This window comes from Arachis ipaensis, chromosome B5 (assembly GCF_059453495.1).
Source record: "Arachis ipaensis isolate K30076 ecotype BB chromosome B5, ASM5945349v1, whole genome shotgun sequence".
Lineage (NCBI taxonomy): Eukaryota > Viridiplantae > Streptophyta > Magnoliopsida > Fabales > Fabaceae > Arachis > Arachis ipaensis.
In genome coordinates, this window is record NC_142440.1 from 154,817,956 (window position 1) to 154,889,040 (window position 71,085).

The 71,085-nt window shown below is 34.3% G+C and overlaps 7 protein-coding genes across 10 annotated transcripts; 6 read left to right on the top strand and 1 right to left on the bottom strand.

The window, feature by feature from the left end:
* The first annotated feature begins 3,260 nt into the window (after positions 1-3,260).
* Positions 3,261-4,046, top strand: LOC148566295 (uncharacterized). The gene is made up of 3 exons (XM_088487495.1): positions 3,261-3,389; positions 3,534-3,707; positions 3,780-4,046. Exons 1-3 carry the CDS (start codon positions 3,261-3,263, stop codon positions 4,044-4,046), a joined length of 570 nt encoding a protein of 189 aa, XP_088343621.1.
* A 1,973-nt stretch (positions 4,047-6,019) lies between these two features.
* LOC107641436 (putative leucine-rich repeat receptor-like protein kinase At1g68400) lies at positions 6,020-9,069 on the top strand. The gene is made up of 3 exons (XM_021103137.2): positions 6,020-6,923; positions 7,317-7,703; positions 8,459-9,069. Exons 1-3 carry the CDS (start codon positions 6,023-6,025, stop codon positions 9,067-9,069), a joined length of 1,899 nt encoding a protein of 632 aa, XP_020958796.2. The 5' UTR covers positions 6,020-6,022.
* A 5,653-nt stretch (positions 9,070-14,722) lies between these two features.
* LOC107644656 (putative aquaporin TIP-type alpha) lies at positions 14,723-16,849 on the top strand. Of its 2 annotated transcripts, none has more exons than XM_088486764.1 (3): positions 14,723-15,024; positions 15,450-15,696; positions 16,156-16,849. In XM_088486764.1, exons 1-3 carry the CDS (start codon positions 14,888-14,890, stop codon positions 16,537-16,539), a joined length of 768 nt encoding a protein of 255 aa, XP_088342890.1. In that variant the 5' UTR covers positions 14,723-14,887; the 3' UTR covers positions 16,540-16,849. The 2 variants fall into 2 exon arrangements, with proteins under 2 accessions (XP_088342890.1, XP_016204053.3); XM_016348567.3 differs by having other exon boundaries at positions 14,723-15,020; positions 15,446-15,696.
* On the bottom strand, positions 16,481-20,014 carry LOC107644654 (uncharacterized). Of its 3 annotated transcripts, XR_015883333.1 has the most exons (9): positions 19,818-19,948; positions 19,184-19,635; positions 18,698-18,817; positions 18,524-18,577; positions 17,922-18,085; positions 17,624-17,809; positions 17,189-17,455; positions 17,006-17,082; positions 16,481-16,883 (listed from the first exon to the last, which is right to left on the bottom strand). XR_015883333.1 is itself a non-coding variant. In XM_088486763.1 (7 exons), exons 2-7 carry the CDS (start codon positions 19,589-19,591, stop codon positions 17,230-17,232), a joined length of 1,158 nt encoding a protein of 385 aa, XP_088342889.1. In that variant the 5' UTR covers positions 19,592-19,635; positions 19,883-20,014; the 3' UTR covers positions 17,118-17,229. The 3 variants fall into 3 exon arrangements, 2 of the variants coding, with proteins under 2 accessions (XP_088342889.1, XP_016204051.1); XM_088486763.1 differs by lacking the exons at positions 16,481-16,883; positions 17,006-17,082 and having other exon boundaries at positions 17,118-17,455; positions 19,883-20,014; XM_016348565.2 differs by lacking the exons at positions 16,481-16,883; positions 17,006-17,082 and having other exon boundaries at positions 17,118-17,455.
* An 18,796-nt stretch (positions 20,015-38,810) lies between these two features.
* On the top strand, positions 38,811-39,934 carry LOC148566296 (uncharacterized). The gene is made up of 2 exons (XM_088487497.1): positions 38,811-39,707; positions 39,800-39,934. The coding sequence occupies exons 1-2, from the start codon at positions 38,811-38,813 to the stop codon at positions 39,932-39,934; spliced, it is 1,032 nt and encodes a 343-aa protein (XP_088343623.1).
* A 730-nt stretch (positions 39,935-40,664) lies between these two features.
* On the top strand, positions 40,665-41,438 carry LOC148566297 (uncharacterized). The gene has a single exon (XM_088487498.1). The coding sequence runs from the start codon at positions 40,665-40,667 to the stop codon at positions 41,436-41,438; it is 774 nt and encodes a 257-aa protein (XP_088343624.1).
* Positions 41,439-45,767: 4,329 nt separating this feature from the next.
* On the top strand, positions 45,768-54,111 carry LOC107641437 (alpha-galactosidase). The gene is made up of 15 exons (XM_088486765.1): positions 45,768-46,156; positions 48,737-48,795; positions 49,485-49,541; positions 49,687-49,721; positions 50,003-50,106; positions 50,197-50,272; positions 50,371-50,429; positions 50,500-50,565; positions 50,828-50,911; positions 51,031-51,095; positions 52,062-52,144; positions 52,251-52,341; positions 52,445-52,494; positions 53,202-53,342; positions 53,829-54,111. The coding sequence occupies exons 1-15, from the start codon at positions 45,996-45,998 to the stop codon at positions 53,913-53,915; spliced, it is 1,218 nt and encodes a 405-aa protein (XP_088342891.1). The 5' UTR covers positions 45,768-45,995; the 3' UTR covers positions 53,916-54,111.
* The last annotated feature ends 16,974 nt before the right edge of the window (positions 54,112-71,085 follow it).

Genomic DNA, 71,085 nt, shown 5'->3' on the forward strand with positions numbered 1-71,085 from the left:
GAATTTGATATTTTAAAAAAGTCAGATACTTTGAATTAGTTAAATTAGTTATTCTGTTAATTAGATAATAATATATCACATAAATCATTTTATAAAATATTATCTAATCGACAAAATAAAAAATCATTTCATTTACTATTATATATTATAGAAGGAATGTTAGAAGGAATGTTCCTGGGCATGAGGTTTCTGTTGACGAAGCAGAGGACAGTGATAGCCAGATATCAGAATTGCAGGAACAGTTACTAGAGAACAGAAAGATGTGGGAGCTGGACAAAGAGTCAGGTATTATGTTGTTAAATGAAGAGGATGATATTATGGCAATCCTTCAGGCACAAAATGAAGAAATAGACTGTAAGAGAAAAATGCCGAAGCAGAAGGCAAAGATGAGACGATGCAGGCCTAACAAAAAATACAACAGGTGTGTACAAAAAATTTTAAATAAATTTTAGTGCATGGAATATTAGGGGTCTACGGGGTGATGAGAAGTTGAGAATGGTGAAGGACTTAAAGAAAAAATATAGTTTAAATCTGGTAGGATTGATTGAGACTAAAAGACAGGTTATGACGAAGTTTGATGTTGCAAGAATATGGGGACAAGATGCGTTAGGATGGGAGTATGTAGGCTCTGATGGTGCGTCTGGTGGACTTCTGTTAATGTGGGACGAATCAGTATTTAACATGATTAACTGCTATAAGGGAGAGAGGTGGTTGTGTGTTGAAGGAGTAATGTTAAAGAGTAGTTTCCATTGCGCTTTCGTACTGGTCTATGGCCCTCATAATAGAGATGAAAAGCTTCAGGTTTGGGAGGAGCTGAGCTATATAGCTGGGTTATGTCAGGTCCCTTGTTGTTTTATGGGAGATTTTAATGAAATAGTACATGAAGAGGAAAGAAAAGGTGCAACTACTATACCTCGGTCAGCGGAAGATTTCAAGAACTGGATACAAGATATGCATTTAGTAGATTTGGAACTCACTAATCACAAGTTTACATGGTTTCGAGGTCGATCTTGTAGCCGTATAGATAGAGCTCTGTGTGGAGTGGCTGGAAGAGTTTCCAGAAACTCGCTTACGAGGGGAGCCAAGGGGATTGTCAGATCACTGCCCCATAATAGTGGAGGACAAAAAGTTGAGGGGAGGTCCAAGGCCGTTCCGAAGTCTAGATTCGTGGTTTACACATGAGGGATTTCTTAGTACGATCAGGGAGCAATGGAGAGGCTTGGGAGAGATACAGTTCACAGAAAATTTGAAGTCATTGACGATCCCAATAGGGAGTTGGCACAAGGCTAATTTTGGTGAGATGGACAGTAAAATCACAAAGTTTGAGGAAGAAATTAAGAGGATTGATGATATGGTCAGCAATGGAGTATATGATGCCACGATGGAGGCTAGAAGAAGGGCGTTGGTTACTTGCTATGAGAAATGGTACGTAAGGAAGGAAATGCATTGGAAACAGATGTCTCGGTCTCGGCACGCGAAGGACATAGACAAAAATACAAGATACTTTCATAATATGGCTTCAACAAGAAGACGAAACAATAGGATTGATACTCTGGTGATAAATGGCAGAACAGTTAGGAATCAAGCGAGAATTAAGATAGCTATCAAAGAGTTCTACAAGGAATTATATCATCAGGAAGCTACTCCATTGATGGGCTTTAGAGATGGTCTAGTGGGGAAGATAGCTGAGGAAGATGCTGTGACCTTAGAGATGCTGCCATTGGCTGAGGAGATCAGGGAGGCTGTGTGGGACTGTGAGTCTTCTAAAGCGCCAGGTTGTGATGGGTACAACATGAACTTCATTAAGAAGTGTTGGGGTGAGATTGGTCCTGAATTTACGGCAGCAGTGATGGGATTCTTTAATTCTTCCAGGTTACCGACTGATAGTAATGTTACTTGGGTGGCATTGGCTCCAAAGTTCGTCGGCGCAAAGGAGATCAAAGACTTGAGACCTATTAGTATGGTCGGGTGCGTTTACAAGGTCATCTCGAAGGTGCTAGTCAGGAGGATGAGATCAGTGATGCCAGGGTTAGTAGGGGAGACGCAGAGTGCATTTGTCAAGGGAAGGAAAATACACAATGGGGCACTTATTGCATGTGAAACGGTTAGCTGGCTTAAACAGAGAAATAGAGAAGCGGCAATAATCAAGTTAGATTTTCAGAAAGCATACGACAGAGTCAAATGGAGCTTTGTGGACATTGTGTTAAAAAAGATGGGTTTCGGGCATAAATGGAGAACATGGGTTATGGAGTGTGTGACGACTGCCTCTATGTCAGTTCTGCTAAATGGCTCGCCATCTAAACCTTTCAAAATGGAAAGAGGTTTGAGACAAGGTGACCCACTTTCTCCCTTTTTATTTGTACTGGTGGTGGATGTGCTGCATCGAATGGTTGGAGAGGCGATCAGGAACGGGCGTATATCACCGTTGTTGGTGGAGAGGGATAGAATAGAATTATCGCACCTTCAGTTTGCTGATGATACTATTCTGTTCTGCCCACCAGATGAGGAGACTATCAAGAATTACAAGCGACTGTTGCGATACTTTGAGTTGATGTCAGGCCTCTGTATTAATTTTGATAAGTCAAGTTTGATACCGGTTAATTGTGACGAGCAGTGGATCCAGCGTATGTGTAACCTCCTGGGTTGTAAGGGGGACAATCTTCCAGTTAAATACCTAGGGATTTCCTTAGGAGTGAATCCGAGATTGGTGAAAACTTGGAAACCTATTATGGACAAAGTGGAGGAGAAACTCAGCTTGTGGAAAGCTAAGATGCTAAACAAAGCTGGGAAGCTGGTGCTTATCAAATCAGTATTAAACAGTCTGCCAGTGTATTATTTGAGTTTGTTCAAGATGCCAAAAGCTGTTGCTAAGAAGTTGATTTCACTGCAGAGAAGATTCATGTGGAGTAAGAAAGATGGTAGGAATGGTATGGCATTAGTTAGATGGGAAATGGTGCAGACTCCAAAAAAACTAGGTGGCTTGGGAGTTGGCGACGCTATGATTCGAAACTCAGCATTGTTGTTCAAGTGGTGGTGGCGGTTTGCTAAGGAAGAGTGCCCGTTGTGAAAAAAATTGTATGTTCATGTAATAATATGAAGCCCAATGAGCTACTGTCAACTCAAGCCCTTCCTACGAGAGGAGGCCCTTGGAAGGATATATGCTAGTTAAACATCACGAATAAACGTATAAGAGATAAGATGGTTACAAGGCTGTCCATGGAGATTGGTGATGGGCGACAGACTCGATTTTGGTAGGATGTATGGCTACTATGTGGTTCTCTGAAAGACCGGTTTCCGAGACTATTCTCTATTTCAAACCAGTGTGGATCTGTTATTGGGGATTGTGGGTTTTGGGATGGGATAGAGTGGATTTGGAATTTCTAATGGAGGTGAGAGCTTTTTCAGTGGGAATTGGAGCTTCTGAATCAATTACATGAGGCTTTGAGACTGGTGAAATTAGTAAACCACAGAGAGGATAGAGTGATTTAGAAATATGATAGGCAAGGTGTCTATTCAACTACTCATTTGTGCAGGTGATGCAGGTTGAAAGGCTTCCAGAGGAGGTGACCAGCTACAGCTTCACAAGCACCATTTGGAAAGGTCTGGTTCCACAAAGAGTGAAGCTGTTTGCTTGGTTTGTTTTAATAGGCAGAGTGAACACTAAAGAAAGGCTGAGCCGATTTGGAATTATCAGACAGGAGGACACTGTATGCATGTTATGTAATAACGAATTGGAACATATATATCACTTGTTTCTAGGATGTGAATTTGCTTGGCAGGTGTGGAGTGCTTGGATATCAGGATTCGGCTACCAATGGTCTTATCCGGGTTCGCTGAAAGAGCACTATCTCAGTTGGACAGAGGAACCAAGGAGTAAGGAGAATCGTGAGCAGCGGCTAAGGTGTTTTTGTGCTGTCATTTGGAATATATGGATGGAAAGGAACAGAAGGATCTTCCACGATCAAAGCAGAGGTGTTGAAGAAGTTATCAACATGACCATGACGAGCGTTAATGAGTGGAGAGGTGTTGCTCCCTCTTGTTGTTGATGGCTATGCCGGAGATGACAGGGGACCTTTATGTGTTTGGGTGTCTTCATTTTTAAGTAGGTTTTTATGTGTTTTTGCTTGACTAGTTCTGATCGCTCAACGTTATTGTGTTGAGCTCTTACTTTCAAAAAAAAAAAAAGATCTGATTTTTCAAAAACTGAATTAATTCTTTCATAGGTCGTTTTTACCATTAACCTTATTCTTTAATGAATAAATTGACAATTAAGTTTTTGAAGATTTTGAATTTGGATTAATTAGTCTTTGAAAAAAAAATTAATTTGATCCTCCACAATAACAAACGTGAACATGTGATGTTCTTCTATTAATTTATCACGTAAAACTTAACGACGGTGTTTATATGTATCGTTACCTACTATGAAGTATTTTTTTATGAAAGATCGTCACATAGATAACAACTTTTGGATCTAAACTTTTGCCTGTTTTGGTAAGATCGGATTTATAATAAATAGAGAGAGTTGATAAATGTTATATAAAAATTCAAAAGATAATAGATGTCTCACTGTTCAAAATTACATCGTTTTATGCTCACATAACAGCAACGGAATACACACAACTATAAATAAAGAAATATATAGACAACTTTAGTTTTGTTTCGTTGTATCTATTGATGGAAGGATATACATGTCCATTGTTTATTATCGTGGAGAATCTAATGGATACTTTTTTTCTTCAAGGACTAATTAGTCCGAGGTCGAAATTCTTGAGAATCTAATTATCACTTTACTCTTCTTTAATTGTTAGTTATACGTATATAATATGGATGACAAATGACCTGCGAAGTACGAACACTTCATTGAGTTGCTGTGTCTGCGCGTCGGACACATTTCAGACACTCGTTCAACACGCGTGTCTGCTGTGTCTAACCATGTCTTAATAAAAAAATTTATTCTTTGAATTCGTTTGGACACACCTAATTAAATACCATCACGTGTCAGCGTCTCTAGTCTTATTCTTAACATGTATTCTTAAAATAAATTTAGAAATATTATATATTATTATTTATTAAAATAAAAAATATTTAAATGCTTTATATGATTAAAATAAAATATTAAAAAAATTAAAAAATAATTTATGTTTTAAACTTTTAATATTAATAAAATATCAAAATATCATTTCGATTTATCTAAAAAATACATTATATTTTATATATATAAATGTCTCCGTATCTTATAAAATTTTAAAATTTGTGTATTGACGTATCCTGTGTCATGTCGTGTTCCGTGTTTGTATCTATATAATAACAAATGACAATTCAAATCTATAAATTTAAATATTATACCGTAATAATATAAAAGAATTTAATTTGATATACTAAAAACATAAAAATAGTCATACAATCATATTCGCTCTTTTGAATAATTATTTTACTATGCGTATCAAAATTAAATTGGAAGGTAAAAGCACATAAAAAAACTTTTGTGTATGTAACTTTTCATAAAGTAGCTAGTTAAGAAAAAAAACACTTCAATTATTACATGATTATATATTTGTGATATTTTTTTTCTTACGCTACTAGTGCATATAAATTAAAAAGATACATTTAACTCAATTTAAATGTCAGGCTTCATCAATCATCAGTTCATCAGTCTCTTGAAGAACCATGATTTAGAGAAGAAAAAAAATAGAAGAAGAAGAAAAAAAAAGAGTCCAATTTGGAACCGTAATATGCCATGTAGCAGGAAACATTTTGAAAGCTGTCATCTTGTGCAACCACCATATATATTATGTAGTTAATTAATAATAATATAATAACAAAAATATTAAACAAAGTAAACCAAACCAAAACCTTGTTCAGACCGTTTGTGTCCAATAATACTATGATCACTATCTCACCACAACTTTAATTTGCATTGTCAACTTCGTCAAAAAAGAACAAAACAATTAAAGCAAAAAAAAAAAAAAAAAAGAGTGCAAGACTTTGTTCATTGGTTACCAAACTCATGTCAAGCTGGCTTATGCAAATTGCTCAACAAATCATGATCTTGCCTTTTAACATAACAACAATTCTTTACTATGTATCATTGTTTTTGTTTCTGTTTTTATTGTTTTTGAGCAACAATAACAAAAATAGTAGCCTGGTCTTGTGCAGTGATCAAAGTTTTTATCCACAAGAAAGAGAGGCTTTGTTGTTTATAAGGGATTCTCTAAATTCTTCCATTGATTTGCATGGGAATTGGGTTGGTCCACCATGCATTGGAGAAAATCAAAGCAAATGGTTTGGTATCACTTGTTCTAATTTTCATGTTGTTCACATTGTTCTTGAAGGGATTAACCTTAGTGGAACTTTGAAAAATCCTACATTCCTTCAAAACATTACTCTCTTGAAGAAACTCAGCTTCAGAAACAATTTGCTTCTTGGGATGCTACCAAATCTCACAAATTTGGTGTCTTTAGAAGAAGTGATCTTTTCAGATAATCACTTCTCAGGGAAAATTCCTTCTGGGTATGTTGATCTTCCTAGTCTAAGAGTTTTGGAGCTGCAAGAGAATTACTTGGATGGTCAAATTCCATCCTTTGATCAACCATCATTGGAAAGTTTCAACCTTTCATATAATCACTTGGTGGGGCCTATTCCTCAGACTCATGTGATTCAAAGGTTTCCAGTGAGTTCCTTTGACAATAACACAGATCTTTGTGGGAAGCCATTGGATAAGTTATGTCCTGAACCTTCTCCTTCTCCATCTCCTATGCCAGAACCAGAAGTTAGAAAAAATAAGAGACTCAAAGTTTGGATTATTGCTCTGATTGCTTCTTCTTCTGCACTGTTTCCGTTTCTGATCATCATTGCTTTGTTGTTTTGTAAAAGAAGGGCTAGTGCAGAAGAAACAAGAAGAAAAGATTCAAAAGATTCAGCAGGTAAGGTTGATGTCTTTTTTCAAGCATGTTGTAACAACAGTTAAATTTATAGTAAGTAAATAGTGTAAATTCAGAAAGACCAATCGAATAATAGTTACATAGAATGCAATACGTTCTGGTACAAAAATTGTATGTGATACAATACAAGTAAAATATTTTATGTGAAAAATGTACTTATGACGTTTCGGTACGCAGACAAATTGTGAATTTGTACACGCGAATTAGTACGCGTTACTTAGAACATATTTGTTGTCTTAGATCTTAGATCAAGTTTGTGATTTCTCATTTAGTTTGATAGTTTGAATCTCCCCTGTCTTCAAAAGCCTAGAAAATTGGTCATGAAGAAAAATGTTGTCTCATATTGATGAATATAATGAATGTTTTTATTTTCAGGGTATGTATTTGGAGCATGGGCAAAGAAAATGGTGTCTCATTCCTTCAGTGAAGACTCTGAAAGATTAGGAAGATTGGAATTTTCCAACAAGAAGTTTCCAGTATTTGACTTAGATGATTTGTTAAGGGCATCAGCAGAAGTTCTAGGGAGGGGCAAATTGGGTATTACATACAAAGCAACACTTGAAAATGGTGCTCTTGTTGCTGTGAAGAAGCTTAGCTGCATGAATGAATTGAGCAAAAAGGAATTTCTTCAGCAGATGCAATTGCTTGGGAGCATCAAGCATGAAAATCTTGTAGAGATTATATCTTTCTATTATTCAGAGGAGCAAAAGCTCATCATTTATGAGCTTATGAATGATGGAACTTTGTTTGAGCTCTTACATGGTTAGTACATTAATTCTTTCCTTTCTTTCCTAAATTCTAAAGAAACCACAAAATTATTAACATTGTTTTTACAGCTCAAATTTTCTTTATGATTGAAAGAGCAATAACTTTTACTATGTAGGTAAATTTGTACTTTCAATTTAAATGACAATTAATTGGTTATATATTCTTTTTTTGACTTTTATATTGGTGAGAAATGCTTTTTACATACATAAAAATTGTTTATTTATCATTCACTATTTTCATCCAAATAGTTGATGGAAAAATGTTAAGGGATAAAAAAGTATTGGTTAATAGTTAGTTGGAAAAAAAAATAATTCTCAATATTTTTTTTTTTACTTTTACAAAAAGTCAAAATTTTTTTACTTTTTAAATTTTGAACAATACTATATAGTCAACAAATTTTTTTTTTTGCCAGCAATAATTTGCACCCATATTTATAGATATTTTGTAATAAAAAGTATATACTTTGTACTTATATTTACCAGAATTTTACATACATGAATTAATGATGTTTATATCCACATTTTCCAGAATTTGTACGTATGAATTAGTAAAATTTATTTGTTAAAGACAATTTAGTATTGCACTAATCAAATGATAAACAAAAATACTAAAAATTGCTGGCCCAAAAGTTTTTCTTAAATTTTTATTATTTCTATAAAAACTGATTTTTTTTAAGACAAACAAACCACACATTAAACCCTAAATTAAGACACTAACATAAAGATTCATATATAATCTGTTGGTGCTAGAGGGTAGAGGAATTGGAAGAATGTCACTTGATTGGAGCACAAGAATGTCCATTATCAAAGACATAGCAAAGGGTGTTGCATTTCTTCATGAATGTTTGCCATATCAAAAGGTCCCTCATGCAAACCTAAAATCAACCAATGTCCTAATCCAACAAGATGGCCAAGGAGCCTATAACCATTCCAAGCTCACAAATTATGGATTCTTTCCACTTCTAAGCTCAAAGAAGAAAAACCATGCTGAGAAACTAGCCATAAGCAAGTCAACAGAATTTGTCAAAGGGAAGAAACTAACACACAAAGCAGATGTTTATTGCTTTGGTATCATCATGCTTGAGATCATAACTGGGAAGATTCCTGGCCAAGTAACTAGTGCTAATGATGATGATATTGTAAGTGATCTTTCAGATTGGGTGAGAACTGTGGTGAACAATGATTGGTCCACAGATATATTGGATTTAGAGTTATTAGCAGAAAAAGAAGGGCATGATGCAATGTTGAAGTTAACTGAATTAGCACTAGAATGCACTCATGTTATACCACATAATAGGCCTAAGATGAGTCAAGTGTTAAGGACAATACAAGAGATAGAACAAAATCACAAGAGCCAATAATTAATTAACAAAAATATTGTTTGTACATTAAAATTAATGTATATCAATATACATTTTATACTAATAACTAATTTTAGTGATTAATTTTAATGTATATTTAGCATAGTGCATTAATTAAGCACTCAAAGCAAAATTCCATGCATTATTATTACTTCAGATCATATGGCATATCATCCAAAAGCAGAGATTACTTGGCAACAATTGCACATACAGTATTCTAGAAGTGTGTATGTGTTTTTTTTTTAATTTACTGTTGAGGAATTGTTATTTCTATTAGAGTAGTTGATAGAGTTTGTCCCAAATACTTTTTTTTCTTCGTAGTTTTGAGATTAAAAAAAAAAGTATTTGAAAATTTAGAAATTCGATATCAATTAAGTTATTATCTCAATCTAATTAGATAACTAATTATTATTTGGTCAATATAAATTTTTTAAAATATTCTTTATATATTTATTCTAAACATTACAGTTTTATTTATTGCTGCAGATTATTTTAAATTTAAATTCAAAATTTAAAATTTTAAATATTAATAAAAATAATTTTATAATAAAAATATTAATATTAACTAATGAAAAATTAATTCTGCATTTTTTTTTATATTCTTATTTACTTGACCAAACAAATCAAATAAGTCCAAGAGAGAATGTGAACTACTGAGCTCTGAGTATAGGCTAGTTCAAGCTTATCATGTTGACAATAAGTCAATAACCATGCAAGCAAAGTTAAGCTTGGATACCATCTCATCATATAATATCATATGCTCATAGATTGGGTAGAGATCCGATAGCATTGGCCACTATTAAGTTGAATGATTTGAGTGCTACATATTCTTGATCTGATTTAATTAAATAAAAATTTACTTGGACATGAATTTTGTGAATTAGGAAATTTGTGACCAAGAGTTAGTCCTAAATGTCTAGTGTAAATTAGCCAAAATTGATAAAAAAAAAAAAATTATAACAATGTTCAAACTTTTTAACTAATACTCTTTTTTTTTTTTAATTTCAAAATAACTGTCATTTTTTTATTTATTAAAAAATTAATGTATCTAGTAATCTAGATATCTAACAAACGGTATAAACATTATTATGATTTTATTATAATTTTACAAACAACAAACGGTTAAGATTTTATAATGTTTAATTTGATAAATTTTTTACTTTTTAAATAATTTATAAAAAATAATTTTTAAAAAATAATTTTTTAAAAGTTATAATATTTATATTTATATTTAATATATTAAATTAAAAATAAATTTTAATAAATATAAGTAACAACAAACGTGTTCAATAAAATAATTTTTAAAAATTTAAAAATATTATAATAAATATTAATATAAAAATTAAATTTAAATATTAATTAATATATAAAATTATATTAAATTTTTTATTTTAATAAATACAAATTAATTTTTAAAAACTGTAAACACAAACTAATTCATCAACAGTTTTTTCCATGGATATACAAACTGTTGCAAAGAAAAGAATAAAAAATAATTGTACATACTTTCTTGAGACTAAAACCCTAAAGTGGTCCCTGAGATTAGGCGAGTTACCCATACTTGTCCTTGACTTTCAAAATTTCTTAATAGCATCCCTCACATTCAGCTCCGAGACCCATAGTTGCCCTGCAACCCTTTTCGGTGCCAAGTCAGTAAACGGAGGGATGATCTGGCACCTCCAATACCACGCTAGAGCCAAGTGAAACGACGCAGTATTGATTTGGCGCCCAATGAAAAAGTAAACGACGTCGTTCTTAAGTTGAAGCCCTTGAAAACGGTTTGCCTTCACCATATTTGTTTGAACACTCTCACACTTCGTCTCCTCTCCTCTACGCTCAGTCTTCGTCTTCCCATTCTCTCATCAATGGTAGCGACTTAGCCTCGTCTTCCCCGTCTCTTCCACTGTCACACTTCGTTTGAAGAGTTTGGTGTTCCTTTGGAGGCAAGTGGTTTCTCTGTCTTCTGCATCGTTGAAGTATGTGTTGGTTGAAATAATTTTTGAATTTATTTCATGAATCAATATATGATGAAGGTGTATGATTGCCTTGTTACTGTGTTGGGTTGTCCTAGAGTTTCATGGCTGCATTACCTTAAAGGATTGTATTTAAGAATTTTTGTTAGGACAAAAGGTTTGGTGTGTATATGCTCTGTTTTTTGGCAATGAAACAGAGATTTTTTCAATAGTGGGTTAATGCATGTTGGTGACTGTGATATTAATGTATAGGATTTTAATATGATGTTGAAGTCCTCTTATACGATTGTGTGAAATTTAATGGTTTTGATTTGTTGGTGCAGATGGATGTGTTGTTGGATATAATGTTTCATCATGGAGGAAACTTTGAGAAAGATGATGAAGGAAATTTGAGATATACCCCTGATAACTTAACTTGCCTAGATGATCTGGATGAGGATACCTTGGACATTTTCTTCATAAGGAATTATTACAAGGAGTTAGGCTATGACAAGATCCTTCATTGTTGGTGGCTAGTCCCCGGAAGGACGTTAGAAACTGGATTAAGGAATCTAAAGAGTGACAACGAGCTTAGGGAGATGTGTTTCCTTGCTCACAAGAATAATGAATTGGTGGATGTGTATTTTGAGCATGGGGTGTCATCTCCAGATTATTTACAAGATGAGGAGGAAAAGACGGGCATGGACAATACAGGAGTGGTTGTTGCAGAAGAAGAAGGTGCTATGGTCACTCCTAATGACAAAACGAGAAACCCCAGCAGTGAATCCCCCCAAAATAAGTCAACGCCTGTCAACATCATTGACATTCCTAACCCTCCAATTAATCCGACTCCTCCTACTACTCCAACACCTCCAACTATGCCAGAATCTGTCACGAATCCAAAACCTCCAAGTCAGGAGAAGTCTCTTGCCAATCCAAATGATCAATCTCAGGTAAAGCCTGCTACTAATCAAAAGCCAAAATCTCCCACTAATCCACAGTCGAAGCCTCCTATTAATCAAAAGCCAATGCCTCCTACGAAGCCTATTCTCCCTAAAAGTGTGTCAACAGCAACATCCAACTCCACACTAAAATCCACATTCAAGAAGAAAACGACAACAACCACCCATAATTTTAGGCCTTGTACGAGGAGTGTTGCTAAGGGAAAGGCGATGTTGCAAGCACGACAGGAGGGAGGTGATGCACTATCCTCTGATTCATATGATAGTGACGAAGATAGTTTGTATAAGCCAATGATCGAAGATAGTTCTTCGTCTGATGATGATGATTATGATAATGATGTTTGTAAGGCTAAGACTGTTAAAAAAGACATCAGATTTAAACATGCTCCTGCTACTGCGTTTGCTAAGGATAAAGAGCAAGTTACTATTGAGGATGATGCATTTGTTGAGGAGGTCTCAGATGGGGATGTGGACCTATGCTTTGTGGGTGGAATAGGGAATGATGCATATAATGCATATGATCCAGGGGTTGACTCAGATGGGGCAAATTCATGGCATTCTGAAGAAATGAAGACTCCCCCGAATTCAGAGGATGAGGGGGCAGATGAGGAGTCCGAAGATGTTTGTTCTGTGTTCAGAGAAGGTATAAGATTTGGAGAACTGCAACTGGAAGTTGGCATGAAATTCAACACAAAATAGAACTTTAAAGAGGCTGTTAGGGAGTTCACAATCCAAGAGGGCAGACGGATTAGGTTCAGGAAGAATGACAATGTGAGGATGAGGGCTACATGTCAGGTGAAAGGATGTAATTATAACCGCATCCTCTGATATACTACAATTCTTGTAGGCTGCTGAAGTTTGTACCATCACTAAGTCAAGACCGGATAAGCTCCCACCAAAGAGAAAATCATCTATCTCACCAACTTCTGCCCATGCGCCAGTTAATCCCATGCAAGGTGCTAGCTCAGGAACAGCTGCAAGACTTGGCAGTATCCTCAAGTTCATTCCCACTCCGGGATTATTCAAGGCACCTAGGAAGAAAAATTGAAGACTCTTGCTTGTTGTATTGGGAGTTATTTTATATAAGACAATTTGAAAGTAATTTTGTATAACATGCTTGTTCGGTTAGGTTTATTTTGTTACCAGACATATGGTTATGTTTATTTTGTTAGCATCACCTTCTTATGGCTTTGTAAGGCAGTCAAAACTTATGAATCATGACTTTGTTAATTTAAAATGATAAATATATTTTGCTATTGCTATATTTTGCTATTGCTATATATCCAGATTTTCTTTAGTGGTACAAAAACAGTTAGTATCTCTAACAGGTTGGCTAACACAGTTACATGTTGAGCAACCTTTTTTCATTCATGCAAATATTATACATATGAACTCAATCGCATCATTACTCAACATTGAGATCAAAGTTTGCAAAATACCACTAGTAAGAACAACAGCATTACAGAAACAACCATAAACAATAATTTGATCATAAATTTTTGACTCCTAACATCCGATTCTAATTTTTTCAGCCTCCAACTTTCTATCATCTTCTGCTCATCATTATAGTTAAGACTTTCTGATTTTGCAGACACAGCCTTTTGCCCAACATCTGCCCAAACAAACAAACCACACCATCTTTTACCAATTGTCTGCAATCAACGAATGTTTCAATAACCAAATTAGAAGTTGGGGAAGGAATGAAAAATCAGGAAAAATCAACAATTATAGCTAACATTATAATTTGGCCATCCAAAAAAGGGCTTATTTGGGTTGGAATATGTCCCAAACCACCGAAGCATAGGTCGGCAGCCGCAACCACACCATTCTGGTACACGCGTAGTCCTGCTACGATTTTGGGTCTTTGCCCTGTATCCATTGCTTGTTGACCGTATCGAGTTCCCACTGGCTTGCCCTTCACCTCCAAACATTGCTTCAGAGCTTCAATGGTGGACCAGAATTATGGGACGAAGGAAAGAAGAAGAGATACTAGTTATAATAACGATTCTTAGCTTTTAGGGTTTTAATGGAACCAGATACCACATTGGGTACAAAATTCAGATTCGCCACATCAGCTAGCCGTTGCTGGCTCCAGCGTGGTATTAGAGGTGTCAGATCATCCCTCCATTTGCTGACTTGGCGTCGAAAAGGATTGCAGGGCAATTATGAGTCTCGGAACTAAATGTGAGGAATGATGTTAGTAAATTTTAAAAGTCAAAGACAAATATGAGTAATTCGTCTAATCTCAGAAATCACTTTGAGGTTTTAGTCACTTTCTTAAAGTATATCTAGAACTAATTAAATAAATCAGAGCACAAAATTCAATAAACATATTGAGACAATAAGTCACGGAAACCGCAACCGCGAGTGGGACACACATATTATAAGATTACACACTTTGGATTTTGTCCTTAGTGATGTGGAAAAAGAGAAATGAGGATCAACTCTAACACAAATCACAGAAAAACATAAAAATATAAAAAAAATAACCACACATGATTTTGTTGATGATATGTATGGAATGAAACATGAATATGCCAACACATATGAATACGTGGCCACCTTTTAGCATTGGAGAAACCAGGTGTCTCACCAAAGTGTTGCTCTTATACACCACTTTCACAACACTTTTCACCCATGCAAAAGACCCCTTCTTCTTTCTCTCTCGTTATCATCACCACCCTTTATCAAAGTTCCATTCTTTTCATCACTACTACTACTATTTTGTTGCTGAAAAGAAAACAACATCAAGAATATATCTTCTCTTCTAAGCTTTCTTTTTGTGAATTAAGGAACAACAATAACACATATACACATTGACATTTTAAGGAACATAAGAACATAAACATACATATATATATTTGTTGTGTTTGAAGGAAGAATCTTAATTAGTAGCATTATATTATGGCTACTAGAAGATATGCTTTTGGGAGGGTTGATGAGGCAACACACCCTGATTCCATGAGGGCTACCTTAGCTGAATTTGCATCCACTTTCATCTTTGTCTTTGCTGGAGAAGGCACTGGCCTTGCTCTAGGTCTGTATTTCAATAAATTCATGGTTTTATTTGAATGTCTTCTTGTCCATTTGTATTGATTAGGTTATATACAATATAGTAAGGTTACACTTAAATAATATAGTTATGGTCTTATAACTTTTTTAGTTCTATGAAAAATTTTCAGTCTAATTGTAGTTTCCTTTTTTTTTTTTTTTTTACAAAAAAAATTGTTTTTCATGCTTTCTAGGAACAAATATATATTAATTTTTCCCCTTACTTTAAAAATATTGCTTAAAAAGTTGAAGGTGAGATTTAATTTAAGGTAGCTTGGATATTTTTGTATTATTGTGTTGATCTAAACTAACTACTTTAATTTAATTTAATTTATTAATCATATAATCAAGAATAATAGATGCATGCTAGATTACTTGATGGATTTTTATATATTTATTTTATAATTACAGATAGGATATACAAGGATGAAGCATTCTCAGCTGGAGAACTGTTGTCACTTGCACTTGCACATGCATTTGCACTATTTGCGGCGGTTTCTGCTAGCATGCATGTCTCCGGTGGTCATGTCAACCCGGCGGTGACCTTCGGAGCTCTCATCGGCGGCAGAATCTCCGTCGTCCGTGCCATCTATTACTGGGTTGCTCAACTTCTAGGTTCTATAGTGGCTTCCCTCTTGTTGAGGCTTGTCACCAACAACATGGTAATATACAAATTTTTTATTGAGCTTTAGCTTTAAGCTATTATTAGTTAGGTCAATTGAAAATAAAGTTTAGGCAAAATCATCACATCATGTAAATATTATATTATATGTATGGTCTCCTGTTTTAGGGTTTTCTTAATTATTATTAACTATGTCAATCACAAAATAAATTAAGAAACTTATAATATTTATGTATTTGGATATAATTTATATTAGTATACATTAAATTTTGAAGCGATTAAATTTTTGGAGTGACAAATGTTTTAAATGAATAGAATTAAAAAAAAAAAGAAGGAGGAGAAAATTAGATTAGAATTTAATCCTTTGGATCAAGTTACTCTTAAAATTTGGGTAAGGGTCTAATGATTAATTCTGTATTTTATTATTTTACTAAGTTCATATTTTTTAATTTTTTCTTGATCTATTTTTTTTTTTTTGCATTGAAATGGGTGAATGTAGAGACCAGGAGGGTTCCATGTGACATCAGGGCTTGGAGCAGGACATGGGCTTATACTTGAGATAGTGATGACATTTGGGCTTATGTATATAGTATATGCCACTGCTATTGATCCCAAAAGGGGTTCTATTGGGGCCATTGCACCTTTGGCAATTGGGCTCGTTGTTGGAGCAAACATCCTTGTTGGAGGCCCATTTGATGGGGCCTGCATGAACCCAGCACTTGCTTTTGGGCCTTCCTTGGTGGGCTGGAGATGGCACTACCACTGGATCTATTGGGTTGGCCCACTCATTGGAGCAGCCATTGCAGCAATCATGTATGAGTACATTATCATCCCAGTTGAGCCTCCTCATACTCATCAACCTTTGGCTCCTGAAGATTACTAGCTACCTCTACCTCTGCCCTAATAATACTGTATCGAAATATTTTAATTTTAATGTATGCTTTGTGTTTTTTTTTTTTTTTTGGGTTAATTTTGTAGTGGGGTTTCTCTTTGTGTCTTGTGTATGCATTTTACTTCCAATTATGTGTATTTTGGGTTTTATTTAAACCCAAAAGAAAAGACTTTGTTGTTTGTGGGTTTATCTTTGTTGTCCTTTGTCTGTCTTTACTTTTTGAATAAAATATGAACCTTATTTTGTATAGCAACACACTTCTATGTAACCTTAATAAATTTGATGATGCATACCCTTTCAAGTTCTTTGTTGTCATTTTAGTATTTTTATAAGCTCTTATATTTATTAATATAAAATATATATTAAATAAAAATGTTATTTATATATTAAGATTAGTGTGTAATTTAATTTAATTTTTAATATATATTTTATATTGATGGTTGATTTTGGTAAATACATAATATAATCGTATATTAAAATATGAGATGTACAATGAAATGCACAGCCTACATTGAAAATAGTAAAACACGAATACTATATATATATATATAAAAGAAAGAATGACAATATTAAAATAAAACAATGAATCCTCTAGAGAGGAATGCTTCATGAGAGACATTTATATATATATATTCCAAACGAAGATGAGTGTCTACAAGTAACAACAAAAACATTACACATCTACAGTGTGTGTGTGTGTGTTTGCCTGTAAAATCTGGCAACCCAAGGAGCAAGTTCAGTGTTATGAGGAGTTCTTGGGTTGGCAGAATAATAGTCAGACCAAAAGCAAGGATTGAGTCTCTCAGAAAATTTGTTTTCAGCATAAATGCAAAATGGTAGCCAATTTTCACCTCCATTCATTCTCCTCTTCCTCTCCCTTGGATATGCCAATGGTGCTTGCACATACCTTCAATGCAATGCAATTATTAGGAAGAAACACTTTAGATCATACAAGTTCTGATACCATGTGATGAACCATTTATTCCAAAAGATTAAACTGATAGGAAGAATCACATAAATACCTATATTTCTAACATTTGATGAAATTCTACAATCATCATTAATGTACAAATACCTGATACCATCAACAACAGCATCCCAACAAAAGTGAGTATGGCCAAACACATGGCAAGCAGATGATGAATCCTTCCTTCCCTCAGCACCATGAATAGACCTTATTCTATCTTCAAGAGAGTCTGAACCAATTATTTTTGGAAGCTTAGGATAAAATAACATCCTCTTCTCTGGACACAGTTCCTGCCTGTCAATCATATAAAGCCACAATCAGAATAAATATCATATGCAAAGAAGAATAACCAAGAATTTAAGCAAAGCATCAAAGCAACAATTTCAATGACAGGTTGATTTATCACCTTGGAACAAAATGGGAAAAGGTAATAATGTGATCACATTTCATCTTAACCTCCTCCATCATCTCCAGTTGCTTATCATTAATGGCATCAAAATACATTGAAAGGGACATATCTCCATTTGAAAGTCCTTGTGGCCACTTACACGCATGGAAGTCTTTACATGCCTATCGAAAAATATAATAGAAAAAGAAAAAAAAATCATTTTAGGTACAAATTCACATCAAGATCAGTCTATTTGGCAGCATTTATGCCGATCAAGATCAAAATCAACCATGACTTTCAGATCCATATAAAGAATGGTAAAGCAATCCCAGAGCAACATAAAGAAATAAAAACAAGATTGCTATTAGAAATGGATATTTCTATAATAATCTGTGCACATAGTATTCTGGATCTAAACAGACACAAGGTATTGTAGTTCCCTAATGGAGATCTTACAGGAAGTCTGGAACAGAAACCGAACAATGGAGTGTTTACCGTAATATCACATAATCTTAGGGGAGATCAATATAAGTTATTGCTAAGAGATAATAACATGAAGTTCTTATGCAGGCACTCCTTAATTGAAAAAATGGCTTACTAGGAGTAAAGAGAATAGTCACCATCTCCAAAGGCGGGATGTGAAATCCCGTTATGTCCTTCTCTCTGTCAAAGCTCTGCGAAAGAAGATGATTGAACATTCAAATAGACTGCCCTTAAGCAGCAAATTGGATCCGGCATATCATGGTATGAAAGAATTAGGAGGTAACAAAATTTGGCACTATGGAAGTAATCACCTCATGGTACCAAGAGAACAAGGGAATGATTCCTAATTCACCTATAACCATTGGTTGTGTTTCAACTCCAAGTGCCTTACATGCTTCAAGCAACTTATCCAGCTTTTCAACAGAATCAACCTAATGACATATCAATGAAAACTTTATCAGAATAAAAGGATTATATAGTACATAAAGGAGCCAAGCCAACAACATCAATGCATATATTGACAAACAATGGTTGCATATTTAAATTCTAGCTATTAGGCCACCCTTTTCTCCTAATTTGAGTCACATAAAACTCAATTCTCTAGGCTATAGATATCATAACTTCATCAATAATAGCTTGTAAATTCTAGTACTAACACATGTATTTGAGCTACACAGAACAATAACAACAACTAAGTTGTGTCTTGCTAGGTGCGATTGGCTACATGGACCAAATCAAAACCATAGGGTTCTGTCATAGACCATATCTATGTTCAGCATATAATGCAATGACCTTACATATTTTTGTCCCTCGCGACGGCACCAAAGGTCATGATTTCCAGGCACATAGAACACATGCTCAAATCTTTCTTTCAAGAGAGACATTGTCACAACAAACAAGTCATATGTCTCAGAAACATCACCAGCCACAAGAAGAATATCATTCACGTTGTGCTTCACATTGTTCAGGCACTTCACCCAATTCAAGTTCTCAGCATAGTCAGTGTGCAAATCAGACACAACAAACACACGCAAACCCTCACCGTTCCCCAAAGGAGAAGGAAACTCTATCTGGGGCCTTGAAATTCCACCCCTTTTCATGTGTCTCCCATAACTGCTTTTAACAGATACTTGTTTGGAGAAACAAACAGAGTGGTGAGGATGTTGATACAGTGTGAGACACGAAGGGTTAAACCTCACCACCATGAGCACACCCCAAAAAGCTGAAACCAAAAAATTCAATCTTTGATCTGCAATGATTCAAATTCACCACAAAAACATTGTCATATTAGTCAAATGGGAAAAGGGTTGTTGATAATTAGCTTCTAACAGCATAATTGGGTTCAAATTTTGCAACTTGAAGTAATACATAGGAGTTCGATCTAATAAAAAAAAAAAAAAACGTGTTAGACGCAGAGAAAGATCTGGGGACCTGAACCCGGTCAAGCAAACGAATTTGTAGAATATTCAGATTGGAAAATCGAAAAAGAACTCAACTTGATGCTAAATTGCTGAAGGGTCACTCAAAAATGTGATTGTGAGTTGAATAAGGAAATTAGCTGCAAACAACCCTAAAATTAACTCCCTTGTTCGTTAGTTTGTTCAGTTTTTTTTTTTTTTTTTTTTTTTTTTCATTCTAGTTGCTGCAGCTGCTGTCATATTTTATTCATTTAAAAAAAACAATTAGAAAAACTATTAAAAGATAAAGAAATAAATAATACATATCATAATAAAATGTATAATAAATAAATAAAATTAATTTTATCATTTTAAAATATTTTATTTTTTTAATTAAAAATCTACTAAAAATAATTATTTGCTAAACAATTATTTAATTATTCTTCTAATTTTTATGTCAAATTAATTAGACTATTAGCTAATACTTTTATTTTTTCAAGAATTAATATGTTGTATATCTAAACTTAATTTAAAATTATTTATGATTAATAAATTATTATATATAAAATATAATTTAAATTAATAATATTTATTTAAGCTATCGAATAAACTAAATTAGATTGGTTAGCTATTAGTCAATACTTGATACTAATTGTTTTAAAGCAAGAACATAATGGAAAACAAGTGAATGATAGTAACTTAATGAATGACATAACAAATTTAAAATAGGACAAGGGGTATTCGGTTTAATGCGTACGAACTCAATTGATGCTATACTTGCATTATACAATAATAATACGTATATATATAGGTGTCAATTAGGTCCAATTTTTCAGCTTGAAAAGTACCACTTCTAATCACTCCATGCACTAAACTCTTTCGTATATGTTTGAATTGCCGTATGTATATATAATTCTTGATAAATTATTTTATTCCATTATTGATGGACTACTTTAGAATAATTAAATTGTTGTTATAATGTCATCAAATGATTTTTTGTTATTTGTAAATTTACCATAGCATGTTTATTGATTTTTTTGAAAAAGTATAAATAGATAACGAGAATACTAAACAATATGAATAATAGATATGTCGGATGTTCAATTTAATAGGTATGCAGATAATTATGTTCATTATTTTTAATTGGATGGTTATTTCTTTTGATTCGATTTATTTATGCACAATTAACAATGACTGGATATTCAATTTACCAAATGTACAGATGATTATCCTAATGTTAAGGTTTATGAGGTAATTTAGGATTGAGTATTTTTTTCACTTTATTGGGTCAATTTTAAAACCCATTATTCATATTATTTACAAAAGTTATTCTCTACTTAATAAAATTTATTTTTTTCCATTTTGATTTATTATAACAATGATTGTTCAAATTTAAAATTTCCAGTTGCTAAACTGAGCAATCATTTTAAAATTATAATAGTTTATCTAAAAAATTATCAATGAAAAATTTAAGTGAATCTAATTCATTCTGAAAATTTGCTTTAAAGGTAAAAATTGTCTTATATATTATATATATTTATAAAAACTATCAAACATTTTTTAGACAATATTTATAGTTTAGGGATGAGAGAACTTTTAATTTGAGGAACCATATTGGTGAATAAATGAAAATAGAAAAAGTAAAAATAAAATGTATGATGTTAGGTAGAAGTGTTCATGAGTTGGATGAAATTGGGTTTGTTCTGACTTAGATTCAATTTTAAATATACACTGGGTCTATTTTTTAGAGTCTAATTCGATTTTAAACTCGATAAAACCTAAATATTTTTGGGTCACAACTATACCGAGTCCAAATCGGATAAAAATTGGGTCTTTAAAATTTTAACAATAATTTATAAAGAAACTTATTTATAAAAAAACTTATTTATGATGCACTTATTTATAAAGAAAAAACTTGTTACCGAAAAATTGATATCCATATTTGAACTTGAATTTGTTTATAAATTCTAATTTGATGCTTCTTTGATCTATTTTTCTAATTCAACAAGTGTGAGATAAAACAATAAGCTTATAATTAATATAACATAATATTGAAATTAATTTAAAACATATACATATCTTTTTTAGTTTTCTTAGGGTGCACATGGATCGGGTGAAGCCGGGTTCGTCTTGACTCGGACCCGACCCGAAATAATGACCGAGTCTATTTTTGAGACCTTTACCCGACCTTAAACCCGGTAAAATCATACCAAATTAGCCCCTAAAATATTCGGGGTCTTAGGACCGGGCTGTGCCATATACACCCCTAGAGTTAGGGGCGTTCATGGGCCGGGTGAAACTGGGTTTCTCCTGACCCAAACCCGACCCTAAATATACACCAGATCTATTTTTTAGACCATAACTCGACCCTATACCCAATAAAACCTAAATATTTTTGGGCCACAACTATATCGGGTCTTTAAAACTTTAACAATAATTTATAAAGAAAAAACTTGTTACCGAAAAGTTGTTATTCATATTTGAACTTGAATTTGTCCATAGATTCTAATTTGATGCTTTTTTGATTTATTTTCTAATTCAACAAGTGTGATTAAAAATAAAATAATAAATTTATAAATTATAATTAATATAACATAATATTAAAATTAATTTAAAACATATATATTTTTTTAGTCCCTTAAAATACACATAAATCGGATAAAGCCGAATTTGCATTGACCTGGATCTGACCTAAAATGATGATTGAATTTATTTTTAAGATTCTTATTCGATTTTAAATAGAATAAAATCAAACCAAATTAACTTTTAAAATATTCGGAACTGAATCGGACAAGATCATATACAATCCTATATAATGTAGTAAATTTACTAATAATAAAAGATAATTTAGGATAAAATTTAGTTATTTTGAAAAGTTCCATCAATGGAGTTGCCATGGAGATCAGAGCTATATGAAATAGATTGTCATGTTCATTGCGGGTTCATGGAGTCTAAGGTGGCCATAATTTCCCTATTTTTTTTTTAAATAATTTAGTAGTTGATCTGACTAGTAGTAGTATTATATATATAATATATGTGTATTATGGATTGAATATATATATGTTAATAACTTACTATATTAGACACATAAAAATTTATATGTGAATTATTGTAATATAGTAGTAGCAAGTAGTGTTTTTAAAAATAAATAAATAAATAAATAAATAAAAGAGTATAAATATATGAATATTGAATATGTAATAAATTTGTCATTGATATATATGGGTTTGACTAAAACAAAAATAATAAGCTAGTCTATTTATAGATTAAGGTGATCCAAGCAAAATAAAATTATACTTGATGATTTTAGTTCTATAAAATATCATAAATTTAAAATATCAAAATTTTAAAATATCTAATTAAATATTAATTTTTATATAATATAATTATTGATTTAATATTATACCGTAAATTATATTTTATTAATTTTTATATTATATTTTAACTATTTTATATGTAATTTCGTCCTCTTCTTATAAAATTTCCTGATTCCATGTCACAGCCCAAAATGAGCCATGACTGGCGCTCAGGAAAAAGAGTTTCCTAGTAAGCCTAACAGATTCGAATATAAGATAAATAAAAATGTTACAAATAATTTTTGATAAAATTACACTTTCTAGAATGAATAATTACATAATTGAACAAAAATAAAATAAATAAATATAGATGGATCCTGCCTGTGACATATGGAGCAGATGACGCCTAAAAACTCAACAAGGAATAGAACCCATTGCATGTCATTACTCTTGAATAGACAAGCTCACATAATCAAATACTTATTCCTGAAAATATTTTTAAAAAGAAAAGGGTGAGTTTTGCAACTCAGTGACTAGACAGTACATTTATAATTCACATGAGACTATCTAAACATTATTATGAAAATAATTTTAGTTAGAAAATAATAATTTATATGAATAAGTGAATCAATAAGGGAGTTCTCATACAGAAATCAAATCAAATAGTCCACACTTGGGCGGCTCCACCTCTAAGGGTAGCCCTTTCCTCTAGTGTGTCCGTACGGAATAACAGATCCAACGTGTGGCCTACACGTTAGGCTAGCAACGCCCCTGCTAGCTGAGGTCTGAGCCAAATGCATCTAGGTTAACGTCATAACCGCCGTTAACTACGGTTTTCTAATACGAGCCTCCCAAACTAATTCAAAACATATAATTTCAAACACAACAAATCTTTGATCTTACAAATATATAAGGTATCGAATCAAATCAAATCAGATAATACTTTTTCATCCAAATCATATTCAATCATATTTTCTCAATCTTAAGGCATTTCAAAATATTTCACAATTCCAAAACAAGTGAGTACTAACAAAATTTCAATACTTCAAAATTACATATTCGAATAGAATCAAATACTTTAAAATAATATAAAACTTCTTCAACATACATATAGTCTCATAAAAATATATAGTCTCATGTGCATATTAAAATGAGTTTAACAAGGATAAGCATTTAGTTCTAATAAATCAATTAGTAAAACCAATTTTAAAATCATTTGATAATAATCTTTATAAGTATAACTAAGTTCAAGCACCATATATCCAAATAATTATAGACGTAAAGCCAAACAATTATAAATGTAAAGCCTACTCACAACTTGGTCCTAAGACCGAAGAAACCAAACCCGAAATGCCGAATTAAAAGCTGAGAAAGTTGGAATAGAATGGAATGAAAGAACACAGAATTTGGACCGAGCCAGTGGCAGCAACTTCAATTCAAACAGCACCAACGACTACATCTCGGATGTCATCTCGACAACAACAGCAGCATCGCTACCACTTCAAGGTAAAGGTATAACAATGGTGGCTCTTGGTGGCAACAATTTCGACGACTCCAGCAGCAACACATTCATGGCCCTATAGACTCCGACAACCAATAGAAAATTAAAAGCAGAAGCAGAACAGGACAATTCCTTCTCCGGTGACCTCTTCCCCCTGCGACAGAGGCAACTGCAATGACAGTGAAAGAACAGACAGATGGCTCTGTGTCGCGATGGTGGAAGGCAGCAGCATTTCGGCTACGAGCTCCAACAGAGCTCCCCTTTTTCTCTCCCGTTCGTGCCCTCCTTTTCTGCCTTGTTTGGCGACAACGATGACCTCAGCTGGGACGGCGACGGTCTCGATCAACGGCAGCGGCGCTACTCGAAGGTCCATGGACGGCGGTGACAGAAGCAAGGCACGACAGCGACGCTTGGAAATGGCAGTGACATACGCGGTGGGGTGCATTGTTGACGGAACGGCGATGGGGCAGTAGCTTGGCGTCAACGAGCGTGACAGTGGCACTTTCTTTCCCTTCTTCCCCACTTTTGCATCTGAGTGTTGTCCGTGAGTGAGAGTGGCGGATGAAATAAGGGTTAGGGTTTCCCTCTTTGGTTTCTGTTCTCTTCCCTTTCTCTCTTTCTTTCTCCTGTTTGTGGGTGTATGTATTGTAATGAAATTAGGGTAAGATTGGGGATTTTGGATTTGGGTTAAGGTTGGAAAAAGAGGGATAAGGATAGTTTAGGGATTTTGATAAAATTTGAGGGTAGGGTAGTAATAAAAAAATTGGAGTGTTACATTCTACCCTCCTTACAAAAATTTTCGTCCTCGAAAATTGATACAATATGAAAAACGTTAAATGGTTTTAGCATTTTGCCAAACATGAGAAAGAAATATAATCGGGCACAAATGGTTACAATATAGGTTTGTGTTAAAAAGAGGTGGTTAACATTCACACTCTCTTGTTCCCTTAATAAGTCAACCACATATGGCGCTTTTCACTTTGTTCTTCACTCCCAAAGTACATCCGAAAATCAAACATCAGGACTAACTTTTTCACTTGTACCAAAATCCCCTTAACTTGCTCCTCAGAATACTCCTACTTCATAATCTTCTTGACGTTGCACATTTACAAGTTTTACCTTCCGATCTACGAACCATGTCCTAAAACTAGCATATCGCTTGTTATATCTAGGGATTACACGTTAACCAATAGAATCTTAAGTTTACTCAAAGGAATACAAAGTTTAGGAAGAGAAGAACAAGTATCACAGATGAGATTCACAAGAATTCAAAAGGATGTGTAGGATCACAATTAAACAAGGATGTATAGAAACAATGAAACGTGCCAAAAGAGAGTCAAACCACATCTTAACAAGGAAATTTGAATCGAGGAACTTCGATGGAAACAATAAAAGAAAGATGGAATATTAAATCGAAACAAATTCAAGCTGAATAAAAAAAAGCAACTAGCTCAGACGAGATGACCACTAAAGTCGATGGCAATGTTCACGAAGGTTTAAGAGAATGATTAGGAACACAATCAAGCAGGGATATGCATAAGCAAGAGGACAAAATCAACAACAGAAAAAGCAAAGTTCAACATAAATTAAAAATATGACAACACAATTTAGAATAGCCAACTTGACAGTCATAAAAATTGAAAACAGTGTCACAAAAATCAGTATGCTTCCTTTCCCGTTCTATAGAAACCTTCAACGAAGTGCCTTTAGATTATTATCATGACCTTGGATATTAAGTAACTATGTCATTAATAGATAGGTTATGTAAAACATGACGGAAGAATATAAGCAATCATCTCGTTATCCTCTAAGCCAACATTTACATGTACATCTAACTTATTATCATTGTAAAATACACGCAAATATTTTCATATGATCATACAGTTATGACTTAATTTATAAATGAAGCACATATAAGATAATGAAAATAAAACTAAAATTTGACGTGATTGCAATTAACTTAAGCTAACATTAGTTATAATAACTGCTACTTTTTATTTTGTCTAAATCTTTAAACGTAATTTAGCTTTCAATATAATTCAAGCACATAGAAAAAGAATCTTATGAAATTAAAGTAATAAGACTAGAGTTTTATTTAAAACTGGTTTTATTTCAAAATTCAAACTGGAGAATTTTCAATAGAGGAAACAAGTTATTGTTATGTTAAGCATTCTGCAGAAAAATCAAATTTGACATCCACAATTCAAAAACTCACCATAAATCATAAACTTAACGGAAAGTTCTCAAATCATCTCAGGCTCATAAGCCACTTTTACTCAAGGTAAGTTTTCCTTTCTAAAACAATGCCACTCCCGGCATCCTCTTTCCAAAACTTCCATAACCATGGCAAGTTAAAGGTTTATTTTGAAATATTCAAAATCATCCATCCAACAACGGGATTTTATAACAGAGTCCTCGGCAGAGTCTCAAGTCTTTAGGGGAGATTAACATAACTCATTTCCTCAAATTCACTTAAAATCATTAAAATCTTGGCTTCCTGATTTGAGTAACAAAAAAGGATCTAAGCCAAATCGAGTCACGTAATCAATTACTCTTTTCAAAGCCGTTTCCTTTACTTAAACAAAAAAACAGCTTCAACCCCATGGGAAATTCTAAAGCGTTTCAACGGCTCAAAAATTGTTTTAGTCTTGCAAAAACTCAGAACTCAAGAGTACTTACTTAAGATTTTTCCCAAAACATTTTAGAATGAAACCTGTCAATAGACGTTCAGGTTCTTTCAAAGTCACTGAAAATTCTCTTATTCAAATCCTCAAGCCAAATTCAAAGGCATAAACCCTTTTCACATTTAAAATAGCCTTAAAGCATAAGTTCCATCTAAATAACTTGTTCACAAGAGAAATATAATACTTTTCTTAAGAAACAAGACTAAATCACAATTTTCTTTTTAATAATTCATTTCAAAAGCATAAGTCATTCATTTCTTAATAATTCAGATAAAATAGTAGAAGCCGTTAACTCATAAGTTTCCGAATAACATTTCTGTAAAGTCCCGGATTCTACCGGAATTTCGGCAACACCTCCCCTAAAACTTGAACTTTGCCACCCGGTTCGGGTCCCAACAAAACAGTCCACAATCCTTTTCAACAGCCAAAAATCCAAAATCAGTTCAAGGCAAGCCAAATCCAACAGTCATCTCAATTCCATATTTCAAGGAAACCGTTTCAAAATCAAATCATTATCAGACGAATAAACTCATTTCTAAAGCTTTAAAGAAACGGTCAACAACCATCATTTATCAAACCAGATCATTTAAAGCAAACCAAGCTAAATTCAAGAGTGTATTCTATTTTTCACATCCCCAAGAAAATTAACTCAAATCAATTCTCAACGGATCAAACTCGAATTCAAAGCTTTAAAAGAATCAACTTCAAAAGCATTTCGTTTCACAAAGCCACACAACAATCCATTCATCAAAACCAAATAATAATCCATTCAAACATATAGTTACATTCATCCAAGACAATCAACATCACATAAGGCTTATACAATCACCAAATGTACATTGTCTCACATCAGTATCCATATGTAATAATTCCAATATAAAATATAGTTTTCGGAAAGCGCCCCTACATATGCAACAATTCAAGGTTTAAACCAAAACATGGTTAACTTGCACAAGGTAAAGTAACTTCAAGCAAAATGCTTTTTCGGATCATAAATTTGGAACTAGAAAACAGCTGAAAATCAATAAACGGATCAGGAACTTGTGAGTAAAGGGTCTTCAATGAAAATCCAAACAAGCAAAGCATTGCAAAAGTGCGAGGGTAAAACTTGCATTGATTAAAAGTTTAAAACAAAGGTTTATAAAGGAAGGAAGCTTGAACATTCAAAGCACTTTCGCATAAAATAAATAATGTTACAGTATTAAAAAAATCAAACAAATAAAATGCACAAAAAGAGAGAACTAAGCAACAAGTATAAATTCAAAACTTTTGAAAGGTATTGAAAACAATGCTCAACTCGGGTGTTGAAAAACAACAAGGAATTTTAGATTTCAGAACATGATTGAAAAACAAATGAAGGAGGAAAAAAGACCCTTCTTCAGAATTCAATACAATATTCAGTACACAATAAACTAAATTGGTTTGAGTTGTTTTTTTACAATAAGGTAAGGGTATTAATCCAAGCGGCATCAACCAGTAGGAAAACGAAAAAGGAAAAGAAAAAAGAAAGCATGGGTTTTGAAAAAGTGATTACTACATAGAAATTTCTATTCAAAAAAATTCATGCCCCCTAATTTGCATGCTATTTTGAGTCATTTTACCATGAAAAATATAAAGTGATGTCAGTAACTGAGCAGAAACAAAATGAGTCAAAAATGAAAATCTAAATATTTCAGAATCAAAGGAACCCTAAGATTGAAAAGGGAAGAACTTGAAGGTTCCCAGAAGAAATAGTGCCCTTGAAAGAAAAGCCACGTTCAACAAACAAAACCATAGCAGAATAGATTATCAAACAAAAAAAGTTCAAACAAACTTTCAAATCGAAAAAGATCTTTAATTCAACTAACAGATCATAAAAAAATTGTCACACCTAAACGGAGAAAATTATAATTCCAATCTAGCAAACAAGAATAACACTCCATGCATATATTCGTCATGTAGTTCTTTACCTGAGCAATCGAATAACAGTTTTTAAAATTATTGATTTGAAAGAAAGAATCACGAGTGGTTCAAAGATCATCAACATAAGAAAAACAAACTTGTTTTATCGATATCCAAAACAACGCATCTCAATCTGCAGCTAATTGAATCCACAATCCACAAGTCCAAATACTGTTCTATGAGAGGAATAAGATAATAATTCACAGCAAAAACATATCGAATCTTCTAGATTATGGATGAAATCTTAAAATCAGAAACCATAGAAAACAATATGAAGATGAAGAAGATTAAAGCAAATATTCACAAAAGCGAGAAAGAGTAGAACTAGCTATAAGGCAGGAATCGCGAACCGGAACCGAAACTAAAGTCATTGCAAAAGCAAGTTCAAGAAAAGCTACCAAATAATAACTCAAGGATGGGTATAAAGAAGAGAAAAGAGGTGGCAAGAATCCACAGATGACTCATGATGACAAGAACCAAAAGATAAGAATGACAAAAAGAGAAGGATGACATTCCTATAGGCCTCTGATAGTGCCACAATTTGTACAAATAGGCGCGCTTCTATTTATACAATTGTGATCCTACCATAGGACACTTGCTCCATATTACACAGATTAAACCTAAGCTCTGATACCACTCTGTCACAGCCCAAAATGAGCCATGACTGGCGCTCAGGAAAAAGAGTTTCCTAGTAAGCCTAACAGATTCGAATATAAGATAAATAAAAATGTTACAAATAATTTTTGATAAAATTACACTTTCTAGAATGAATAATTACATAATTGAACAAAAATAAAATAAATAAATATAGATGGATCCTGCCTGTGACATATGGAGCAGATGACGCCTAAAAACTCAACAAGGAATAGAACCCATTGCATGTCATTACTCTTGAATAGACAAGCTCACATAATCAAATACTTATTCTTGAAAATATTTTTAAAAAGAAAAGGGTGAGTTTTGCAACTCAGTGACTAGACAGTACATTTATAATTCACATGAGACTATCTAAACATTATTATGAAAATAATTTTAGTTAGAAAATAATAATTTATATGAATAAGTGAATCAATAAGGGAGTTCTCATACAGAAATCAAATCAAATAGTCCACACTTGGGCGGTTCCACCTCTAAGGGTAGCCCTTTCCTCTAGTGTGTCCGTACGGAATAACAGATCCAACGTGTGGCCTACACGTTAGGCTAGCAACGCCCCTGCTAGCTGAGGTCTGAGCCAAATGCATCTAGGTTAACGTCATAACCGCCGTTAACTACGGTTTTCTAATACGAGCCTCCCAAACTAATTCAAAACATATAATTTCAAACACAACAAATCTTTGATCTTACAAATATATAAGGTATCGAATCAAATCAAATCAGATAATACTTTTTCATCCAAATCATATTCAATCATATTTTCTCAATCTTAAGGCATTTCAAAATATTTCACAATTCCAAAACAAGTGAGTACTAACAAAATTTCAATACTTCAAAATTACATATTCGAATAGAATCAAATACTTTAAAATAATATAAAACTTCTTCAACATACATATAGTCTCATAAAAATATATAGTCTCATGTGCATATTAAAATGAGTTTAACAAGGATAAGCATTTAGTTCTAATAAATCAATTAGTAAAACCAATTTTAAAATCATTTGATAATAATCTTTATAAGTATAACTAAGTTCAAGCACCATATATCCAAATAATTATAGACGTAAAGCCAAACAATTATAAATGTAAAGCCTACTCACAACTTGGTCCTAAGACCGAAGAAACCAAACCCGAAATGCCGAATTAAAAGCTGAGAAAGTTGGAATAGAATGGAATGAAAGAACACAGAATTTGGACCGAGCCAGTGGCAGCAACTTCAATTCAAACAGCACCAACGACTACATCTCGGATGTCATCTCGACAACAACAGCAGCATCGCTACCACTTCAAGGTAAAGGTATAACAATGGTGGCTCTTGGTGGCAACAATTTCGACGACTCCAGCAGCAACACATTCATGGCCCTATAGACTCCGACAACCAATAGAAAATTAAAAGCAGAAGCAGAACAGGACAATTCCTTCTCCGGTGACCTCTTCCCCCTGCGACAGAGGCAACTGCAATGACAGTGAAAGAACAGACAGATGGCTCTGTGTCGCGGTGGTGGAAGGCAGCAGCATTTCGGCTACGAGCTCCAACAGAGCTCCCCTTTTTCTCTCCCGTTCGTGCCCTCCTTTTCTGCCTTGTTTGGCGACAACGATGACCTCAGCTGGGACGGCGACGGTCTCGATCAACGGCAGCGGCGCTACTCAAAGGTCCATGGACGGCGGTGACAAAAGCAAGGCACGACAGCGACGCTTGGAAATGGCAGTGACATACGCGGTGGGGTGCATTGTTGACGGAACGGCGATGGGGCAGTAGCTTGGCGTCAACGAGCGTGACAGTGGCACTTTCTTTCCCTTCTTCCCCACTTTTGCGTCTGAGTGTTGTCCGTGAGTGAGAGTGGCGGATGAAATAAGGGTTAGGGTTTCCCTCTTTGGTTTCTGTTCTCTTCCCTTTCTCTCTTTCTTTCTCCTGTTTGTGGGTGTATGTGTTGTAATGAAATTAGGGTAAGATTGGGGATTTTGGATTTGGGTTAAGGTTGGAAAAAGAGGGATAAGGATAGTTTAGGGATTTTGATAAAATTTGAGGGTAGGGTAGTAATAAAAAAATTGGAGTGTTACATTCCACCCCCTCTTTTGCTACATATTGTCATTATTATTAGACTACTTACATCTTAAGTAACTTATATTTTCCTCCTTCTCTCCTCCTTCATGAAATGATGCTTACTTATATGACTATATCTATCTTTCAAATATTTGGTAATTGTAACACCCTACCACACATAGTCATATATTTAAGTCATAAGATAGAGGTAGCGAGATATTATAACCTCTAAAAATAAAATTTAGTATATATAGTAGTACGAAAAATATTTGTAACTAGGAGCCTTTGAAGAAAAAAGGGATAAATCAAAACCGTTAAATGGAAAAACCCAACACTCCGATCGATAACATAGCAAAGCAGATAAAGGATAAGGTAACGCGAGTATATAAACAAGAGAGTGCCAAAGATACCAATATCAAAACTCAAGACTCGATTTGCAAAGATAACTGATCCGAGCATAGAAGTATATATACATATATATAAAGTAAGGAAAATCCAAAAGAGAAGTTACAGAACCTGTTTCTCCAAAATAACCTCTAAGAGGAGTTAATACAGTGTATATATATATATACACTGTATTAACTCCTCTTAGAGGTTATTTTGAAGTATCTAAGTAAGTGCATAAAACCAAAATAAAGTCCCGAGAGATAAGAATCTTCGCTAATTCAAAAGTCTCCAGCATGCCTCAGCGAGGAGCCTCACATCATGCATCTGAAAACCACAAAATTCGCATGGGTGAAAATCAGAGGTTCTCAGTATGGTAACAGCGCCCACATATCTAACATGTAATGTCCTGGAAAAGACGAAGGCAATCCTAGAACTTCCAACAGATAATCAAAGCTTATAAACAGACTAAACCATAAATGAAATAGGCAACTAGTTAAAGATCTTTAGTCTAACTAACACTCCCCTTTCCAAATCTTTTGGACCTCCCAACCGCCATCAGTAATTTGATATCGCAAACACAATTATATCAAATAAGAAAATGCACAAATAGGAGGCAGATACGGCATTTAGACAAAGTAATATGCAGTCAATTAGGCATTCCAAGCAATTCACATATAATGCATATGATGTATGCCTGTCCTAGTAGCTGATGAGTCTCATCTGTTGGTTATAAAACCAACTCGACTAGTCCTGGTAGCTAACCATTGGACTGTCCCTCTGTCGTGCATTCCCAACTCGAGTTATTCTCAATCATAGTCATCAATACATATTCACAACACCCATACTGGTGTTTATCCACGAGGGCGAGTTCATCCGGAACTTTCACAGTGTCCGGCCACACTTACGACATAGGGTCAGCAGAGTATCGAGTCTCCACCTGGAGCACGTGGTGGCTAGCCATTGCTTTCACCTAGGAAAACTCGTATCTCAAATAGTGGAAGTGCAACATTCACATTTCATTCAATAAGCAGATATGCAATCATACTCAGCCATAATTCAATAATAACTCAGCCATAATTCAATAATAACTCAGCCATAATTCAGCAATAACTCAGCCATTCGACTCATAATACAATCAATAACCAGTCACAATTTATTAACAATTACAACCCTTTGGCTCTTGGCATATAAAGCACTTCCACCATCATCATCAACACCCCATACGATTACCTTTAATCATAATTCATCATTAATTCTCCCCTTACTTCACTCACAAGTTACCACATTTTCTAACTTTTTTCCATCGCTAGGCATACTATAAGGATTTAGGACATAAAGGGTGAGAATGGAGGCTTAGAAGTCTGAAATTCGGTTTTGAAAACTCAAAAATCAGTTCTTGATGAAAATGGGGTCACGCGTACGTGTCACCCATGCGCACGCATGGAAGGCGGAAAAGTTAGAGTGACGCGTGCACATCGCCCATGCGCACGCATGGGAAGCAGAGAGGTGGAGTGACGCGTGCGCGTCAGCCACGCGTACGCGTGGGTGCGTTTTGTGCTCCTCGCACAAAACCAGCACAGTACTAGCACAACTCTCTGGATTCACTACTGGACACTTGCGTCAACACAGCGAAATGTACACGTCGGCCAGGTGCACACGTGGGGGAGTAAAAATTGAGAGTGACGCGTGCGCGTAGAAGCACGACTTGCTAAAAATTTTACTAAGTTAAAAAGCTGCAGAATTCCAGTTTCAAACCCCAAACTTCCGACGGGCATAACTTTTTCGTTTCAAATCATTTTTCATCCGTTCTTTGAACGGCATAAACATCTCGGATTCAATTTTATTTCTAAATAAGTTTGATACAAATTGGAGATCTGGAGACCAAGATATGCTCCATTAAAATAGACCCAAAAACCACATTTTTATACAAACCCACAAAATTCCATTTTCAAAACAAACCAATTTCAACCCTTTTCAAAACCAAACAAAACTTACCAAAAATCAACCTCAAGCCTCCTCAACTCATATGTTAGCATTTTCATTAAATTCACAATCCACCAATCCACCATTTTAACCAATCTCAATCAAATAACTCAATTTCAAACAAGATATCATATCATATATCTTTCTTCATCCCAATTTTCAACCATACCAATTCCATCAACCATTAATTCATACAATCAATATCATCCTCACCATCAATATGATTTCACCCACAATTCAATCTCAACCAATTATTAAGCATATATCAAAACATGCATGTCTCTCATACATCATACCATCAAAACATCCAACGTCCACTAATCACATACATAACAACACAATTCATCTCAACCAATCAACAACATCAATAGTCCAAATCCTATCTTAGGGTCTCTAGCCTAAGTTTTCACACCACATTAACCATACCTTGGCCGCTTCCCCGCTCAACCCGGAACACCTCCAAATCACTTTTTAACAAGCTCCCAAGGCTTCAACACCTCCAAGAACAGATTTTTAGCACACAAAAGTCCTTTTCCAAACTTTCCAGAACTTCAATCAAGCTCCAACACACATATATACACTTCCTAAACCACAATACCACATTCAAACATACCCACTTAATACCCAAACATCATAAACCAATAAATTTCACTAGAGTTAAGAATCTTACCACACCCAAAGATCAAGACGACAAGATTGAGCCTCTCCTTCAAACTAGTTGGGCCCTATAACATCAAGAGCTCACAAATCTCAATATTTCTCACCCAAAATTTTGAAATTAAGGCTGGAATTTCAGAGAGGAAATCGTGGCTTACTTCAAGAACAAAGTTATGAGCTTTGTATAGGTCGACGCGGTGAATGCGTGGCTGCAAACAGTACAACAATCGGAGCTCCGGATCAAAAGTTACGGTGATTTGAAAATCAACTTAGGGTTAGAACTTTGGAAGAGTGTTCTTCCCCTTCCTCACTTCATTTCAGCGTGTTTTGAGTGCAAAGGAGGAAGAAGAGTGTTGTTTTATTTATTTGGGCTGAGTTGGGTTGGCTTCCGGGTCCGATTTGGATCCATTTTGACCAGTTTGGTCCGTTGGCTCAATTTTAGGCTAAATTCTTTAAAATTAGTGTCGAAATTCTCGTTTTAATTTTCTCTACCATATTAAACCATAAAAATCTCATTTTAAATTTTCTATAATATATTTTAATTTACGAGTTAATTATTCACTAATTAACCAAATCTTACAATAATAAAAAAATATTAACAAAAAATAATTAAAATTTATTTTATTTAACATTTATTAATTATTGTGATAATTAATAAATGTCAAATAAAACAAATTCTGACTTTTTTTTTTTAATTTTTCTAGTATTACTGATCTATCTAATTTATATTTCAAGAGAACAAATTAAAAAAAACGTGTGATTTTTTTTTCGTTAAAAAATATCATCATGTGATATTATTTTTAATTACAGTTGATTTGGTTCATTGTTTAGGAATTAAAAAAATTATTTAAATTGATTTAATTTGCTTTACAATTTTTAAGAGTATAAAATATTTTAAAATCTTCTGTTTGTGATAAATATTTGAGCACTTGGTCTATATGTAAAAGTACGCAATGCAATATTTATCTAGAAGGGTGTTCGATCTAATAGTCTGTATTAAAACTTACGAGTTATATAAATTTAATAAATATTTTTCACCTATAAATTATTTATACAAATAAATTTAATAAGTCATTTATATTCATATATTTTTGTATTTTTTTTCTTTTTTTATCATTTTAAAACTTTGTTTTTGTCTTTTTTTTTTGTTATTTTTCTTTTTTGTTATCCTCCTCTACCTCCTCATCTATATATGGTCATCATCGTCTTCTTATTATATGTATCGTCATTATCGTTATTATTGTTATTGTTATTGTTATTGTAAAAATTTTGCCATATTGATTACGTTGTCTGATCCAAAATTTTTGTTAAAAAATTTTTTCAAGTTCCTTCTTGTTTTACTCTCTTAATAAGAATAAAAATAAAAAAAAAATTAAACAAAGAAGAAAAAATACATAATGCTGCAAAATTATGCAAAATTACTTGAAAGAGGATGAACCTACATTTATTCAGCTAAAAGAAAGAAAGAAATAAGAAAAAAAGAAGAAGAAAAAATGCAGTATTAAAGAAAATATTTCATGTATTTGTAGCAAATTTTGGTGTAAAACTAAGATATTTTTGTGTATTATTAAAAAATTTTGGTGTATTTGTACGAATAAGTTCTGCATAATTCAAAACTCTTCTTCTTTTTCCTTCTCATCTCTACTGCTTCTTGTTCTTCTTTTACATCATAATCATCATATTCTTCTTTTTTTTCTTATTCATTTTTTTCTTCTTATTTTACCTTCTAAAAAAATACATAATGTTATAGAATCAATAAAAAGAGGATGAGAAAAAATGCAATAACAACAGCGGCAATAAAAAGAACGACAAAGATGATGAAATAGATTAAGAAAAAAAAAAGAACACAAAGTATGAAAAAGGAGGAGAAACACAAAGAAAAAGGAGAAGAAAGAGGAGGAGGAGGAGGAGGAGGAGGAGGAGGAACACGGGATATAAATATTGGAGGAAGAACGACGTGATTTTACGTGCGCGTTATGTAAATAAATTTTGTTGAGTTAAGATTAACTTGTATAAACTTGTATGCCAAAAAAATTTGTATATATAGCAGGTCATCATTCAAAAAAATTAAATAAAAAAGCCTCACATGCAATAATAATGTATATTTACACAAATTTAAAATAAAAAAGGGTTAAGTACTGAAATCGTCCCTAAGGTCTGGGGTGAAAATCAAAATCGTCTCCAACTTTTTTTTGTTATTAAAATCATCCTCAACGTTACAAAACGTTATAAAATCGTCCTTTTCTATTTTTTGGACCAAATTACCCTTAACTATTAATAAAAATAATATTAAAAAAATAAAACCCCACCCCACCCCACCCACACCCAGCATCTCTTCGTCTCTCCTTCCACCCCAAACCCACCCCCAGAGACAAGATCCTCAACCTTCTCAACAAGAGCAGCCGCAAAAGGGCCTTCCTTGGGAAGAACCACTCCAACAACAAATGCCCCAAACAGAGCATGGATTCCAATGGTGTCGGTGACAAAACCAGCTGCCAAGACCGTTGCCAACGTGGCACAGACGTAGGACTCGTTGATGGCTTCGCCTTCAGAGCAGCGCCGAGACATCCATCTGAAAATGGGAGGAAGAACAAGTGCGCAACAGATTACAAAGTCGCATCCGGACAAGAAGACCCAAACGGAGACAAGTGGAGAAGAGTCAAAGCCAGAGAGCGCAATCACAAGGGCGAGAAGAACCCACGCTGCCACGTCATTAACAGCCGCTGCTGACATGGCCATCCGTCCAACCTCAGTGGTAAGCAGCCTCAACTCAGCCAAGATGCGTGCCAGGACGGGGAAGGCGGTGATGGAGAGAGCGACTCCCATGAACACAAAGAAAGGTACTTTATCGACTCCCTGCGAGATTGTTGTTCGAAGTGCAAAAGATGTCCCGATTCCCAAGACAAAGGGGAATGTGATCCCGGCAAGGGCAATGGCAAGAGCTTTCTTTCCTGTTTTGCTAAGGAGAGACTTGGGGTCGAGTTCCAGTCCTATCAAGAACATGAAGAAAAGTAAACCAATGTTGGCCAAAGTGTCCAAGACCGTTAGGCTCTTGGATGGGAACACAGCATTCAGAAAGGCAGAGCTGCGTTCTAGAACTGATGGACCAAGCAATATTCCACCCACAATTTCTGCAATCACGCGTGGCTGCCTTAGTGGTTTGAAAAGGAATGCTAGGAGGCGAGTGAGAGACGAAGAGATGCTGGGTGTGGGTGGGGTGGAGTTTTATTTTTTTTAATATTATTTTTATTAATAGTTAAGGGTAATTTGGTCAAAAAAAAGAAAATGACAATTTTATAATGTTTTGTAACGTTGATGATGATTTTAATAACAAAAAAAGGTCGGGGACGATTTTAATTTTCACCCCAGACCTTAGGGACAATTTCAGTACTTAACCCTAAAAAAACGACGTGTAATATCATGTAATCCTAATTATTTATTATAATATATGTTTAGCATATGAATCCTCTCCGAGCGTGACTTTCCTGTTTATTATGAGTATATTATTATGTGATTTTAAAGCTACTTAATCTATAGGGTAAAAAACCTAAACAAGTTAAAGGGATTTCAATTTGACACAAATAAGCCAAAACAAATTCTGTTTCAGCAATCAACCAAATGGCATTTCTATGTAGTTCGAACCAAATAGGTTCGAACTCACCTTCCACATAATTCGAACCAAATAGGTTCGAATTACAGCTATACGTCAAGCCTAAATAAATCGAACCAAATTGGTTCGAACCATAACTTAATAATTCGAACCTAATAGGTTCGAATTACAATGAGCATATTTCGAACCATAGCGGTTCGAATCAGTGAGGATGAGAACTCTATATATATGGTCTGAGCGTGAGTTACTATCATTAGAGGTGGTTTAGATGGCTAGTGAGGAGAGTTTTGCAGTGTTGGTTCACCACAGAGGAACCATTAAGAAGAAAACTTGTTCTGGTGTGAAGTTCACTGATAAGGATCCTCTCTGCATTATCGTAACGCCTACGACAAGGTATGAGGACCTTGTTAGCTCTGTACTGCAGAAACTCGGGCTGGAAGATGTGAAATGGGTTAAGAAGTTTTTTTATCGATTTCCAATCACGGTGCTCCAGAACACCGTAACGTACGATTGTTTCACGATCGGGAATGATGAGGACTTGCAGGTCATGTTTCATTGTCGCCGGCAGTTTCCAGAGGTTAGGACACCAGAACTGTTGGCAAAGTTGGTTGACGCGGTGTCCAGGTCGGGGGGTTCGAACCAGAATACCACCACTTTAGCCACGGTAGCCGGTTCTAGCTCCAGGCCTGGCGTTGCATCTTCCTCCGTCCCTGCGTACGAGCCACCCGTCCAACCTGTCGCCTCCCCTTCGTTCGCTGTTGACCTCATCGGCAGTGTAGGCGACGAGGTCGGTGAAGGTGGGTATCTGCCGACATCTTTACAGTGTGCTGCACCGGCTGGGGTTGGAGATGGATTCTTGGATGATCCAGAGGACGATGACGTCAAGCCGGATATGATTGCTGATGACAGTGGGGATGATGTTGGAGCAAGTGAACCTGCTGGGGTGGTCGGTGGTTCTAGCTCCGGCACGCAGCAGTACCCTCCGCATTTTTCCTCTTTGGACTTGGATGCCATGAGGCAGGAGGGGGTTGCTGGGCAGCCGGCTGGATTTGGCGCTAGAGATGCTGAAGGGTATGCAGGTCTAATAGAGTTTCAGGTTGGTCAGCAATTTCCGGATAAAGAACAGGCCCTGTTAAGTGTCAAGACTTACAGCATACGGCGAGGGGTACAGTACAAGGTGGTGGAGTCCGACTATCGCCGGTATGTGGGCAAGTGTTCTGAGTTCGGCAATGGGTGCACATGGTTGATTCGGCTCAGTCTCCGACAGCGCAAGGGGATTTGGGAGGTCAAACGTTACAACGGACCGCATACTTGTCTCGCCACCTCGATCTCCAGCGACCACAGGAGTTTGGATTACCATGTGATATCGGCATTCGTTATGCCAATAGTTAGGGCTGATGCATCCGTCAGCATCAAGGTGCTCCTAAATGCCACCGCCGCACACTTTGGGTTTATGCCGACTTACAGGAGGGTCTGGTTGGCGAAGCAGAAGGCTGTTTCCCTCATCTATGGTGACTGGGATGAGTCGTACAACGAGCTCCCAAGGTGGGTGTTAGGAGTCCGGTTGACGATGCCTGGTACTGTTGCTGTGCTGAGGACGAGCCCTGTTCGTGTCAGTGGACAGGTGGACGAGTCTCGAGCTTATTTTCACAGACTATTCTGGACCTTTCCCCCATGCATCGAGGCATTCTGTCATTGCAAGCCCCTAGTTAGTATTGACGAAACCCATCTGTATGGCAAGTATGGGGGAACGTTGCTTGTCGCGATTGCACAGGACGGGAACTCCAACATACTCCCCGTCGCGTTTGCGTTAGTCGAGGGTGAGAATGCTGAGTCGTGGTCTTTCTTTCTCTCCCACCTGCGTGAGCATGTGACACCACAGCCGGGTCTGCTGGTTATCTCGGACAGGCATAACGGCATCAAGGCCGCCCTTGAGGCTCCTGAAGGAGGCTGGTTACCTCCATCTGCATACCGGGCATTTTGTATTCGACATGTTGCGGCAAATTTTGCCCTCACCTTCAAGGGCAAAGACGCAAGGAGGCTACTCGTGAATGCGGCATACGCTAAGACCGAGGTTGAGTTCCAGTACTAGTTTGATATTCTTAAGTCCGAAGACCCGGCGATGTGTGACTGGGCTAACCGGATTGAGTATTCCTTGTGGACCCAGCATTGTGATGAGGGGCGTAGATTCGGACACATGACGACGAATATATCTGAGTGTGTGAACTCGATTCTCAAGGGCGTCAGAAACCTTCCTGTGTGCTCCCTAGTGAAGGCAACATACGGAAGGTTGGCCGAGTTATTTGTTCGCAAAGGGAGGGAGGCTGAGGCGCAGATGGGAACCGGACAACAATTTAGTCAGCACTTGGTGAAGTGTATAGAGGCCAACTTGAAGACGGCTAGGTGCTTCACGATTACCGTGTACGACAGGGATAACTCCGAGTTCACCGTTGCAGAGACAACTCCGACTGGTTCTTTCTCACTGGGTACCTACAGAGTCTCGCTTGCATCTCGTACATGTGACTGCGAATACTTCCAGGCACTTCATTTCCCGTGTCTCCACGCACTGGCATGCTGTGCCTACTCACGGCTTACATGGGAGCCTTATGTCCACCAGGTGTATCGTCTTAGTTCGGTCTTCAGTGTCTATCAGATGGGTTTTACACATCCCATTCCGGAGGGTTTCTGGCCACCATATGACAGGCCGACTGTCATCCCTGACCCCAATAAGAGGCGTGCGAGAGAGGGTCGTCCCAGGTCCACTCGGATACGGACCAATATGGACGAGGCTGATCCGAACTGGCCAAAGAGATGTGGGCTTTGTCGGCAGCCCGGCCACACACGTCGGAGTTGCCCACAGCTCGGAGGCGCAGAGCACACACGGGGACATGATTAACTGTATTTGCGGCTTTGGTTCTTTTGTTATTTCAATTTAGCTTTTAGATTCCGCAATTATCGGTTTTCTTACTTGTGGTTGGTGATGCATAAAATTTGTTAACGTCACTGCGATGTACCTCAAATGGATTTTTACTTAATGAATATGTTCTGCCACCGCAGTTTTAAACGAAATGTTTCTCTAAGGCACACCGGCAAAAAAAATGTAGGACTCTTATTAAGAGATGATGCGGAAACTATGTTTGTAACTTAAGTTCCTTCCTGTGACGAATTCATAGTAATTCGAACCATCCTATTTCAAATTACTTGGTAAAGTTATGCTCATTGTAATTCGAACCTATTAGGTTCGAATTATTAAGTTATGGTTCGAACCAATTTGGTTCGATTTATTTAGGCTTGGTGTATAGCTGTAATTCGAACCTATTTGGTTCGAATTATGTGGAAGGTGAGTTCGAACCTATTTGGTTCGAACTATATAGAAATGCCACTTGGTGGATTGCTGAAACAGAATTTGCTTTGGCTTATTTGTGTCAAATTGATCTCCCTTTGGCTTGTTTAGGTTTTTTACCCTAATCTATACTTATATATACTTATCCTATATATATTTATACGGGGACAGATTCAGAAATATTAGCTAATAACATATATAATATTAAAAAATTATACAAAAAATTATATAATGTAAAATGTATTACAAAAATATATTGATAGATAATATATTTTAAAATACAAAAAATATGTATGTATTTTTTATTAACGAAGTGGTCGATTTTTTGTATCATAAAATTTATCAATAATAGAATCTGTGTTAAATTTTTTAATAATTTTCTTTTTAATATAATTAAAAGACAATTAGCAAGAAATTCATCTTTCATTTTGTTTCTGAGTTATTCTTCACAACATTCATAGTTGAAAAAGATCTCTCAGTTGTAGTAGCTGAAACATAGAGAATTAATACCAAATGAATCAAGAAGGACGCTCACAAGAAGAAAAAAAATTCACTTTATGAGATTTAAAAAATTTTATTTAATTTAAAAATATTAGTAATAATATATTTTCAGATTTTTTTAATATTGTTACTTATTTTTTAGATATTAGAAATCATTAATATTTAAGTTATTAGATTAGATTTTTATTTATATTAAACTAAATATTAAATAAATTTTTTAAAAAATTAGATCGTACTTAATAACGTATTACTATAATCTTTCTTTTAAAAAGTTGGGAACCGAAGCCTCCACTCGTCCCCTATATATATATCATCGAAAAGTAAAAAAAAAAAAGAGAAAGTATAGGGAGTCAATGACCTAAGCGTACAATGTGCACAATGAAGGTTTAGAAAGTATTAGAGATATGATTATTAGTGTTACATTATCCTGTCAAGTTATGTTTTTGGGATGAGTGGTTTCAGGATATGGTATTAGAGTTCCAGATCCGGAAGGTCAAAAGTTTGAACCTTGGTGAACCCAAAATTAGCTTTTTATAACATGAGATGTTTATTATCCCTGGTATCCGGAGATGGTTATTCTGGATAGTATAGGTGATGTTCATTTTATTCATTTCATTTTATTCATAAACAAAAAATTTAGCCCATTATACACATTGTATGCTTAGGCCATTAGCTCCCTAGTACTACTCAAAAAAAAAAAAAATCATCGAAACGTTGCAAGAAAAGTCATATTGTCAAAACTTATACATCATCGTCAATTGTATTAAAAATGTTTGCTTTTTGTTTCACAACAACTTAGATTTCAACAATTTCACTAAATTTTTAACTAAATTTTTTATCATTTAAAATTTTATGATTAAATTTCTGTCTTAAACAAATTCTTTTAAATACTCTACTAACCGTTGTCATTCGAAAAAAAAAATCAAAATATTTTAAATTATTTATTCTATCCTAAATAACCTAAACATAAAAGCAAATACTTTAAGAATAATTTGTTTTCTTAAAACCAATGGCTAGTGTGAATTTAACTAACTGAAAAGTGAAAACTTTTATTTAATATAAAGCTCTAATTACACTTATTAAAATACGAAGACCGATTTAATCGAGGCAACTTGGTCTTTGACTCTTTGGTAGTGCAAACTACAAAGTTAAAATTATTTAACAATTATTTTGCAGCATCCTTTTGGACAATAATGCATGAGCTAGCAAGACTAATATATAATAATTAATATAACCTGTCTATATTTTCAAATCATCATAATTATATTTATAATTATTTAAACTTAGATGATGTCTTTACTAATACTTATATAGGTCCTTTTGACTTAGCTTTGATTTCATACATAGTACAATACATATGGTGTATATGTAGAGACAAAATTGAATAGGGATGTTTATGGATTAGATTCGATCTATTTATTTACATTTGATTTATAATTTATGGATATAATCTAATTTGTAATATTTGATTCGATTCGCAGTTAAATAGAATTGGGCTGTAAATTTTATATCTATGTATCTACGGATTTGTAGATCTACAAAATAAATTAAAAAATTATATATGTTATGTTTAAGAATTTTTTATTTGGTTTAGTTTTTAATTTATGTTGCACTTTTAGAATATTAGAATATTAAAATTTGTATTATTATTTATTTATTGTTGTGGTGAGAATGTCGGATAATTAAATTTGATTGGCCAGTTGATATTTTTATTATTATTTATATATAATTTAGTTGTATTATTTTTATTATTTAAGAGTAAAATATTATTTTTATTAACGTTTGGGGTAAGTTTTGAAGTTATTTCTAACGTTTAAATTGTCTTATTTAAGTTCCTGACATTTTAAAATTGTCTCAATATTATTCTTTCGTTAATGATCTATTAACAAAGTTGACGATTGGACAATATTGAGACGATTATGAAATGCTGGGGACTTTGGTAGGATGAAAACATTTGGAACAAAAATAATATATGACTCTTAGAAAAATTATCTAATCAAGTAAAAATAAATTCACTTAGAACAAAAGTAATGTGAATAAAAGTAATTTACTTAGATGTGATTAAAAGATAATTGAATAATCATGTTTAGTAAAAAATTAAATTAATGCATCGTTTTTGTCCCCAACATTTTCGTCCTATTTAAATTCCTAATGTTTCAAAATCGTCTCAATATTGTCCTACCATCAATTATGTTAACAGATCACTAATGACAGGACAACATTGAGATGATTTTGAAACGTTAGAAGGACGATTTAAATATATTATGGACAATTTTGAGACTTATTCATCCCAAATATTTGAGAAAAAAATGATACTTTACTTTTAAAAAATATTTTAATAGTATTTTTGAAGTAAGTGAGTGTAAAAGAAAGGGAAAATAAATTTTTTGAATATTTTATTTTTTGGATTATTATATAGTAGGGGTGTCCGTGGATCGAATTCGATCTGCATATCCGCGGTGTTTATCCGAATCCGATCAAAAAATTGCGAAAATTGATCCGATTCATACACTAATAGAATCGGATTGTGGATTTTAGGTAGATATTCGTATATCCGTAGATTCGCAAAAATAAATAAATAAATAAGTAATTTTTTTTATTTCAACTAATAATTATCATATATATATATATATATATGTTGTATTATTTTATTTTTATTATTTAAAAAAAGTAGGTTTAATAATATTTTAAGATCAGAGTAAACATGTTTAAAAGAATGAAAAAAAAAGAATTTTATTGATTTTTTTAATAAAAATAAGCTTCTTAAAATATTTTTATACTTTGCGAATATATCAGATATCCGATTTGATCCAATCCACAAATGTGTGGATCGGATTCAAGTTTAAAAAGTAAAAACGGTAGATATTGAATCCGATTCGATGATTTTAGTGCAAATCGGATCAATATTTTAGTCATATCCGATCCGCATTCACCCCCTAATTATTAGAAATGTTTTTCTATTATTTGTTTTTTTTTTCGATGAGTATATCCGATATTTGATAGCTGACCCGATCCGCAAATTGTAGATCCGATTTCTAAAAAAATACTAATATTATTAGATCCGATCTAATCTAATGATTTTAGTACGAATCGGATAAAAAATTTAGTCATATCCGATCTGATCTAATTTTGTTACATTGATTACGATAACTATATACTTTTAACCACACTTTTACTTAAAAGTGTATTTATTAATTAAAATTAAAATAATATTTTTTATTATTTAACAATGTTTTTTAATTGAAAGAATAAAAATATTGCGAAAACGTTAAATAGTATAATTTTAATATTTTTTGAATGTAGCTAAAACTGTTTACCCACCATTATCATTGTAGCCATAAGCATGGTAAACTTTACCCATGTATGTATATATATAGATATATGGGCTTTAGGCCTTTAGCTCTGTGCTTTCCATCATTATTGCTTGAACACTGAATTGCAGTGTCTTCCAAGCAAGTTGAACATTATTATTATTATTATTATTATTATCATTATTGTCTCTTCCTTCTCTTGAATTCCGATCTCTTCTTTTATTTATTCTTATTCTTCAGTCTTTCGATATTTCCCACCAGAACAAAATAATATATACATATATCAGGTGGTGATTCCATGAATATGGCATGGAAGAAAGGGGTTGCGTTGTGGTTGTGGCTCCTTCTTCTGCTGTTTATTACTTCAACATCTTCATCTTCATCATCATCAGCATCTCATCGTTTATTGTTGGACAATAATAATGGATCGTCCTTACTCGGCCTTACACCACCCATGGGGTATGCCTACCTCCTTTAATTAATTCTTTAATCTTATTTTTCATTTATTATCATTTATATCTTATTATAGACAATGCTAAGAAGCTAACACTTTCAGTGTCAACAAGAAAAAAAAAATAGTTAATATTAATTCAAATGTAGAAAAAAAAAGCGTCAATTTTCTAACATTTTTCTTACATTATTTAAGTATATAACCATACTTTTTTTTTATATTTTTTTTGTTAATGGTTAAAATCAATCACTATTCTAATAATTTTTTGTGGTATGTATAGTTGATTGGCCACTAAATTAAAAATTAATGACCAATTTAACAACCAAGAGTTTTTAAAAGATTCAAAAACCTAATTTTTTGTTTTAGTCACTAAATGGTTACTAATTTAGCTTTAGTGACCAATTAGAATGATTTTAGTGTTTGTAGCTAAATTTTAAATTAACAATCCTTTCAGCGATCAAATTGAATACGGTTTTGATATTGGTGGCTAAACTGATGCTAGATAAAGACCAATTATTTTTTGGTTATTATAAAACCTGATCGATCGCAAAAATCAAATGGATCGTTATTCCAAAAGTTTATTGTAGTGTGATTATTCTTAATGTATGTTATAACAAGACTTAATTTAGTTGAAAAAGGCTTATATATTCTCGTTCAAAGACTCTTCTACACCAATAATTAGGTTTCATTATTGTAACTTTTTTCCTTCTAATATCATAAAAACTCCTTAATTGATAAGGCAAAAAAAAAAAAAAAATCCAGAAATAAGTGGTTATAACCAATTGATTTAATAGGGTAGGTGTAGAATATGTAACATAACCATCAATAATGTGTCAAATCCTGAGTTGATTTTTATTTTTGTATACGCACAAAACCATATGGATAAGTCTCACATGGATACCCATAATAGTGCTTGGTCACAAGATGATGCATATCGTCGCATTAGTTAGTGCTAAATATATATAAACCATGATTTAATTTGTGGACTTTATAACACACCTCAACATCAAAACATTAGGTGCAAGCTAGAGCCATTAATTACGTGTCCTTGCATTTGTTTATAGATATATATTATATATTGATTTACCTAAGCCACTATTTATAGGGAACAATAATCCAATCTTATCTCGAGTTAGTTGCTATTATTTGTTGTTGTGTTTACCCTACCAGCTTTAATTTATATATGCATATAAAGCTAATAAGTAAGTATCCATTATTGATATATTGGGGTTGGACAATCAATAATGATATATAATAACAACCAACATTATTTCGATTATTTATCTTCACATTTTCAGCCAAGCTTTATCATTTTCATTTGACAACTTAAGTATTAGGGATCGGAGCTTTATAATTTAGATTTTATTACTACAAATAGTATTAACGTTGTTATCCAGCTCACATGACAAAAATTCCATGAAGAACTAAGTAGTCTTTTCAGTGAGAAATTTGTTTTTTTTTTTTTTTTAAATTAAATTCTTGACAAGTCTAAATATTCTGTTTAAAGATTAAGATATTTATTAGAATTAAAATTGAGTAAGTTTAACTCAACCTAAAAAATTAGTTTATGAGACGAGAGATTACGCCCAATAACATTGATATATAAACCGTGATGCTTACTATGGTCATTAAAATGGGTTAATTAAATTCGTTGGATCAACTTGTTTATCTGTTTAAACAAGTAGACTTTTGCCAATAAAATCAGATTCATTTAAATTTTAGATTAAATGAATTGAGTCCGACGATTAATCTAAAAAATAACAGATTAAAGTAACTGTTTAAACTTTTGTGTTTTATAAAAGAAAAAAAAATACTTTTTTAAATATAATTTTTTATCGACTCAAATATCCGACTCTAACCACTAAAAAAACTTTGTTTGTTTAAGATTTTTTTTTTGTCTAAAAGTAACATTTTTTGTTAAAATATTATTTTTAATCCGAAAATTAAATTTTTTAAAAATTAATAGGGCAGCCGGTTTAATTCGACATAGACTGGTCATTAATGATCTAGGCTTGAAAATTAAAGTCTATGAAACGGATTTAGGCAAATTAAGCTTAAATGAATCCGTCTAACCTGATTTATTTGACATTTCTAGTCATACTATGTTAAGATTGAGATTGGATAAATTGAACTCAATTTTAAAAATTAGTTCATGAAAAAAATGATATCTCATATACACTTATAAATTGTGTAAAAATTTTATATATAAGAGATGTTAGATTTGTAATTATATCTATTAAGAAGACCAATAATCATCCTAGTTAGTTGGTATAGTTTATGTTTTTTTAATAGAATAAGGAGTATTAGTATTAAGGGAGTGGATCCTCTCCAGTGAATAAAAAACTGGATGGTGTGCAGTGTTTAATCTAACCATTCACCATATTCTCTCTCTTATTTATTTCTGGTCCCACTATTAAAATCAAAAGTGAGAGATTGCACTGTATTTTGTCAAGTGTTGAAAAAACTGGAAAGGATCCATTTCCTTAGTATTAAAAAGTGGTTCTATATTACTTTCAGTTTTCCATAAAAAAATCAATTGCGAATATAATATCTTGCATATATTAAATGAGCAATTATTGATAAATCAGATGGAATAGCTGGAATCACTTTGACTGCCAAATTAACGAAGACTTGATTCGACAAACAGGTAAACGCCGTTATAACTTGATGAAACTATAATCACAGACGTTTGATTTTTAATACGATAATATATTTAAGAATCATTTAGGGTGTATTTGGAATACAATTAATAAAAATTATTTTTATACACAATAATATATTTTAAAATATTTTTTGTTTTGTTTTGAAAACCAAGAATTAAATTGATTTTATAAATCATACGAATTTGCTTTAACATACACTTGCCTCAAATCTTTTATACATATATATAATTTAATTAGAATTGAAATTATTTGGAGTACTAAAAGTATAAAAAGTCATTTTTACCATTTAAACAGTATTAAACTATTAATGTATAAGAAGATGATTTGAAATAAATAATAATAATAATAATAATAATAATAATAATAATAATAATAATAATAATAATAATAATAATATAAAAAGTGATTTTCTGATGGTTGAATGAAGATTGTACAGTAAATAAATAATAATAAAATTATAAATTAAGTTATTATATCAATTTTTAAATTAAATATTTTTATTTTATATAATTAATTCCAAATATAATGTTTTATTTTCATTTCAAATGATTTTAAATTAAATTAAATCAATGCAAAATATTTTATTTCTAACACAATTGGACGTATATTAATATTTTATAGATAGAATTAAAAACTAATAACATATGTTATTTATATATCTTTCAATATGCAGCTGATGCAATGGTGTCAACGGGTCTTTCTGCTTTGGGATACCATTATATCAACATAGGTACGACAAAAATTTATAATAATAATAATAATAATTATTATTATTATTATTATTATATAGGAGTAAACATTATTATCATTACCAATAACTATCATTCAATTCATCTACTATATATTGGAAAAATCTTAATATTTTCTTTTTTTAGATGATTGTTGGGGAGAATTGAACCGAGACTCACAGGTAATGAATAATATTATTTATTATTTATTACTATTATTAAAATTAAAAAAAAAATGTTATGCTTGCAAGTTGCAAGTAAGCTATATATGTAGTTAATGATAAAAAAAAAAAAAAGCAAAAGGATAAAAATAAAATACAGAATGCTGATGCTAACATTAATTGAGAGAGATTAGTTACTGAATAATCGAAAAATTAATACTAAAAAATTACAGTTAATTAATTATATCAAGTGATCACGAGAAAATTCACATGATAAAAATGTTTTTATTTTTTTGTGATAGGGCAATTTGGTTGCAAAAGCTTCAACATTCCCTTCAGGAATTAAGGCTCTAGCCGATTATGTTCATAGCAAAGGTTTAAAGTTAGGAATTTATTCCGATGCTGGGTATGTATCTCAGATTAAACACAATATTAATATTAAAAATTTATTATTTTTAATTTTTTAATTACAATAAAATGATTAAAATCTTTGTAGAAATCAGACATGCAGCAAAACTATGCCTGGATCACTGGGACATGAAGTACAAGATGCAAAAACATTTGCTTCTTGGGTAATATATTCATTTAAAAGTCATTTTATACTTATATAAAATTTTTTTATTTCGATTCATGTATGTATAATTAACTTATGTTTTCAATGTTATTTTAGGGAGTTGACTACTTGAAGTATGATAATTGTAACAACAATAATATAAGCCCCAAAGAGAGGTATTAATTAATGGGATTTAATAATATATATATATAATCAATGAATTTATAGATTTTATTTATGAATCAGGTACCCAAGAATGAGTAAAGCTTTATTAAACTCTGGAAGATCAATCTTCTTCTCTATGTGTGAATGGTGAGATAGAGTAGTTGAATATCATAAACATGTTTATTTCTTAGGAACATTGATTACTTATATGTTTAGAAATTCCAATTGAAAAAATTTAGGGGCGAGTAACTTTGTTAAATTCTGGTCAGCATGTAACCAGCAAAAAAAAGTGAGTCATTAGATGAAATCTCACACCATTAAAATCATCATTAATAATTATTTAATGACTACAAATCACAAAAATTGCTGGCCCTAACATTCTTCGTTGCAATTTTCTTTTCAAACACAGGGGATTGGAAGATCCAGCAATTTGGGCCCCAGGTGTTGGAAATAGTTGGAGAACAACTGGAGACATTAAAGATAACTGGGACAGGTGACTATCAATAATAATAATAATAATAATAATAATAATAATAATAATAATAATAATAATAATGTGGTTTATGAGAAATTTAATTCCCTTGTTGGAATTTGTTTTTCAACATTGTGCAGCATGACATCTCTTGCAGATCAAAATGACAAATGGGCTTCTCATGCTGGACCTGGAGGATGGAATGGTAATTATCTATCTTTATTATTATTCGTTGTTATTAGGGCCGGAAGTGAGCTGAACTGAGTTGAGCTAGACCAAGCCCAAGCTCGGCTCACAAAAATTGAGCTTAGCTCACAGCTCGCCTCATTAATAATCGAGCATATTTCTTAAATCTCAAGTTCGACTCATTGAAAGCTCACGAGTTGGCTCGAACTCACGAGCTGGCTCAAATAATAGAAACATAAATACATAATCTATAATTCTATATCAATAAATTATAACTTATATATTTTAAAAGATCAATTTTATATATTGTTATCTATCAATAAATTATAAATTTTTATTTATGTCCTACATTAAAATTATATGTAAAAAATAAATATAAAATTTTAAATAATTAAGATCATTAATATATATAATATTTAAAGTATAGATTAAATGCATATAGGATATGTGTATTAATAATTATAATTATATATATATATATAATCGAGTCAGCTCATGAGCTAATGAACTAAGCTTATCCAAACTCAAGCTTGACTCATTTAATTTATGAGCTTAATTCCAAGCTCAAGTTTGGCTCACTAGCTCATGAGTTTAGCTTATCGAACTATTAACGAGTCGAGCTCGAGCTAGCTCATGAGTTGGCTTGACTCACTTCTAGCCCTAGTTACTACAGTATATTTGTTATTAAAAATAATAAAAGTCTTAATTTATTCTTTCAATTTTTAATAAAAAGGACTTTGATTTTTTTTTCTTAATTTTTTGATGTTTCTAAAAATTAATATATATTTTTAAATTTTTACTTATTTAAATATTAAAAAATTAACTAAAAAGATAAATTAAGATTGAAACTTATCGGAGAACATTTGTCAAGGATCTTAAAATAAAGTGATTTTTTTGAAGAGTAAATTATATTCAACGTTTATAATGCATTAATTTTGTATTTAATAAATTAAAATAACTATATATTATAAATTTCTATGAACAGATCCTGACATGCTTGAAATTGGAAATGGAGGCATGACAACAGAAGAATACCGTGCCCATTTTAGCATATGGGCATTAGCTAAGGTATTTTCATTTCTATATATGTCACAAAATTTTATGGACAAAATGTATGTTATATATATTATAACTATTTTGCTTTTTTTTTTTTTTTTCTTTCTTTAATTTATAGGCTCCTCTGTTGATTGGTTGTGATATTCGAGCCCTTGATAAGACCACAAAGGAACTGCTAAGCAATTCAGAAGTTATTGCTGTAAACCAAGGCAAGAGAAAAAGCTCAAATCTAATAATAATAATTATTATTATTATTAAAATTTATTAAACAATGAATGCCTTTTAAGCTATTTACTTTCATATATATTGCAGACAAACTAGGAGTTCAAGGAAAGAAGGTGAAAAGTAATAATGGTTTGGAGGTAAATTTTTTTTAAAAATGTTTAATAACAAAAAAATATTAGCAAAAAATTATTAAAATTTATTATTTTGTATTTTATTTAATAGAAATTATTTTAATATAGAGATGAAGAGGGTTGAAGATGGATATTTGAAGTGTATTACAGTAGAGGTAGTATAGAGAGCTAATGGAATATTTGTATAATGTGTATAATGAGGATTTAGAGATGTTCAATTCAGTATTAGAGATATAACCATTAGTATTATTTTTTTTATCAGTTTAAGCTTTTGGGATTGTAGATGTATAAAAAAAGTGTTCAACATGCATCTTGCGTGTTGACAAGATGATGACATGTGTTCAATACGCACCTTGCGTGTTGACTTTTTATCTGCAAAATTCACTCACCTGTAATTACACAAAATAACCTCATTTTTAACAAACATACTAATATTTTTTCCATATAAAAAAAATTAGCCTTTATTTAATGTATTTTATAATAAATAAATATTAAATAAAATAAATTTAAATTATTTTATTATCTCTCTAGTATTATTAATTTTTTTTCTTTTTTTTTTCTTGTACTTGCTATATTGTTTTTGTAATGACGTCAATAACAAAAATATTTTATTTGTACAATATTTCTGTATACTAAATTAATTGCATCAAAATTATTCTAGGTGAAATTGCAAAATTATGATAGTACCTTATTAGAAGAGAAAATTGTTGTAGGTTTGGGCAGGTCCTCTTAGTGGAAACAAGGTGGCAGTGATCTTATGGAATCGAAGCTCATCAAAAGCAAAAGTAACAGCTTCATGGTCTGATTTAGGCCTAAAATCTGCAACTTCAGTTCATGCAAGAGATTTATGGGAGGTTAGATTTCTTTTTATAATATTAGAGAAATTAGTTGCTGATAAAATAAATTTAAAAAAAATTAATCCCTAGGTAGTGTTTGGTGGAGAGACAAAGATGAAAAGACTGAAACTGAGAGACAGAGACTAAGAGACAGGGATTGAAATAAATCTCAGTATTCTGTTTGGTGCAAAATGAGAGACAGGAATTGAAACAAGAATAAAACTCTAATTTAATTTACACAAAGGGTAAAATTGGAATTAATTAATTGAAATGAAAGTATTTTAGGTATAAAATGTTATTAAAGTTTCAGTCTCCATCTCTAAAAATTTCAGTCACTTGTGTCCCTATTTTTTGGAGGTACTGAAATACTGAAATTTTAGAGACAGAGACAGAAATTTTAGTACCAGTCTCTGAACTAACAAATGGCCATACAACAATAATGTAGAACATTTTGATACATAATTGTTTTGATTATATATTTGTATTTTTTTGTTTTTTTGGCAGCATTCAACAACATCATCAGTTTCAGGAGAAATTTCTGCTGAATTAGATTCACATGTTTGTAAGATGTATATCCTCACTCCCAACTAAGATATTGAATTCATAAAAGACAAAAACTAAACAGGATTCCAAGTACTCAAAATTTTTTTGGCAACTTTCAATGTTTCCATCTTCAAAGAAGAAAGAAAACAGAGGAAATTAAGTAGTCAATAATAATAGGAAGTGTAAGGGGAAAATGTAAGTTATGTTCGTCTCTTAATTAAGGTTATTATTATTATTATTATTATTATTATTGTTGTTGTTGTTGTTGTTGTTGTTGTTGTTGTTGTTGTTGTTGTTGTTGTTTAGATGCACTTGATTTGGATACAATATGCCTTTCTAAGATTTGTTTTCGTTTTTAACGAAAATGTGAGAAAGTAAAATAAATTTTGATGATTAAGTAATTTGGTTTAGGAGAAAACAGGATGCTTCAAGAAAGAATCACAATTATATATATTGTGATTAATTTAAAATCAAGGGTTAGTAGTTAAATTAGTCCTTAAAAGATAAGATATTTTTTAAATTTATTTTTAAAAAATTTTTTTAATTAAATTAATTCTTCAAATATTACGAATTAATCATATTTGTCTTTCAGTCATTCCATTAACAATTTTCTTCAAAAATTGATGTTGTAAAACGTTAATTGATAACATATATAATACTGTCTAATTGATATTGACCAAATATGTTTATGAAAATTTATTAATTTAATTATTTTTTCCAATTACAAAAATTATATTTCTAATATGATTTAGTGACTAAATTGATAGATTTTCATAAACATATTTATTCAATGTTTAATTGAACATGTTATGTGTCATATATTTTATCAGTTAACATTTTATATCATCAACCATTAAAAAAAATTGTGAATGGAGTAACTGAACGACAGATATGATTAATTTTTAATCTTTAAAAGACTAATTTAATTAAAAAAAATATTTTAAGAACAATTTAAAAAATGCCTTATTTTTTAGGGACTAATTTGACTTTTATCCTTAAAATCAATTTAAATTGAAAGATGAAAATTTTGAAAAACTTATTACACGGTCAAAGATGATGATTCATAGTCAAGTATTTTAACTTTACTTACAACTCATACAAATTAAAGTTTGTAACTTACAACATATTGAACTGATGAATAAGATAAGTTATCAAGTCCATAAACATGACAAGTTAACAAATGAAGTATAATTTTAGTCTCTAAAATTTTATCCAAAAATTAAAATTATTCTTAAAATTTTTTTTGCGTTCAAAAAATTTTGGGACAAAAATACTGTCATCTTTCTTAATCCCTCGTCTTCTCCAAAAATATCCTCCTGCACTACACTTGACTCCTTCTAAATTTATTACCCATCCAAAGAAATTATTCTTCCCTATTTATTATTGACCCGTTGAATTCTGGCAAAAGAATATGCAACACAACAACAACATAGTAAAAAATCATCCTTCACAAAAATTAATCAAATTTTCTTGTTAACACATATATACAAGTACAAAAAATTACAAAAAATGATTGACATATACAACCAACAACAACTAAAGAATCTAAAATATATACAAATATAATCAATAGAAAAAATGATTTCTTTTTTATTAAAACAGAGGTGTAAATGGAGCTTCTCCGCTCATATTTATATGTATGCTTGGGTGAGAGAGAGATTATTGTTTATATAGATATTTTGAGAAGAATTAGTGATATAAAAAGGTAGTATTAGTCGGAAAATGTCTTCCACTAGGATAAGCTAATTCGAGATATTGAAGAGATGTTAGAGTGAGAACAAAGGTCAAAAAGGGCGCACGTGCAGGCACTAATCGAGAGTTACTCGACACGAACTCGCGATTCGAATTCCTTATTAAATTGACCTAGCATAGTCAAGCAAGCATTTGAGTAAGAAATCAAATAGTTGCTCGAATAGAGAATCGAGCGGTTATGCTAAGTTGAAAAGTTGAAAGCTTTCTCCGAATGAGAAATTTATGGGCAACGTCTATAGGCAGAAGAGCGGGAACGGTTACCTAAGAATCTGCACACAAGGCAGTATTGTGTGATTAGGGGCCGGTTAGAGATGTGGGTTATAAATATTAGGAAGTTTTAAGAAATAAGAGTTGGAATTTTACTTCAGAAATTACTCACGCACACTCACATCCAAGCGACTTTCTGAGTTTGCTTCGAGTCAAATTTCTGTAGGGTTCCTTCCACTTGTCTTTATTTTTCCATTTATAATTTCTGTAAAACTTTACTTTTTCCATCCAATTTATCTTTCAAGCACCATTTAATTTCCTTGCCATATTTACATTCCAGCACCTTTAATTTTCATGTCAAAAGTCCTTTGATCCAATCGAAGGTATTTTACTACTTTTTTTTTTTAATTTTAATGCAACCTTTTTTCGATTTCAGTCAATTTACTTTTCGAATGCTTTGTTGTTCACTTCCTTCATTCTTTTACAAATTTTAATTTACTTTTTATTTTGATACTCGTCTAATTTAAGACACTTTGATGCATGTATAAAAAACTGGTACCTGCAAAAGAGGAGTAAGTTTCGCTCCCAGACTATTAGATATCGAACCACCATCGATTTGCTAAAAATCGACAAAACAAATTGGCACACCCAGTGGAACAGTTTTAAATTGAAGCGTGTCAAATAGTTTTTGGTATCATTTGGTGTATGCGATTGAGAAGTGGAAAGATCATTCACATGACTGATGAATTGTCAAATGTGAATGGTGGTTCGTCCACCAATGACAGCATACCAGTAATGGTGCAATCTGCGGACATGACTTCACGTTCGGAAGGTGTAATTGGAAGTGAAAGTATAGCGGTTACTACCGTACAAACTGGAGCTATGGGACGTAGTATTCCTCCGCGTGGTGCTTTACCACCAATCTAGCCTCCAATAATTACTGGTTGGCCCCCTTATGGCCTTCCTCCCGGTTATACTCCACCGATGAGTAGTTTTATTCCTCCTGTTCAATTTGGGAGTGTAAATAGAGGGAATAATGCTCAAAACCCACAACAACATTTCGAGTACTCTCGTGACTATAATGTGGACTCTACTTCGAATGCTGCTAATTCTATGGCAGTATATCGATAACAAGTAGAGGAAAGTTATCATGACTTAGTCAATTTGTTGACTCAACAAATGACCACAATTCTAGACCCTATAATGACTGATCACGAATCGAAATTCGAACGCCTTGCTAGACAAGTCGAACGAATTGTTCGAATCATTGATTATGAGGAAGGTGAAAGGCATGATGCCAGGGAGAATAACGAGGGATTTGAAAATGTGTTTCAAAATGAAAACAATATTTTAAATAGAAAAAATCCTCGGATAATTCTCCGTGGTCAAGATGCAGATGAGGTTCTAGCCAGATTTACGTGTTAATCATGGTGGTGAACGTTATCAAGTCACAAGAATTGTGGAGGAAGTGCTCAATTGAGTTGGTCTGAATGTTGGTTTTATGAATGGATCCCATTTTGTGTCTGCTTTTCCTCAAGTTGTTCAAATGGATGAAGTGCTAAGAGGGGTGAAAAATCCAAAGATAATCATAAAATTTGCAGGGGAGGTTGGAGAATCAACTACTAAACATGTTGCTCGATATTTATTCGAGATTGGAAATTTAGCTAATGATGAGAATTTGAAAATGAAGTTTTTCCTTCTTCATTAACGAAGAATGCGTTTACTTGGTTTTCGAATCTCAGACTGAATTTGATAACGACATGGAATCAGTTGGAAACTGCTTTTCACGCTTAGTTTTATCGAGGGTAATTGAATGTAGCAGTTACCGATCTAGTTGCTTTGAAACGTGAGGATGGTGAAACCATTGATGATTAAATGATACATTTCAAGAATGCTAGAAGTGGGTGCTATATGTCGTTGCCTGAGAGTGAAATGGTGAAAATAGCAGTTATGGGGCTAGGATTTTATATGCGTCGAAAATTGCTAAATGTCCATATCCCTGACTTGGTCCATTTGGCTGAAAGGGTTCGTCAGGTCAAATTAATAAAGAAAGAAAAGGAGAAATATAGGAATGAACAAAAGTTAAAGAGTAGATCTTTTACTCAAAAGGAGAAGGTTGCTTATGTGACCATGGATTCATCAGAGGAGGAGTTCGACCTTGAGCCAGAGGTCGATTTGGCTGAACTTAAGAAGGTTCCTCCATATGTTTGTTCCTTACTAAAAAAACTCCCTAGTAATGAGAAGTCAAATGATTCAAAACTAAAGAGTGGGAAAAATATAGTTTTGATATTTCGAAATATGATCAGATTTTTGATGTGTTGCTTAAAGATAAACAATTAATTCTGCCTGAGGGTAGGACTTTACTTTCGGTGAAAGATTTAAAAGGGAAACCTTATTGTAAATTTTACCAAGCAACCAGTCATTCAACTAATAGCTGTGTTCGTTTCAGGGACTTAATTTAGGGGGCTATAATGGAAGGACGATTGAAGTTCGACGATGGGAAGAAAGAAATGAAAGTGGATACTGATCCTTTTGATGCCAAAGCTAGTTTTACTGAACTATATTTTGGAGTGAATATGGTTGGTATGTCTTATGACTTTGATGTGGCTCTGGATGATTTCGAGTCACAAGTTCGATCAGTGTATCCTCGAGCAGGAGATGGCCTGCTAGATTTTTTGGTACATCAAAAGATTAAAGATCAGGACGTGTCTTTATGTCCACGGTGTAATGCTGTATTCGATGCTGAAGCTGCAGTAATTTTTGAGAAAGAGAGGATAAAGAAGGAGTTAGCTCATAGAGAGGAGCAAGCTCGTCAGAGGCAGCCAATTTGGCGTATGGAGGTACAAAGTTCTAAAGCCCCTCAACAAAATGTGGTTACACCTTTGAGCCGGTCTCAGGCTATAGGTGTCCAATGGATTCGGAATTGTCAGGAATTCCAGAATCGAGATGCTCTGTATCGACGGAACCCACAGTGGGGACATCGAGGACCTCCACGAAACCAATATCCCTATCTCCGTGGTCGAGACAGAGGGTACCCAAGGGGTAGAGGTAGAAGGAATCTTAATCAAAACAAGAAGCTTCAAACAGACAGAAGCAAGGGGATAACGCCTTCGGTGCATTCCCGAATTGTCTTTCCTTTTGATGGAGAGACGTGCCCGAAGGGGATTCCATCTCCTACAAAGGTGGAGAAAGGTAAGGCAATAGCCCATTCTCCTGGAGTTGATAAAGGTAAGGAGGTTGATTTATATGAAGAGTTCTTCAAGGAAGGAGATGATGAGATGATCAGAACTATTTCGATCATTCCAACTGAATACTTGGGAGAGTATGAAGGTGATCTAGAAGAGGACTTTGATATGGATGTTGAAGAGGCTTTTTCCTTCATCCGGTATGAAGACGAACTTGGATATTTCCTGAGGCCTACTCAGAAGCAAAAGTCTCATCTTTGGCCATTCCATATCACCACTAATTTAAGTGGGATTAAAGTAAACAAGGTATTGATTGATGGTGGAGCAATAATAAGTCTCTTGCCAGAGAGGATGCTGATAAAGGTAGGAAAGCATCCTGATGACCTGATTCCCACTAATATTGTTGTGACAAATTTTAGTGGCTCTTCGACCCCAACAAAAGGTCTTGTTACTTTGGGGGTGAAGGTGGGATCTTCTGAATGGAACACTGTGTTCGTGGTGGTGCCATCGAAGGCGAGTTACAATGCTTTGTTGGGGCCAGATTGGATTCACGGGGTTGGAGCTGTACCATCTACTGTGCATCAAAGTGTCCTTCTTTGGACTGAGGATGGCAAGCCTGAAATTGTTAAGACAGATTCGAATCTTTATGTCGAACAGCTACATGTTGATTTCAGAGTATATAGCCCGAAACTGAAGCCCTTGAATGTTGACAGGGCATTAAATTCTTATAATTACGAAGGCTGTTACTTGTCTTCAGAAGGTTTAACAGTGAAGCTGCGACATCCTCAGTTGAATATGACCCCAATTGGCTGGGATTGCTCGTCATAAGGAATCTGAGGCATTGTGTGATGGAGCGTACTCAAGAGGTGTCAGATTACCTGGTAACTTTAAGTAATTATTTAAATAATTTTTCTTTTGTAGAAAATAAAGGTGGTTCCTCTGATGAAGTGGAATCATTTAGGGATGCAAGCTTTTCTATTTGTTGTAACAACTCGATGTCTTCGGTCGAGTTTAGTCATGGTTTAGGTTTTTCTTCATTTAATACAAATGATGTTATTGGGCTAAATGCTGATTTGATAGCAGAACTCCATTGTGTTGAAAATAAAGCTGTTGTTAATCTAGCAAAAGATAGAATTTGTTCTGTTTATAATGAATCTATTGATCTTTCTTTTGATTGCATCTATAATTTAGAACCTTTGGGTTTTGAAAAACATTCAGTAAAAGATGAGGAATATTTCAAAGGGTTTGAATCTCAAGATCCCTTGGAAGAGATTAATTTAGGGACTCTTGATGATGTTCGAATTACTTATATTTGTAAAAAATTAGTAGATCCTTTTCGAACTGAACTTTTCCATCTTTTACATGAATTTAAAGATTGTTTTGCTTGGGATTATCATGAGATACCTGGTCTCGATCGTTTTGTTGTAGAATATCGATTAGTATTAAAACCAAATGCTCGACCTGTGAAGTAAACTCCACGTCGTTTTGTTCCAGAAATCAATCAAAAGATTAAGGAAGAAATAGAACGTTTGATTAAAGCAAAGTTTATTCGAATCACACGTTATGTTGAATGGGTTTTGAATATTGTGCCTATAATGAAGAAAAATGGAAAACTAAGGGTATGCATCAATTTTCGAGATTTGAACATTGCTACTCTAAAGGATGAGTATTTTATGCCAATTGCAGACATGTTAATTGATTCTGTGGCAGGGAATGAAATTCTGAGTTTTATGGACGGTTATTCGGGATATAACCAAATCTTCATTGCAGAAGATGATGTGTCCAAAACTGCCTTCCGTTGTCCAGGGGCATTAGGCACGTATGAATGGGTGGTTATGCCTTTTGGTTTGAAAAATGCAGGTGCAACTTACTAGCGAGCAATGAATGCTATATTTCATGAGTATATTGGGAGATTTATGGAGGTATATATCTATGACGTTATGGTCAAATCGATTTTGGTGAATCAGCACATTGATCACTTAAGAAAAGCATTTGTCACCATGATGAAAAAAGGATTAAAGATGAACCCTTTAAAATGTGCCTTTGGTGTATCGGCTAGGAATTTCCTAGGTTTCGTTGTTCATAAAAAAGGAATTGCAATCAACAAGAGCAAGGCCGATGCAATATTAGCATTGTCTGCGCTTAAATCGAAAAAAGAAGTGCAACCTTTCTGGGAAAGGTAAATTATCTCCGAAGGTTCATCTTGAATCTTTCTGATCGAACTCGAGTGTTTGCACCTTTAGTAAAACTAAAGAATGATTCACAGTTCGAATGGACAAATGAGCATCAACAGGCATTTGATTCCATAAAAGCTTATTTGTCCAAAGCTCTGATTATGGCAAATATTCGTCCACATGAGCCTTTAAAATTGTATATTGCAGCATCTGTAAACACCATTGGGTGTATGCTAGCCCAAGATGATGAGAAAGGAAATGAACGAGCAGTTTATTACCTTAGTCGAGTGCTGACTGATATTGAAACGAGGTATTCTCCAATAGAGAAGTTGTGTTTATCCTTGTGCTATGCTTGTATGAAGTTAAAGTGTTATATGGTTGCCAAATCAGTAAAATTTGTAGCACAAATCGATCTCATCAAATATATGTTAAGTTTCCCAATGTTACGAGGTCGTTTAGGGAAATGGATGCTAGTTTTGACAGAATTCGATTTACAGTATGTCCCGGCCAAAGCTGTAAAAGGTAAGGTCATTACAGATTTTCTCGTCGATAATTCGAATCATCTGAATGACTAGGGGGCAAATGTAATCGACATTGAAGTCGATTATTGGAAGTTATATGTTAATGGATAAAAGCACAAGGATGGTGCAGGGGTTAGAATTCTTATTATCTCACCAGAAGGGGTTCCATCAGAGTTTCTGTTCGAGCTGAAGTATCCTTGCTCAAATAATATGGCAGAGTAAGAAGCTTTAATTTTGGGTCTTGAAATATTGATCAAAAAAGAGGATTTGTAAGTCCAAATCCTAGGCGATTCTCAGTTAGTTTTAAAGCAGTTATCGAAGGAGTTTAAATGCAATAATGAGAAGATGCAAAAATATTTAACAACGGCTTGGGAATTGTTAACTTCCTTTTGAAAAGTGTCTTTGGTTCACATTCCAAGGATTCATAATGAGATTGCTAATGAGTTAGCCCAAATTACTTTGAGATATAAAGTCGGCCCAAAAACTTTGAGAAAATTAGCTACTATCCATCAAATTTTGGTCGCCGCAGATGAAAGGGAGGCTTTGTGTATAGATGAATGGGAAGATGATGATTGGAGAAAGCCTATTGCTGAGTATTTAAAGAATCCTAGTATTCTAGTCGATAGAAATGTAAAATTGCGAGCAATAAATTTTGTCTTAATGGCTGACGAGTTGTATAAGAGAGGAATTGATGGAAGTTTAGGCTGAGACGATAAAAATATTGCTTTGGGTGAAGTCCATAAAGAGATATGTGGTGCCCATCAAGTTGGGAAGAAGATGAAATGGGAGTTATATCGTAATCATGTGTATTGGCCGACTATGATCAAACATTGTATCAAATATGCAAAGGCGTGTCAGGAGTGTCAAAAGCATGGTTCGATACAACTAGGGGTGTGCAAAAAAACTGGTTTCACTGAACTGAATTGAAACTGAACTGAAACTATTTTAAATAAACCATTTTTTTTCAAATAAAAAATTGAACTGAAACTATGGTTTTTATAAAAACCAGTTTATTAAAAAATCAGTTTTTATGGTTCAGTTTAGTTTTAAACTAAATTAAAACTGGTTTTATTCAAACTCAAAAATTAATTTTTTCATACTCTTTCTCTCTCTCTCTCTCCCCCTTCCTTTCTCTCTCTCTCTCTCTCCTCTTTTTCCCCCTCATCTCTCCCTTCTTTCTCTCCTCCTCTCTCTCTTTCCCTTCTATCTCTCTTTCTCCCCCTTCTCTCTCTCTCTCCCTCCTTTTCCTCTTTCTCCCCCTTCTCTCTCTCTCTCTCTTTCCCCCCTTTCTCTCATTTTCCTCTTTCTCCCCCCATTTTGTCTCCCTCATTTCTCTCTCCTTCCCCTCTTTCTCCCCCTCCTCTCCCTCTCTCCCTTTCCTCTCCCCTTCTCTCTCTCCGTTTTCTCTCCTTCCTTCTCTCTCCTTTCCCCCCTCTTTCTCTCCCATTTCCTTATCTCTCTCCTCATTCTTTCTTTCCTTTCCCCCTCTCTCTCCTATCTCCCTCTCTTTCTCTCTCCCTTCCTTCCATTTTCTCTTCTTTTCTCTCTCTCTCTCTGTCTCTCTTTTTTCTCTCTCTCTCTCTCTCTTCTCTCTCACTCTTTTTCCTCTCTATCTCCTCTACCCCTTCTCTCTCTCCTTTCCCTTTCTCTCTCTCCCACTCTCTCTCCCTCATCCTTTCTCTCTCTCTCTCTCCCTCCCTTCCATCCTTTCTCTCTCTCTCTTTCTCTCTGCTACCCCTCTTTTTCTCCCTCCTCTCTCTCTCTCTCTCTCTCTCTCTCCCTCTTTTCCCTCTCTCCCCCATATATCTCTCTCTTTTCCCTTCTCTCTCTCTCTGTCTCTCTCCCTCTCCCTCCTCTCTCTCTCATTTTTTTCTTTTTTCTCTTTCTCTCTCCTGCTCTTCTCTCTCCCCTTTCCTTCTTTCTCTCTTTCCTCCTCTCTCTCCCCTTTAGTTCTTTCTCTCTTCCCTCCCCTCTCTCCATCTTCTCTTTTCCCCTCTCTCCTCATCTCTCCTCTTTTTTTTCTCTCTCCTTTCTTTTCATCTCTCTCCTTCTCCTCTATCTCCTCCTCTCTTTCTCTCTTTCCCCCTCTTCACTCTAAAGCAAGAGAAAAGGAGAGGAGAGAGAGGAAAGAGAGAGAGAGGAAGAGATAGAGGAGGAGAGAGAGGGGAAGGAGAGAGAGAAGGGGAGGAGGAGAGAAAGGTGGGAGAGTGTAGTTGTGTTTGTGATAGAGTGTGGCGATGGTATATATGACAAAAGTTTTGGGAATAAAGGGATTTAAAGTAGAAGCAAAGACTTTGGGAGAAGAGGAGGGAGAGAGGAAGGGGAGAGATGAGGAAATAAAGAAGAGGGAGGAAGAGAGAGAAAGAAAGAGATGAGGAGAGAGAGGAAAAAAGAGAAGGGAGAAGAAGAAAGAAGGTAAAGAGAGAGAGGAAGAGAGAGAGAGGAAGAGAGAGGAGGGGGAGAGAGAGGGAGAGAAGGAGAAAAAGACAGATATAGAGAAGGAGAGAGAGAGATAAAGAGAGAGAGAGAGAAAGAGGGGAAGGAGAGAGAGAGAATAGAGAGAGAGCATGGGGAGAGAGAGGGAGAGAAGGATAGAGAGAGAAGGGAGAGAGAAATAAAGGGGAAGGGGAGAGAGGGGGAGAGAGAAGAAGACGAAGAGAGGGGAGGGGGAGAAAGAGGAAAAGGAGAGTGAGAGAGAGAAAGGAGGGAGAGAGAATGAGAGAAGTGATAGAGGAATAGGGAAAGGAGAGAGAAGTGGAAAGGGAATAGGGAAAGAAGGAGAGAGAGCATGGGAAAAGAGAGAGAGAAGGATAGAGAGAGAAAGGAGAGAGAGGAAGAGAGAAAGAGAGGGAGGGGCAAGAGAGAGAGAGAGGGGAGGGAAGAGGGGAAGGAGAGATAGGGAGAAGGGAGAGAGAGCATGTGGAGAGAAGGATAGAGAGAGAAGGGAGAGAGAAATAAAGGGGAGGGGGAGAAAGAAGGGAAGGGGAGAGGGAGAAAAGGGAGAGAGGAGGAAAGAGAGGGGGAAGACAAAGAGAGGGGAGAGGGAGAAAGAGGGAAAGGAGAGTGAGAGAGAGGAGGGTGGAGAGAGAGAGAGAGGAGGGAGAGAGAGAGGGAGAGGAATAGGGGAAGAAGAGAGAAGCGGGGAGGGAAAAAGGGGAGAGAGAGAGAGAGAGAGAGAGAGAGAGAGAGAGAGAGAGGAGAGAGCGAGAGAGAGAGAGAGAGAAGGGAGAGAGCGAGAGAGAGAGAGGAGAGAAAGAGAAAGAGGATGAGGAGATAGGAGAGAGGGAGAGGGGGAGGGGGAGGGGAGAGAATGTAAAAACTATTGTTTTATATATTAATACTAGTTTTAGCTTATGAACCAGTTTAAATTGGTTTTTTTAATTAAAAATGATTTTATTTTTATAAGCTGGTTTAAACTGATGCACTGTATTGTAAATTGGTTTAAAACCAGTTTCTTATGTGACAAAGCAGTGTGGTTCAGTTTCTAAACCATTTAAAATGGTTTAGTGCAATTTCAGTTCAGTTTATGGAAAAACTGAACCATGCACACCCCTAGATACAACAGATCCCAGCATCTAAGTTGCATTCGATCATAAAGCCATGGCCATTTAGAGGTTGGGCTTTGGATCTAATTGGTTTGATTCACCCTCCTTCATCGAAACATCATAAATTTATCTTGGTTGCAATAGATTATTTCACAAAGTGGGTTAAAGCAGTTCCTCTAATAAAAGTTGGTCAAGATGAAATTATAGACTTTATTGAGGAACATATAATCCATCGATTTGGGATCCCTCAAACATTGAGCACTGATCAAGGGACTATGTTTACTGGTCAGCAAATTAAAAAGTTTACAGCATCGAGGAATATCAATATGGTTACCTCAACCCCTTATTATGCATAGGCTAATGGGCAAGTTGAGGCAGCAAATAAAATTCTGATAGATTTGATTAAAAAAAAATCGAAAATAGACCTCGAACTTGGCATGAAACGTTAAGTCAATTACTATGGGCTTATCGGAATTTACCAAGAGGGTCAACAGGTACGTCGCCTTATAAATTGGTGTGTGGTCATGATGCTGTGCTTCCATTAGAAATTAATCTGAATACTTTGAGAGTGTCAAAGCAGAACAATTTTCCAGTCGATGATTACTGGAATACAATGTTTGATGAGTTGAATGAATTAGATTCAGAATGAAGATTGGCACTTGAGAATATGATTCGACAAAAAGAAAGTGTTGCTCGAAATTACAATTGTCGAATAAAGGAGAAGTGTTTCAGTATAGGTGAGCTGGTTTTGAAAGTTATTTTGCCAATGGAAAAGAAATCGAGAATTCTTGGTAAATGATCCCAAACTTGGGAAGGCCCTTTCCAAGTGATAGGATTGTATTCGCGGAATGCATATCAAATCAAGGATATTTTATTAGGAAATATAATCAACTCGATTAATGGTAAGTACTTAAAGCAATATCATTGTTTGTTGAATTAAAATCAAAATGCATAAGTCCGAAAGAAAGGGAAACCATTACAAATACCAAAGTCTAAGGAGAAGAAATATGAGGCTCCATGAGTTTTGCCAAGTCCGAGCGTAGCTTTACCCTTTCATTGTTCAGAACTGAAAGCGCCTCAGCATGCCTAAATTTTTCGTATTGGGCCTTTTCAAGTTGTCTCCCACATTATTCTTGTTTGGTCTCAATAGAAACAATTTCTTGGATGAGTTGTTGTTGTTCTCGCTGGGCAGTGGCCAAAGGTGTGGCTATATCAGCTCTTCTCTTGCGAAATTTGGCAAGATTTTCATTATCTGGGCCAATTCTGCTTCAAGTTTTATCTCTTCCCTATCATAATGAGCTTGAACAGAAATAGCCTAAGAGATTCTCAAATCGAATTCTTCACAGGAAGCTTTGATTGGTTGAAGGGTTGCAGTATGGCCTTCTATCGCAGTTTTGATCTAAGCTTCTTCGTTTTCAATTTCTTGAAGCTTGTTCTAGGTAGCTACGCTGTTGTTGGCAATTTGTTTGAATTGATGGACTATGGTGGAATGTGGAGTAGGAGCTGGAAGTTCAAAAGCAGAGTTTAAAAGATCGGACGAAAGCCTGTTGAGGGCTGCATCATTAATCCAGTCAGTAGGTGAATGGTCCAAGAGTTTGAGGAGTGATAGATGTTGTTCTCGAGCGTTGACATTCAGCTCGAATGTAGGACCAGATGTAGAAGGATCAAGGAGTATAAGGGCAGGAACAAGCACTTTGTCTTCTTCGATAGCTTGGTTTAGGAGGGAAACCAGGTTGGCCAAGGTGGTGCTTGTAGGTTCGGTAGAAACACACAGATTTCCATATCCTTGACTAGGGAGAGTTTAAAATTCAGCTTGTTGGGGAAGGACTGGAGGCTCTTTGAGGAGAAGGAAATGTTTCTTGGAATCTCGATGGAGAATCCGAATCAGGCCCAGTAGTCTCAGCAACTCGAGATAGGGAGTCAAAATTGAGGGCCGCTTGAAATTCGAATGAAGGTGCAGAATGAATGATTGGAGAGGTATATTCAGCACTCAAAGTTCGCGTTGGTGAGTATTAGGTATGCTCTGTCGTTAAATCAACCACTTGTGTCCCAGTGGAATGTGGAAACGCGATTTGGAGAGGATGAACAGATCCTGTAACCTTGATTGATGAGCGAGATGTGGATTGTCTTGTGTCTTGTTGTTGTTGTTGAGGTGGCTGATCAAGTGTCAATGGTGAGGTGATTGATTGAGCAGCAGTAGTAGGCTGACATGCAAGGTACACAGTTATAAGTTAAGATTTATTCTAACTTAACTGAAATATTTGTAGAAATGATATAATGTTACCGGAATGGATCTTGTCCTTCGAATTAATTGAGGACCCGGATCTGAATCAGCTGTATCCTCTGATTATGAGGAAGCAGCAAGGATGTTCCGAATAGATTGCTCATTTTCATCAGAGCTCTCACTCGATGGTTGCAACTGTAACTGATGAAAGATTGAAATTAGGAGTTATGCAGTAAATGTGATTTACCCTTCTGGAAGTTCTTGTGGGAGTCCTTCGACTCTTTCGTTGCGGTTGTCGAGCAGAGGCTGTGGTGTCAGATTTTCTTTTTTTGAGTTCTTTTAGGAGAACCCTCAGCAACAGGGGCTGTTCGAACAACAAAATGCTTGATTTCTTCTAAGGCACGATTGTACCTAGAGTAGTAAACAGTCCACCATTCGAAGCAAGATTTGGTGATATATGAACTTCGGTCATAAACGAGGTAGTTAAAAAACTCTCTCTGTTGTGAAGTCTGAGTCATATGGCAAAATGGCTTATTGTTTCGAGGGATTAAAATTGGGATGGCTTGTGAAAAGCCCAATTGTCTGGCTGTGAAATGAGGAGCGTACAGAGTCACTTTAAACCTTTCTTTTTTGTGCTGGGGTAGCCCTGTGGGAATTACTTGAACAGCCAGCAAATTTGCCCAACTTCAATTTGCAAGTTCATTTTCTTCAGCATCATTTTGAAACAGTAAGCGTTCAAGCCACGCAGGACCACAATTTTGACGTAAAAAAGGGGCAAAATTGAGCTTTTCATTGTAAAAGTCTTTACAAGTATGGAAGAAGGAGAAAATAGTCCAAAATTGGTCTTCATCCGATTGTGTGTCTGGAAAATTTGGCTTAAAATAAGCTAATCGGAAGCCTTCGATGTGCTGTTTATCAGTAGTACCACCCCCCAGGCTTTATCATATATTTGTCAAAAATCCATAGTTGGAGAAGCCAGAGATGGCCGCCTGTGCTGATTAAATAATTGTTTCGAAGACAATTTACAAACTGGCCAAGCTCTTCAAAAATATGCCCTAGAAGAAGCTTGGCCAAATTGAGATTATTTCCTTCATGAAGCAGAGCAGCTAGAGGAAGAAAAAACTTTGACATATGGACACTTCGGGAACAAAAAATAATTGCATTTAGTCAGTAGTACAGAAAGGCTACATGTTCGTTGACGAATAAGATTCTAGCTAGTTTAGAATTTTTATAAAAATAAAATCGCGTTGGTAGTATAGCTTCTAAACCAACAGAAAATCCTTTCGTACAAATGTTTTGGTTGTCACAAGTAACAAACCCCCTAAATAAATTGATAACCGAAGTATTTAAACCTCGGATCGTCTTCTCAAGGAATTGTAGGGAGGTGTTCTTATTATTGGTTATGAGTCTTGTAAATTGGGGGTTTTTAAAATAAGGAACAGGTAATTTAAATGACATGAAAAATAAATTAATAATAAAATCTCTTGGCCAGGTATAAGAATTGGAATTTCTATCCTAGTTATCCTTATCAGGTGTGATGAGAATTGGGTTTTAATCCCATTTAGTCAAGTCAAGTGGACTAATTAGTTTGATCCTCAAGTCCTAATCAATCCCTGTGGGAAGACTAGCTTTAGAGCGATCTAGATCAATTAGTAATCAGCCAATTTTAACCACTGCTGAGTTTGACAACTCAAGTATTACCAATTACTTAACCAAAGTCAAAAGGAAGAAAATATCTAAATTAAATTAAAAGCATCCATATAAATAAAGCAAACCAAAGTCAAATCTGAAATACCTCAAATCATATTAAACAAATAATTCAATCCTAACATAGAGAGTTCATAAGCCAATTTGGCAACACAAGTAATTAAATGAGAGCATTAAAGTATCTGAAAGTAAAAGAGAAATATAAAGTAAAAGAAATATTGAACCTGATGAAGAGTTGAAATCCTAAATCCTTTAAGAGGAATCCTAATCCTAAAATCTAAGCGAGAGGAGAGAACCTCTCTCTCTAAAAACTACATTTAAATTGTGAAAAGTGAATAATAATCGACCTCCTCTTGAATGGATGCATTCCCCCACTTTATAACCTCTAATCTGTGCTTTATGTACTTGGATCTAGGCCAAAAAGGGTTTCAAAAATCGCCGTGGGCGTTTTCTGCAGTTTCTGGTGCGTGGCGTCTGTCACGCGTCCGCGTAGGTCACGCGGTCGCGTCATCTGGGAGTTTTCCTTGTCACGCGTTCGCTTCGGTCACGTGTACGCGTCATCTGCGTTCTGCTCAAGGCGCGCGTCCGCGTCAGTCACGCGTTTGCGTCACTGCCTTTTCGCGCTAAGCATGTGGCCGCGTCGTCTATGCGTTCGCGTCGCTGCCAGTTTCTTCAAAAACTCCATTTTGTGCTTTCCTTCCATTTTTGTATGTTTCCTTTCCATCCTTTAAATCATTCCTGCCTTAGGAGATCTGAAAATACTTAACACACAAATCACAGCATCGAATGGTAATAAAAGGTAATTAAAATAATTATTTTTAAAGCATAGCTGCATAGGAAACATGTTTTTCACATATATCACATAATAAGGAAGGGAAAGTAAAACCATGCAATTTCACATGAATAAGTGGGTGAAGGGTTGAATAAATCACTTAAATTGAGCACAAAATATATCATGAAATATGGGTTTATCATTCGTCATTCGTAATGGCAGAGTTCTCTACACCCATGTGGTGAGCAATGATGTCACTATAAGATGTCATGGGGGCAATGTTGTATTGTTGCCGGGGTTACATGTCGGAAGTGAAATCTGGAGGACTGATTGGAAGTCCTGTAATAGCAGCTACGTCCAAAAGAGACATACCAATCATTCCACAAGGAAGGTGGAAATTGTTGGTAGTCCTATTCCAAAAGAAGGTTACGGCTCCAATCATCCAAGGGAGAGTTGAAGGTGAGAAGTGGGAGAGTCTCAGAAGTTCTTGGATCCCAAGAGCCCCACAAGCGACACTTTTTGTCGGAGCCAGAAGTTTATACCAGGCTGTGAAGTCAGTCCCTTGAGGGTTAATCTTTGGGTTATTCCTGAAGGGTTTCTGGTTGATGAAAAAGGAGATATCGAGATTTTGGTTGATCAACAAATCTTTCCCTTGAGCACTAGGGAAGAAAGGCAGTTTTTTGTTTGCTCTTTCTAGGTTTTCGATAGGTCCAATGATACAATGGACATCTCCACCTATCGTGAAAGGAATTAGGATTCTAGGATCATTGATTTGAAGCTGTGGGTCGTCAATGACTTCATCATTGACTTGATTTAACACATGAAGAGCTGGAGGAGCTGGTGGTTCCACCATGGGGCCTTTACCATTGTCTTGGGCAGCAGCATGAGATGAAGAAAACACATTAATCCTAGGGGTCAGTATTAATGGGAAAGTTTAATGGTAATTATTACTGATTCAGGAGGTTAATGTTTGAATTAGGATTAAGTGTTTCACTTTCCAAGAAGTGATTTCGAAAGAAAACACATTAATCCTAGGGGACAATTTGCTAGTCGGAAAATATCTTCGACTAGGATAATCTAATTCAAAATATTGAAGAGATGTTAGGGTGAGAACAAAGGTCGAAAAGGGCG

Excerpts from the sequence above, each read along its gene's own strand:
- LOC148566295 (XM_088487495.1), top strand. The coding sequence starts at position 3,261 with ATGGCTACTATGTGGTTCTCTGAAAGACCGGTTTCCGAGACTATTCTC. Across the intron at positions 3,390-3,533 it reads ATTTGGAATTTCTAATGGAG|GTGATGCAGGTTGAAAGGCT; the intron begins GTGAGAGCTTTT and ends TCATTTGTGCAG. Across the intron at positions 3,708-3,779 it reads TTATCAGACAGGAGGACACT|GTGTGGAGTGCTTGGATATC; the intron begins GTATGCATGTTA and ends TTTGCTTGGCAG.
- LOC107641437 (XM_088486765.1), top strand. The coding sequence starts at position 45,996 with ATGAATATGGCATGGAAGAAAGGGGTTGCGTTGTGGTTGTGGCTCCTT. Across the intron at positions 50,566-50,827 it reads TTCTTCTCTATGTGTGAATG|GGGATTGGAAGATCCAGCAA; the intron begins GTGAGATAGAGT and ends TTTCAAACACAG. Across the intron at positions 53,343-53,828 it reads ATGCAAGAGATTTATGGGAG|CATTCAACAACATCATCAGT; the intron begins GTTAGATTTCTT and ends TTTTTTTGGCAG.
- LOC148566296 (XM_088487497.1), top strand. The coding sequence starts at position 38,811 with ATGGCTAGTGAGGAGAGTTTTGCAGTGTTGGTTCACCACAGAGGAACC. Across the intron at positions 39,708-39,799 it reads CTTACAGCATACGGCGAGGG|TCTCCGACAGCGCAAGGGGA; the intron begins GTACAGTACAAG and ends GATTCGGCTCAG.
- LOC107644656 (XM_088486764.1), top strand. The coding sequence starts at position 14,888 with ATGGCTACTAGAAGATATGCTTTTGGGAGGGTTGATGAGGCAACACAC. Across the intron at positions 15,025-15,449 it reads ACTGGCCTTGCTCTAGGTCT|GATATACAAGGATGAAGCAT; the intron begins GTATTTCAATAA and ends AATTACAGATAG. Across the intron at positions 15,697-16,155 it reads GGCTTGTCACCAACAACATG|AGACCAGGAGGGTTCCATGT; the intron begins GTAATATACAAA and ends GGGTGAATGTAG.
- LOC148566297 (XM_088487498.1), top strand. The coding sequence starts at position 40,665 with ATGTGTGACTGGGCTAACCGGATTGAGTATTCCTTGTGGACCCAGCAT.
- LOC107644654 (XM_088486763.1), bottom strand. The coding sequence starts at position 19,591 with ATGGTGGTGAGGTTTAACCCTTCGTGTCTCACACTGTATCAACATCCT. Across the intron at positions 18,086-18,523 it reads ACATCCCGCCTTTGGAGATG|GCATGTAAAGACTTCCATGC; the intron begins GTGACTATTCTC and ends ATTTTTCGATAG. Across the intron at positions 17,810-17,921 it reads TTTTCCCATTTTGTTCCAAG|GCAGGAACTGTGTCCAGAGA; the intron begins GTGATAAATCAA and ends TATGATTGACAG.
- LOC107641436 (XM_021103137.2), top strand. The coding sequence starts at position 6,023 with ATGCAAATTGCTCAACAAATCATGATCTTGCCTTTTAACATAACAACA. Across the intron at positions 6,924-7,316 it reads AGATTCAAAAGATTCAGCAG|GGTATGTATTTGGAGCATGG; the intron begins GTAAGGTTGATG and ends TTTTATTTTCAG. Across the intron at positions 7,704-8,458 it reads TTTGTTTGAGCTCTTACATG|AGGGTAGAGGAATTGGAAGA; the intron begins GTTAGTACATTA and ends TGTTGGTGCTAG.